Source organism: Meles meles, unplaced genomic scaffold, assembly GCF_922984935.1.
Source record: "Meles meles unplaced genomic scaffold, mMelMel3.1 paternal haplotype, whole genome shotgun sequence".
Taxonomy (NCBI): Eukaryota; Metazoa; Chordata; class Mammalia; order Carnivora; family Mustelidae; genus Meles; species Meles meles.
The window spans coordinates 1-72,089 of record NW_025721362.1 but is presented as its reverse complement, the minus strand read 5'-3'; the positions used below and the strand labels follow the sequence as shown (position 1 = coordinate 72,089).

Below are 72,089 nucleotides of genomic sequence, written 5' to 3'. Positions count from 1 at the left end.
TGATAACCTGTGTCTTTTGATTGGGGCATTTAGCCCATTAACATTCAGGGTAACTATTGAGAGATATGAATTTAGTGCCATTATTAGCCTGTAAGGTGACTGTTACTGTATATTGTCTCTGTACCTTTCTGATTTACTACTTTTAGGCTCTCTCTTTGCTTAGAGGACCCCTTTCAATATTTCCTGTAGAGCTGGTTTGGTGTTTGCAAATTCTTTCAGTTTTTGTTTGTCCTGGAAGCTTTTGATCTCTCCTTCTATTTTCAATGATAGCCTAGCTGGATAGAGTATTCTTGGCTGCATGTTTTTCTCGTTGAGTGCTCTGAATATATCATGCCAGCTCTTTCTGGCCTGCCAGGTCTCTGTGGATAAGTCTGCCGCCAATCTAATATTTTTACCATTGTATGTTACAGACTTCTTTTCTCGGGCTGCTTTCAGGATTTTCTCTTTGTCACTAAGACTTGTAAATTTTACTATTAGGTGATGGGGTGTGGACCTATTCTTGTTGACTTTGAGGGGGGTTCTCTGCATCTCCTGGATTTTGATGCTTGTTCCCTTTGCCATATTAGGGAAATTCTCTCCAATGATTCTCTCCAATAGACCTTCTGCTCCCCTCTCTGTTTCTTCTTCTTCTGGAATCCCAATTATTCTAATGTTGTTTTGTCTTATGGTGTCACTTATCTCTCGAATTCTCCCCTCATGGTCTAGTAGCTGTTTGTCCCTCTTTTGCTCGGCTTCCTTATTCTCTGTCATTTGGTCTTCTATATCACTAATTCTTTCTTCTGCCTCATTTATCCTAGCAGTGAGAGCCTCCATTTTTGATTGCACCTCATTAATAGCTTTTTTGATTTCAACTTGGTTAGATTTTAGTTCTTTAATTTCTCCAGAAAGGGCTTTAATGTCTCCAGAGAGGGTTTCTCTAATATCTTCCATGCCTTTTTCGAGCCCGGCTAGAATGTTCAGAATCGTCATTCTGAACTCTTGATCTGACATATTACCAATGTCTGTGTTGATTAGGTCCCTAGCCTTCGGTACTGTCTCTTGTTCTTTTGTTTGTGGTGATTTTTTCTGCCTTGTCATTTTGTCCAGATAAGAGGATATGAAGGAGCAAATAAACTACTAAAAGGGTGGCAAAGATCCCAGAAAAATGCGCTGTAACCAAATCAGAAGAGACCCCTAATTGTGGGGGGGAGAAAGGAGATAAAAACAGGTTCTGAAAAAAAAAAAAAAAAAAGGAAAAAAAAGAAAAAAATTTAAAAAATAAAAAAATATAAAAAAGCAAGAAAAAATATATATATTTAGATGAACTAGTCAAAAAACGTTAAAAAAGAAAAGGGTAAAAGTTTTAAAAAGTTTAGCAGAAGAAGAAAAAAGAAAAAAGAAAAAAAATTGAAAAAAGAAAAAAAAAATTGAAGTAGCCGCAAGACTAAAGAATCATGGGGAGAAAGCCATGAGTTCCGTGCTTTGCTTTCTCCGCCTCTGGAATTGCTCTGCTGTCTTAGGAATTGAACCTGCTTTCTCCTTGATAGATGAACTTCGTCCTGGCTGGATATTTTGTTGATCTTCTGGGGGAGGGGCCTGTTGTAGTGACTCTCAAGTGTCTTTGCCCGAGGCGGGATTGCACCGCCCTTACCAGCGGCCGGACTAAGTAATCGGCTCGGGTTCGCTTTTGGGAGCTTCTGTTCCCTGAACGCTTTCCGTAGAGTTCCGGAGGACGGGAATGAAAATGGCGGCCTCCCAGTCTCTGGCCCGGAGGAGCCGAGAGCCTGGGGCCCCACTCCTCAGTGCGCCCCCAGAGGACAGCACCCAATCACTCCTGTATCCCCAGCCTCTAGCCACGACCAGTTCAAGGTAACCCCGAGCTGAGAGTTCAGTCCTCGGCTCTGTCTCTGCAGCCGGCTTCTCCGTTCTAATATCTGCGAGCTCTCCAACACTCTGACACCCCCGATCCTTCTGTGACACTGCGGGGCCTGGGGCCACGCTGACCCCACGTGGGCTTCACCCTGGTTTAGCCTCTGGAGCAATGTCCCTCAGTGGAACAGACTTTTAAAAGTCCTGATTTTGTGCTCCGTTGCTCCGCCACTTACCAGGAACTGGACCCTCCCCCTGACTCCACTCTATCTTCCTGTGGCTTAGGATTCACTTCTCCACAGGTCCTACCTTTCAGAAAGCGGTTGATTTCCTGTTTCTAGGATTTCTGCTCTTCTTCTCTTTGATCTACTGTTGGATTTGTAGGTGTTCAAAATGACTTGATCAACTATCTAGCTGATGTCCTGCTACCTGATGTCCTCTCAGTCTGCTACTCCTCTGCCATCTTGACTCCTCCCCCAATAGAGCATTTTAATTTCATTGATGATGTTTTCATTATGTTTTTGAAAAATTTTTAATGGTTGCTCTAGATTTACTATATACATTTAACTTGTTAGTATTAATTTCATATTTATAGGAGCTTGATTCTAGTAAAATAAAGAAATGTTACTCTATGATAGAGTATAGCTCTATTACTTCTCTCCCCTTTTGTGGTCATTCTTATTCATCTTACATATCTTTGTGCTACAAACCCAATAGTATGTTGTTTTAATTATTACTTTGCCATCTGTAGTCATTTCCTTAGCCTATAACAGCTTTGCTCCTTGCTGCTATTAGGAAATATAATACTCATATATTACATTTGTACATATTATAGGTCCAACAGAACACATTATATGCACGTTATATCTGTAACATCATATGTGACATATAATGTTTGTTATTTTATACAGTTGTTTTAAAAATCAGCAGCCGGGGTGGCACAGTTGTTTAAGTATTGGACTTTTGGTTTTAGCTCAGGTCATGACATCCTGGGTCATGGGATCTAGACCATGTTGGGCTCTGCATTGTGTAAGGAGTCTGCTTAAAAGATTTTCTCCCTTCATCCCCCCTCCACTTGTTCTCTCTTTCTGTTTTTCTACAAATAAATACATAAATCTTTAAAATATATTGTTTTAAAAATCAGTTAAGAGAAGACAAGAAAAAATTCATTTCTATGCCATAATTATGTAATTACCTTTATTTTTTTTCAAGTGGCTATTTTAAAAATGTTTTTATTTATCTGGTAAAGTATATCACCTTCATTTTTGAAATATCACTTTGCTGGATATAGGACTCTTGTTTGACATTTTTTTCTTGTAGTTGAGCTCTTTTTGGAAAAAAGATAACCTTATTGGGTATAGTCTGCCAGGGCACAATCTTTCTGTGTAACTGTTTCCTTATTAATAATAACATTAATAACTACATTCATTTGGGGCTCCTGGCTTAGCTGGTTAGGCATCTGCCTTTAGTTCAGGTCATGATGTCAGGGTCCTGGAATCAAGCCCTTTGTTAGGCTTCCTGCTCAGTAGAGTCTGTTTGTCTCTCTCTCTATCAAATGAATAAAACATTAAAAAAAAAGTGAGTCTCTTGTAGACAGCATAAAGTTGGATCCTATTTTTAAGTCTATTTCCCAATATCTATATTTTGATTGGAGAGTTAATTCATTTATGTATAAAGTAACTATGGACAGAGAAGGACTTAATCTTGCCTTTTAATAATTTTCTGTATGTCTTATAGGTTTTTGACTCTAATTTCCTCTGTTATTCTCTTATCTTGTGTTTTGCTGGTTCTTTTTTGTAATGACATGCTTTGATTCCCTTTCCATCTCCTATGTACTTTCTATAGATATTTTCTAGTGGAGATGAGAGAGATCATGGAGCTTATGTAAGACAGTTTAAAATTTTAACTATCAAAAAAAATTTTAACTATCTGTTTTAAACTGATAACAATTTAACTTCAATTGCATTGTAGGTTCTAGTCCTTTACAACTCTGCCCCCACCTTATGTTATTGAAGTCACAAATTATATCTTGGTGTATTGAGCATCCATTAATGTAGCTTTGTGATTATTTTTACACCCTTCCTTTTTAAACACTGTGTAAGAATTGAACGTGGATTTACATACCAAAAATACATGATACAAGTCTCTACACATCCATATATTTACTTTTACAGAAGGAGGTTATATTTTCACATGGCTTTATGTCATTGTGTAGTATCAATTTCTTACACCTTGAAGGTGTAACATTTGAGCATTTCCTTATAGAGCAGATTTCTTTAGCATTCTCATAGAGCAGATCTAGTGGCAATGAGCTCCTTCTGTTTTTCTTCATCTGGGAAATTCTTTTTTTTTTAAATTTATTTGACACAGAGAAAGAGAGAGGTCACAAGCAGGCAGAGAGGCAGGCAGAGAGAGAGGGGGAAGCAGGTTCCCTGCTGAGCAGGGAGCCCAATGTGGGGCTCGATCCCAGGACCCTGGGATCATGACCTGAGCCAAAGGCAGAGGATTAACCCACTGAGCCACCCAGGTGCCACATCTGGGAAATTCTTAATTTATCCTTAATTTTGAAGGATAGTTTTGCTGAGTATAATATTTTTTTCATTGCTCTTTCTCTCAGTACTGAGAAGATATCATACAAGTGCCTCTTAGCCCTATATAAGGTTTCTGCTGAGAAAACCATGGAAAATCTTATAAATGCTTCCTAGAACATGACAAGTCACTTTTCTCTTGCTGCTTCCAAGTCTCTCTTTTGGTCTTTGACTTTAAGTAGTTTGATTATAATGTGCCTCAGTATGCATCTTTCTGCATTTATCCTGAAGTTTTTTGAGCTTCTGGAATTTGTATGTCCATTTCTTTCCTTAACCTTGGGAAATTTTCACTCGTTATTTTAAAAATGTACTCTCTGCCCCTTTTTGTCTCTCTTGTTTTCCTGGGACTCCATAATGTGTACGTTGGTCTGCTTTATGGTGATCTTTAAGTCCCTTAGGCTCTCTTTACTTTGTTTTCTTTCTTTTGTTGTTTTTGTTCCTCTAACTTGCTAATTTCAAATGACTTGTCTTCAAGTTTACTGGTTCTCCCTTCTGCCCTTTAAATTTCAAATCTGCATAGGGAATTTTTCAATTCACTTATTATATCCTTTAGCCTCAGAATTTGTTTAGTTTTTGTAGTTTCTGTCTCCTTGTTGATATTATCATTTTTTTGTTGTTTTCTTGATTTCATTTAGGTGCCTTTGTGTTTCTTTTTTAGCTAATCATGAATCTTTAAGGCAATTGTTTTAAAGTACTTGCCAGATAATCCACGGATATCTGTTATTTTTAGGGTCAGTTCCTGAAGACTTATTTTGGTCCTTTGATTGGGTCATAGTTCCCTATTTCTTTATATCCTTTGTGATCTTTTGTTGCAATTTGGGCATTTGAAAAGCTGCTTTCTCCCATTGTTTATGTAGAAGACCTCCACCAAGTAGCCCAGTTAGAAGTTTTTGGACCTTTCAGCCTTTTTCTGGGGATGCATCTTCTCTAGGCTTCTGTGTGTGCCTTTCTTCCAAACCAATGCAGTTTTTATCAGTCTTAATTTTCCTAAGACATTCCTGCTTCTTGGAAGCTTTTGATCTTGGCATCTGTTTTACTCCTCTGCCCATAGTCTCTTGCTTCCCTACCACCTGTCTGTGGATAATCAGATTCCTTGTGGCTCTTAATGTGCTGTGGCACCTGCCTCTGTTTTCAGTGACCTCTAAAATGGTGACAGATTGATGCTGCCATTCTCATTCATGTTCCCAATCAGCGGAGACAGAAACCGGTCCCTCAGGCAGTCCACCAACAAACCAAAACTCTGGGCACAGGTCCCACTCTTTTCTGTCCATCCTAAGTGATGGGGTGAAAATTGGGAGGTTTCCTCCTGTTTGAATTGCTCTGTGCCAGATAAGGGGAGAGGCAAAGGTGAGCAAAATGCTATGAACTTACCCTTTTGTGAGCTTTCATTTCTTGACTGTGCATTCACTTGGGGACTGTAGGTTTTGAGCTACTTCCTGAAGTTCTCACAGAGGTATTTTGGCTTATCTCTTGCTGTTAATTCAGTGTCTCCCTGGGGGAAATGAAGGCCTGGAGCTTCCAGTTTACTTTCTTTCAGATATCATCACTTCCATGAATTTTAAAAAATAATTCCTTTTTCAATATTCCTTTGGCTATTCGAGGTCTTTTCTGGTTCCATATAAATTTTAGGATTATTTGTTCCATTTCTTTGAAAAAAATGGATGGTATTTTGATAGGGATTGCATTAAATGTGTAGATTGCTTTAGGTAGCATAGACATTTTCACAATATTTATTCTTCCAATCCAGGAGCATGGAACATTTTTCCATTTCTTTGTGTCTTCCTCAATTTCTTTCATGAGTACTTTATAATTTTCTGTGTATAGATTCTTAGCCTCTTTGGTTAGGTTTATTCCTAGGTATCTTATAATTTTGGGTACAATTGTAAAAGAAAGCCAAAGTTGGTGGCATCACAATTCCGGACTTCAAGCTCTATTACAAAGCTGTCATCATCAAGACAGCATGGTACTGGCACAAAAACAGACACATAGATCAGTGGAACAGAATAGAGAGCCCAGAAATCGACCCTCAACTCTATGGTCAACTAATCTTCGACAAAGCAGGAAAGAATGTCCAATGGAAAAAAGACAGCCTCTTCAATAAATGGTGCTGGGAAATTGGACAGCCACATGCAGAAAAATGAAATTGGACCACTTCCTTACACCACACACGAAAATAGACTCCAAATGGATGAAGGACCTCAATGTGAGAAAGGAATCCATCAAAATCCTTGAGGACAATGCAGGCAGCAACCTCTTCAACCTCAGCCGTAGCAACATCTTCCTAGGAACAACAGCAAAGGCAAAGGAAGCAAGGGCAAAAATGAACTATTGGGATTTCATCAAGATCAAAAGCTTTTGCACAGCAAAGGAAACAGTTAACAAAACCAAAAGACAACTGACAGAATGGGAGAAGATATTTGCAAACGACATATCAGATAAAGGGCTAGTATCCAAAATCTATAAGGAACTTAGCAAACTCAACACCCAAAAAACAAACAATCCAATCAAGAAATGGGCAGAGGACATGAACAGATATTTCTGCAAAGAAGACATCCATATGGCCAACAGACACATGAAAAATTGCTCCACGTCACTCGGCATCAGGGAAATACAAATCAAAACCACCATGAGATATCACCTCACACCAGTTAGAATGGCTAAAATTAACAAGTCAGGAAATGACAGATGCTGGCGAGGATGTGGAGAAAGGGGAACCCTCCTCCACTGTTGGTGGGAATGCAAGCTGGTGCAACCACTCTGGAAAACAGCATGGAGGTTCCTCAAAATGTTGAAAATAGAACTACCCTATGACCCAGCAATTGCACTACTGGGTATTTACCCTAAAGATACAAACATAGTGATCCGAAGGGGCACGTGTACCCGAATGTTTATAGCAGCAATGTCTACAATAGCCAAGCTATGGAAAGAACCTAGATGTCCATCAACAGATGAATGGATCAAGAAGAGGTGGTATATATACACAATGGAATACTATGCAGCCATCAAAAGAAATGAAATCTTGCCATTTGCGACGACGTGGATGGAACTAGAGTGTATCATGCTTAGTGAAATAAGTCAATCGGAGAAAGACAAATATCATATGATCTCCCTGATATGAGGACATGGAGAAGCAACATGGGGGGGTAGGGGGATAGGAGAAGAATAAATGAAACAAGATGGGATTGGGAGGGAGACAAACCATAAATGACTCTTAATCTCACAAAACAAACTGGGGGTTGCTGGGGGGAGGTGGGATTGGGAGAGGGGGAGGGTGCTATGGACATTGGGGAGGGTATGTGCTATCGTGAGTGCTGTGAAGTGTGTAAACCTGGCGATTCACAGACTTGTACCCCTGGGGATAAAAACACATTATATGTTTATTAAAAAAAAAATTTGGAAGGGGAGGCGAACCATAAGAGACTATGGACTCTGAAAAACAACCTGAGGGTTTTGAAGGGTCAGGGGTGGGAGGTTGGGGGAATAGGTGGTGGGTAATGGGGGGGGCACGTTTAGCATGGAGCACTGGGTGTTGTGCAAAAACAATGAATACTGTTACGCTGAAAAAATAAATAAAATGGAAAAAAAATAATTCCTATCTCTTTATTTTTATTCTCTATTTGGGTAACATTGTCATCATCTTATATAAAGATGATTCTTATATAAAGATGATTTCTTATATAAAGATGATTCTTTCTTATATAAAGATGATTCTTTCTGTGAGCATGGTCATAATGTGTGTTTGGAAATCTTTTTCTGTTAAATCCGACATCTGGTTGTGCTTGCAGGTAGTTTCTGTTGCCTACTCTTTTCTGGTATGTGTGTCATATTTTTCTATTTCTTGGTATGACTTGTCATTTTTTGTTGGAAACTCAACATTTTAGGTAATATATTGTATCAACTTTGGGACAGGCTCCCCACCCCAGGACTTCCTACTCTGCTTATTTGTTCAGTGACTAACTGGATCATTTTAATGAGGTCTCTCTCCTCCCCGCAATGTGAAATATCTAATATAAGCCTTAGGAAGCCTAGCTTTGAGTATGCCCACAGTCATCCTAGGGCGACAGTGGCAATGGTAGGTCTCTTTTCCACTCTTTCCCCATCATACCTGGCTGTTCAATTTCACTAATTGCAAGATGATTGCTGTATTGTTTTCAACAATGCCCTGGGGCATAAAAAGCCTCTCTGAATGAATTCAATGAAATTGTGGCTTCTTAGTAGGAATAATTTTTTTTAAATTTACATTTAGTTAGTTACTATACAGTGCAATATTGGTTTCTGGAGTAGAATTCAGTGATTCACCACTTACATACAACACCAGTACCAGTACCCACTTTACAACCCGTCATCCATCTAGCCCATCCCCCACCTCCCTCCATCCATCAACCCTCAGTTTGCTCTCTATCATTAATAGTCTCTTACAGCTTGTTTCACTCTCTCCTTTTTTTCTGTTTCCCTTCCATTATTATGTTCCAACATAATGTTCCATTGTTTTCTTTCTTAAATTCTGCTTATGCGTAAGATCGTATGGTATTTGTCATTCTCTGACAGACTCATTTCACTTAGCACAATACATTCTAGCTCCATCCACATCATGGCAAATGGCAAGATTTCATTCTTTTTGATAGCTGAATAATAATCCATTGTATGAGGTCAGTGTCTGATATTTGTTCTCAACCCAGACTGTTTCTCCCAGCTCTTTACTCCTGGGTTCTCCCCTGTGAACCCAGCTCCTAAGTCTAGGCTGTATCTTTATTTGATCCATGATTCTAAAGGTGGAATGTCTTTCCCCACAATCTCCACTGTTCTTATGAGTGTCCTACACTTGAACTTCAGATTTAAATTTACTGTATTCTATTTGATTTCACTTTACCTCATCTACTTTTTGTTCCTGTTCTTCTTATTTTCTGCTTTCTTAGGCATGACTAAACGTATATTTTATGATTCAATTTGATTTCTGCTTTGTTAACTATAACTCTGGTTTAAGTTTAGTGGTCACTTTAGGGCTTATGGTATTCATCTTTAATTTATCACAGTGTATTTTAAGTGGTATTACATCATTTAATATATAGTATTAAGAATCTATGATAACATTATTTCATTTCTTCCCAGATGGCCTTTGTGTCACTGTCATCCTTTACTTCTGAATATATTATAAACCCCACAATACTGTTAATATTTTTCTTTAGGTAGTTTATTATCTTTTAAATAGTTTTAAAATGATAAATAAAATATTGCTTCCTTTCTAGAATTATCATTTCTGGTGTTCTTCATTCCTTTGAGTAAATCTAGATTTCCATCTGGTGTAATTTTCCTTTTCACTGAAGATTTCATTTAATGTTTTTTATATAGGTTTGCTGGTGATGAATTCCTTTTATATTTCTGAAATATTTTTTACCTTTTCTTTTGAAAGATATTTTTTCCTGGATGTAAGATTCTACACTGACATTTCCTCCCCTCTTTTCTGTTCTTTAAATATGTTTCTTAACAGTCTCCTTTTTTGCATTGATTCTATAGAAGGTCTTCTGTATTTCTTGTCTTTTCTCTCTGCACTTAATGTCTCTTTTTTACTCTGTTTTTAGAGATTTTCTGTCATTGGTTTTAAGCATGTGTCTTGGTATGATTGTCTCAGTTTTTATTGTGCTTTATAGAGTATATTGAATTTATTACATCTGTGAGTTTATTTTTTTATTAAATTTGGAAAAAAATTAGCCTTTATTCATTTAGATATTTCTTACATTCTACCCCACTCCTTATCTCTTTATGAGGTTTAACCACACATATATTAGACTATTTGAAGTGGATTTGTGGCCCACTGATGCACTATTCTTATGGTTTTTGTTTTCTTCTGTGTTTGACTTGGTAGGTTGTATTGCTAGTTTTTCAAATTCACCTTTTTCCCCCAATATCTAATGTACTGTTAATCCCATTAAGTATATTATTAATTGAAAACATTGTAGTTTACATCTTGGAAATTGTATTTGAAACTTTTAAATCTTCTATGTCCCCATTTATTATGTTTTTCTATAGTTTTCTGAAGATTTAGAATATAGTTATAATACCTGTTTTAATGATCTTGTCTACTAATTTTATCATTTTTGTCATTTCTGAGTTTTGATTCATTTTTCTCACTGCTAAATATGAGTGTATTTTCCTACTTCTTTGCATGTCTTGTATACAAATTATGCCTAGCATGGAAATCATTTTAAGATTCTATAGGCATCTTAAAGCAAATACTGTTCAACAGTTTTTAGGGAAAATGAGCTGTTCTTGGTTATTCTACTGGTTTCTCACAGAACTTCAACAGGAGTCAACAAAGACCGAGGATAAAGATGTAGAAAGATTGGGATGAGAAGGAAAGAGATGGAGGAAGTCTGATAGGATGGTGTTTCCCTTTTCAGGAAGGTATGAGGCAAGGCTGGTAGGTATGAGAGAAAGGCAGAAAAGGAAAGACTTGAAGAGTATGAAATACACTCAGGGCTATAGCTGGGAAATATGGACTCAACCAAAAATTAATAAGTAGATTTTTTAAAAAGATTTTATTTATTTGACAGAGAGAAACACATCAAGAGAGGGAACACAAGTACAGGGAGTGGGAGAGGGAAAAGCAGGCTACCTGCTGAGGAGGAAGCCCAATGCAAGGTTCTATCCCAGCACCCTGGGATCATGACCTGAGCTGAAGGCAGATGCTTAATGACTGAGCCACCAGGTGCCCCAATAATTAGATTGTTTTAACAATTGGTCCTAGCTGAGGTTAGGGCATAGGACATGGGAAGAGTGGACGATGGTATTGCCTAGGTAGGACTCCCCATGGCATTCTGTAGATCCCTAATTTTGCACAAATTTCCAAACATCTCCTTGCTGGAAGGCCTTCCCTTTCTGCTCTGACTCATAGCACAGTGCCTACTGTCTTTCAGTCAGTCATTCTTTAACTCTGCCTGGTACACTTGTCTGTCAAATGGCAGCTTTGGAGCGTTACACATATTTTTTCTGAGTTCCACCACTCTGGGACTCTTAATACTATATAAGAATGTTAGAACACTTAAATTCATTTTCTTACTTTCTTCTTTGAACTTCCAGTGTAGATCATTTGCCTCTCTCTTTGTTTTACCTTCCCTTTAACTTTCCTTTCCTTCCTATGTAACTATATGATCATTTTCCTTTCCTTTTTTGAGTCTCTGTTTAAAAGAGTAGAATAAATTTCACTCTGACTTACCAGTCTTTTTTTTTTTTTTTGGTAAATTCTATCTTTAGTTTTTTCTTGTATATCTACGGAAATAGTTATTTTTTCCCAAGGATTTACTCTCCCCTTTTCCTACATGACTTCCCAGCTTGACTACATTTCCCTTGTAGCTAAATAGGCAATATAACAAAATTTTTACCCATGGACTGTGAGCAGAAGATATGTGTGCAAGTATGCCTTACTTGCTTGAAATAAATTGCTTTCCTAAGGTTTCCTGTCACTTTTCTTCCTAAAAGCTGAAATGTGGTGGTTGTGGAATCTTTCATGAAGTTGAAGATAATAATAGCCTAGGAGATCAAGAATAATTAACTTGGGAGAAAATGGATCCCTTAATGAGATGGGGCTAGTTTACCCCATCTGGAAACTACCCACCACTCATATACACTTCAGATTATTGAGTAAAAGAGAAAATATTAAGCCACGGTATATTTGGGATTCTTCATTATAGCAGTGCATTATAACAGTTGAGTCTTTAACTTAACTAATACACATTTTTTCATGCATGGTGACATATCATTAACATCCCAGGAAGGAAATTTTTGTTTATGTATCTTTTATTTTGTTGGAAAAAATATAACCTTATTGGGTATAGTGCTTTCAGGGCACCATCTTTCTGTGTAATTGTTTCCATATTAATAATAGATAATAAATTAAATAAAATAACCAAATTAATTGTTAGGGCCAATTTAATGTTAAAACTTCTTTAGGGCCTGCTTAGCCAGAGCAACTCCATATTGCCTAGGTAGCCATATCGTTGTTTACATCCATGGACTTCATTCTGGGAATAAACCCCCAGTAGTTCCTGGTATGGTTCCAGGTATCGATTCTGGGAGTAAATGCCTTAACAATAGAAGTCATGTACCTTGGGTCTGCGGTTATGTCCTATAAAACCAGCCTGTGAGACTGGGAGGGGGTCACTCTCTTTGGAGGCGGCCCTGGCCAGTCAGTCTGACTTCTAATGCTTGGCATAGAATAAAGCTTCACATAACTTTCACTTTGTCTCAGTCTCGTTCCCCTGGCCAGTCAGTCTAACCTCTAATGCTTGGCATAGAATAAGGCTTTGCATAACTTTCACTTTGTCTCAGTCTCGTTCATTTGATAACGGACGCCAACATTAATAATCCATAATAAAAACTAAAATGGCATCCTAAAAAATCTTGAAGGTAGATATTATTATTCACATTCTATAGATTAAAAAATTGAACTCAGAGAAATTAGAAGACTTCCATAAATTCAAGGTACCTGGGTGGCTCAGTTGGTTGAGCATGTCTGCCTTTGCCTGAGGTCATGATCTCAGGGTCCTGGGAATGAGCCCCTTCATAGGGCTCCCTGCTCAGCAGGGAGTTTGCTTCTCCCTCTCCATCTGCCCCTCCTCCCCACTTGTGCATGCTCACATGCATGCATGGTCTCTCTCTCAAATACATAAATAAATAAATCTTTTAAAAAAGGACTTGCATTAATTTACACAACTACTTAATTAACGGGTCTCAAAGCCATTTGTGAACTATTTACTTTAGTGCTTGTTCTAAGTACTTCACACTGCTTAGTAAAATTAGAAGTGATTGAAGTGTCTTTTAATAACAAACCCACTTAAGTCTCCAAGCAAACTAATCAGTCACTTAATCAACAACTATGCATTGTCAGTGATATTCAGGAACTTTTCATAGGGAAGAAGGTCATAGACATTTCTAGCCTGTTCTCTGCTCATACAGAAGAACATGTATATGTATAAACAGGTGCCACACTGGGGAAAGAGGAAGTAAAATATTACCAAGCCCTTTTCATGTTTTAAATACTGCAATAATGAGGTAAGTCTTATTATTATGATTAAGTCTGGAGAGGTGAAGAGACTTGTGCCAAGTCACACAACAAGTAGCTTTCAGGCTTGGGATTTGACACCAGGTCTGTAAAGACTGCAAAGCTCATGTTATTATCACTAAAGCATGGTGGGGGTGTCCCTGAAATGGATGTGACTGAAATTTACCAGAGGGTAATTATTTCCCTCCAGGAAGTCAAAGAAGCCGTGTTCAAGCTGTTAGAGTTAGATTTGGATAGGATTTAGATAGGGAGAGAAAATATGAGGACAGGGGAAGGGAAGATAGCTTGGTAAGGGAGCTAAGGTATGAGTGAAAGATGGTGAGGAGACCAGCGCTGTTGGTAGGGAAGGTTTATGCTGGGCGAACATGGGGACATTTGCTTCATGGCTCTACACTCCCATGAAAGGCAGTCTAGAAATGCTAGCTGCCTTCCTGATATCCCTGCTCCCTCCCCCCAGCCCTGTCCATATCTGTGAGGTCATTATTCTTGGCACCTGAACCTGGGTTTGCACTGCCCCAGATTCTGTGAACTAGGACAAAGTTTTGGTCCTGCTCTCTGTCCAAGCTCACATGCTTTTATATATATTTGGATCAGAAATCTGAACTGGCCTTTGTCTGAACACCAGTGACAGTCAAGCACCCAGCAAAATGGTACTTAATTGCTCCTTCAGGGTCCACTTAGAATAATAGTTGAGAACAGATGTCCCCAGGTGTCTCCCATTGGCAGTGACAAACCTTGCTGAAGATGAGTCACAAGTTCTTGGCAGGATTAGCTTAAATAGAGGAAGAAAGCTTTTTATCTAGACTGATCTTGTCCTAGATTGCATACTGCTTCAGTGTCACCGTGTTTCCAACCTCCGTCATGACAGATGGCAAAAGGATGGCTATACATAAAATGCATTAGCTCCACAAAGGTGAAGAATTTTTTTCAAGGTAATTAGGAGTATTGTGAAGATGGCTCATTCTTTTGGGTGATATAAATGGATGAGAAACATTCTGCTCATAATTCTAAGTATGCTTAATTTTTATCATTAACTATTTATAAGACCTGATATTTTTCATTTAGCTGACCTGCAACCATTAACATTGATAGATTTGTCACTCTGTATTATTACTGTTTGATCACTAAATGAATAGACTAACTAAGATGCAAAGACTGGCTGAGAGTTAGGGTGTGCATTCATACCTCAATCATAATAGTAATCATATAAATTCTTGGCTGATTTTTCTTTTTATTGACTTTCTTTGGACATTGAATGAGGTGAGATTTAGTGGGGCAACTAGAAAATTATGTAGCAAAGAATTCTAGCATGGAATCCCAAAGTCCTGGGACTAGGTATTAGTTTGGTCACTAATACTCTGTGATTAGGGTAAATCACTTGTATGCCTCTGTGACTTTACAATAAATGGGTTGGACTAGGTTGTCTTCAAAGCATCTTTCAGATTTAAACCCAAACATTTGAGATTTTGACATTGTCTGATTTTTATTTTTCTGTTTTAAATTATTTTTGCAATAGGAATATTTATCTTCATGTGTAATAGATGAATATTGGATTAATTATATGATGTCTGAAAATTCTCAAACTTCTTTAGAGATAAAAATAATAGAAGTAGTCAACTTCTCCATTATTAATTGAATACCTTGCAATAACAATAATTCTACAGTTTTGAAATTATATATAAATATATATAATATAATTATATATAAGCTACATATATTCATATATATGTATGAACAATAAATTGGAGCTAAGATATAATTTCATTAAAAATAAATCATATTTCGCATAAAATCCAACCTATCTTTATAAAAAATGAAGTGAAATGAACATTTTAATTTCAGGGATTTGAGGACACTTTGTGCTGGTTCTTTAAAGTAATCAAGTCATCCAAGATGCATTTTTATTTTTTTGAAACTTGAGGGCTGAAGGGTCTGGTAAACGTGGAAGATTATCACTGTTCAAATGTCCTATCACCCCACATGTGGAGAGTCATGTAGTCTGCATGTAGTACATGTTTAAACTTGGTAATTGGTACCTAAAATCTTTTCCTTTTCCTTCACACCTTTGGTAATAATTCTGTAATGCTTGATGAGGATAAAAGCCAATGCCCTATGGACCTCAGGAGAGAAAGGTTTTTTGTTATTTTCAGAAGAGGAAGTGACTGGCTGAAGTCCCAACAGGGATTTTATGGTCATTCAGAAAGAATCTTGGCTTCCAAATTCTTTCATCTTCCTATTGACCAATTGGATGAGGAGACTGTCCACCTGCCTTGGAAATTATAGTGAAGGTAATTATCTGAGGTGTAATTTGTTCCCTGAATGTGAATCAGTTTGTTGACACTTCTTTGTGCTGAGAACCTGTTCAAAAATTCCATTTAGGTTTCAGTTATTTATTTTTCTGTCCTCACTCTGGAGTTAAGGGAAAGACTGGGTATAAGGTTTACTTCCTAATAGGTTGTTTCACTACTCCAGTCATGCTGTGTGATCGACCCACACACTATTGCTCAGTGTTTAGTGATGGAGGTGTCTGTCTCCTCTTAGGTATGGCTACAGTCTTTAAGAGTCTCTGGCTTATAATCCGTGTGGTGGAGTGGACTGTGAGTGATGACTGGGGGGTGTCAGATGGTTAGAATCCTAGGGAAGAAATCAGCGGTAAGTGGAGAAACCTACATCCATGGGGCAAATCCAACTCTGTCCCTTTTCAGCCTGCTTCAGCTTTTCAGTCTCACAGTGGTCCCTGGAGTTAAACAGGAGTCACCCACCAGACTATGTTGAAGAGCCAGTAAAGTCCCAGGAGAGCAAATAAAATCTCCAGATCTCCAACTGAGTTGGACAAAAATAATATTCACTACTTTTGTCCCAAACAAATATGAAATAAGTTAAAGCATATTACATTTGTCATCTCTGGCAAAACGATAGGGCTGACCTGATACCTTGGTGCTGGGAAGATGCAGATGGAGCTCGATCATTTGTATCAGCTTTGAACAGAATATTTACTAAAATAGCCTATTGCTCTGAGTCAGAGAAATTTTATTTATTTATTTATTCTTCTATTCCAAGAATCATGTTCACCTTACAAAGTGGTGACATGACTTGATCATAGGTGTTTAGTCATTTTGTATAAATCTTTTAACTCTTCAATAGTAAGTATATTTATTGAAGTTAACAAAAAGCAGAATTTTTAAAAAGATTTTATTTATTTATTTGACAGACAGAGATCACAAGTGGGCAGAGAGATAGACCGAGAGAGAACGGGGGAAGCAGGCTCCCCGCTGAGCAGAGAGCCCGATGTGGGGCTTGATCCCAGCACCCTGGAATCATGACCTGAGCCAAAGGCAGAGGCTTTAACCCACTGAGCCACCCAAATGCCCCAAAAAGCAGAATTCTTAATTGAAAATGAGCATCTTCCTTAAATGAACCCTTTTAACGAATAGAGAGTTGGAAAGAGGAAAAGCAAATGTGGTACCATGCTGATTTCATCTTAAACAATACAGAATGTGCACTGTGTTGAGAATAGAAATCACTCTGCTTTTATTGCTACTGGACTGTTCCTTACTATTATTTCAACATAACATATCTGGAGAACAAGAAGTGGTGCTCAGAGATGAATGAGGCAAATGCCTCAGTCTTAGAGGACCATAACATGAAGTGATGTGCAATGGGTTCTAGGACAGAAGTCAGTACAGAATCCTGAGGAGTCACAAAGGAGAGAGCTTTATCTTTATCTCTAGGGAAGGGATATTAGAAAAGGTGAGAGATGATGATAGACCTGGTTCATGAGAAAGAGAGCATTTATAGCTGAGGGAGCTGCAAAAACAAAGCCACGAAATCTGGCCATACTTGGGGGTCCTGGCTGTGCCAGAGCTTTGACTTTGAGGAGTGAGATGAGAGGGAAGACGTTGTCTGGAGAGGAGGTGGATCCAAGGTACCAGCTGGGGGCATTTATTCTGTCAGACCTGCCTTTTAGAAAGGTTATTAAATGGAAAAATCAGAAAATACAGAGAAGCAAAGGCAAAGAAATGAAATCAAGTGTAATTTATCCCCACTATTCAAATTCTGTAGTCATTTACTTGTTTTTTTTCTACAGGTATATATACAAACATAAGTTGTTTTTCTTAAACGCAAAATGAGATCCCTTTGTATACACTACTTTTCAATTTTCTTTCTTTTTACTTTTGAATTTTCTTTGTTCTATTTTTATAAGCATCAGTAAAACCCTTCTAAAGCATCATTTTGATAGGTATAAAGCATTATGCTATATTAATACATCATAATATACTGACCTTTAAAAGTATAGTTGCTTTTGCATTTTCAGTATTATAAATAATGCTGTGATGACACCTTGAAGATGCTCTTAATTATTTCCTTAGGCTAAATTCCTAGAAGTGGAGGTTCTGGCTCATATTGAATATGAATTTTAAAAGGCCTGCCTCTTGGCACCCATGCTATTGTTCGTCAAAACCAGGATTTTCAAACTTTGCCAAATCATGGTTCATAAAGATTGGATTATTGATTTAACTTGCATTTCTTTGAGGTTGAATGATGCTTTATGAATTTAATTGGCCATTTATCCTTACTTTTTATAAGCTAAATGTTCGTGCCCTTTGCCTAATGTCCTATTGGCATGTTTCTCTTCCTTTATAAATCCCAGTACATCTGTAAAATATTGCTCATGGCATGATGTCAAGTATAAATGAAATGATAGCAACCTGCTTTAGGTTACCTCTCATTTCTCTCTCTAGCCTGGAAATCACATGAAGCTGTGGGTAGAGATTCACCTGATAGTCCTGGAAACCCCTCTCAGCCCAAGAACCATGAGTAACCAGACACTAGTAACAGAATTTATCCTGCAGGGCTTTTCAGAGCACCCAGAATACCACATGCTCTTATTCAGCTGTTTCCTCTCCCTCTACTCTGTGGCTCTCATCGGTAATATCCTCATCATTTTGGCCATCACCTTCAACTCTGGGCTTCATATCCCCATGTACTTTTTTCTGTTCAACTTGGCTACTATGGATATTATCTGCACCTCTTCCATCATGCCCAAAGCCCTGGAGGGTCTGGTGTCAAAGGACAGCTCCATCTCTTACAGGGGCTGCATGGCCCAGCTCTATTTCCTCATATGGTCTGCATCCTCTGAGCTGCTGCTCCTCACGGTCATGGCCTATGACCGGTACACAGCCATCTGCCATCCTCTATATTACAGCACCACAATGAACAAGGCATTCTGCTGTAAGCTGGCTCTAGGTGTATGGGCGCTCTGTGCCTTCAATGCGGCCATTCACACTGGGCTGATGCTACGGTTAAATTTTTGTGGCCCCAATGTCATTACCCATTTTTTCTGTGAGGCCCCTCCTCTGCTGCTTCTCTCCTGTAGCTCCACCTATGTGAACAGCATTATGATTGTCCTGGCTGATGCGTTTTATGGCATATTGAACTTCCTGATGACCATCGTGTCATACGGCTTTATCATCTCTAGCATCCTCAAGATGCGGACTGCAGAGGGGAAGAAGAAAGCCTTTTCCACTTGCTCCTCCCACCTCATTGTGGTGTGCATGTATTATACTGCTGTCTTCTATGCCTACATAAGCCCAGTCTCCAGCTATAGTGCAGAGAAGAGCAAGTTGGCTGGCGTACTGTATACTATGTTGAGCCCTACGCTCAACCCCCTCATCTATACTTTGAGAAACAAGGAGGTCAAGGCAGCCCTCGGGAAGCTTTTCACCTTCTCCAGAAATTAATTTCTGTCTTCTGAAGCTTTTGGTGGAGACTACATGTTGAAGTCCACAGTGGTTTCAGAGACTCTCCAATGAATAAGGATTTGGAAATTACCACTAATGACTCAGTGTGGTTACTAATAGATTCTCTAATGACTTGAAGAGCCATTATTGTTATTCATCTTGCTTTCTTGTAATCTTGTAATTTTTATATTTTCTACATTTTAAAATGATTTTCAGCTGTAGTTTCCTTCTAAGTGTAATGCGGAAAGTAAACAGCCCAGAGGTGCTGTCAAGACTGAACAAGAGACCTGAAGACAATACTATCAAGTGCTAAGTGTAAGATATTGTTGTGGTCAGTGATTGCTGAGGGCAGGAGCAGTCCATTAGTCTGGATATCACAGCCCCTCACCCCTGCCTGCCTCAGGGTGATGTTTGTGGTGGCTAGTTGGAAAGGGTAGGTGAGGGTTAAGATGCTTGAACCACAGAGGAAGAGGCTGCAGGGATGGCAGTGGATTCAGCTAAGACGCAGTGAGAAGCAGCACTGAGATGGGTAAATGAAAAGCCATTCTGGTGGCTTCTGATGTAGAGTGGATCCTGTTTATCTCAGGGAGCCTCAGGCTCATGAGTGAGACCAGCTCTGCTCAGGAAAGGCCAAATGGAGTTCCTGATAGATAGATCATCCACATTTCCTTAGTGGATTCTCTCCCAGATTCCTAAAGTCTATCATATTTCAGGCCCCAAACTTTTGTTCCTGCTCTTCAAATGCAAGCAGTACATTTTAGTTTTCAGATTACTTTTCTTCCCTCTTCAGTCGAGCCGTGTGTCAGGTTCTGTCCCTCTGAGCACTATGTGAGTAACTGGTCCTTCTCTCTGTGACCTCTATGTCCAGGTGAAGCATCCCTCCCTGCCAGAGTACTGTCTTGCTTGGAGTTTGTCTTCTCTAGGACATTCCTTTCTCTAGAAAATCTCTAGATGCCATCCTTGCCTTCAACGACTTGATACCTGACCCCTTTTTTGGTGGCTCCTTTTTACAGGAACAAATTTGCTTTTCTTAGCTGAGACAGAGATGCAGCTCTTGCTTCTTGGAAATTTTGTCTTAAAATTAGTCCTTGTGATTTAGTGTAGACAAACTCATAATGCCACAGGCATTCAGCAGGCAGCATTTTCTATGACGGGCTGATATGACTTCACATTATCAATTGTTTGACGAACCACAGAAGGGAACTGTGAAACTTCAAATTTGCCCATTTCTCTGCTTTTTGTCTTTGATAATGTCTATCAGTCAAGGGAGACTCACCCTTTCTTCAGATGTTTCTCTAACCATAAGCCCTTACCCTTTTAGCCTCTCTGACTCAAGTAGATCTCCTGTATGTGTTCCACCAGATTAGTCCAGCAGCACCAACAGCCATATGATAAGGGGTCTGGATTATGGCGATAAGTTATAGGCCTGTGGTATATCCAGTTCCTCCTCCATGAAGGCTGTTTTATGAACTGAAGTCTTGGTCACATTCCTGACTTCTGGCTCCAGACAATGGAGTGTTTTATATTGGCTTTCTTGTGTTTTATATTGGCTTTCCTTTTTTTTTTTTCAGTTTAGGATTGACCATTGGGTACCACTATACCAGAGTTTGTCAGTTTGACCTTGTTGATCATGGCAGGAACCATCCTGTACATCATAGTAAATTTAGCAGCATCCTTGGCCTCTACCAACTAGATGTCAATAGAACCATTCCAGATAAGAATATCTCTAGACATTGTCAGATCTACTTGGAGGTGAGGAGAGAGCAAAATCTCCTCTGGGTGAGAACCAGTGAGCTCCAACCAACCAGTCTCTCTCACTTTTGGGATTTGTAGTCACTGGTGTGCTACTTCCACCACTGCTACTGCCTCTAGCCAAGGTAGCTTCTGTGTGTCAGGTCTGAGACTAAGTACTGTCACAATTTATCTTTGGTTTTCCAGCAACACTGTAAGAGGCTAGGCGATACACCCGAGTCCTACAACAAGTGGAAGGTGGAGATGGGATTTCAGCTACAGCTCCATGAATCCAGAGCATGTGCTCTTATCCACCAAAACATATTAAAGCCTGTCATGGACTCCACCTTCTGCTACTGTCCACAGTTGGGACAAGGGACTTTGTTAAGAAGCAGCAAACCTGCTGTAGCTCCTGTCTGGCCAGTGGGTTTGGAAGAGCAATCTTTTTGAAAGTGTTTTGAAATGGAGCAACTGGCCTCATCAGAGGACACAGATTTAGATCCTAATAACTTTTTTTTCAGGCATACTGAATTGGTGCAGTGATGTCTACCACTTAACAGAGATGAGAGACCTGAGCCCTTTCCCCAGATGTGATTTCTTAGAGGCCTGTTTGGCAGGGGCAGGCATTTATTCCAGAAAAAGGGATTCATAAGATTATAGAAACCCTATCACATTTGATTTCCCATTTCATGGAACAGATTCTTATTTTATCTTTTTAAATTTAATCTAAGATCCTCCTCTCTCTTAGGAGTTTGGAGGGGTTACTTTCATCAGGGACAAGCAAAAGGTATTTGGCCCACCTCATCTGGGAGCTACAGAGCCCCGAGGTAGGGCTAGTCCTTTGTTTTCCACAACCCACTGGAGTGAGCTCAGTAGCCTCCTTAGATCCATCAGCTAGGCACCATATTTTTGTCATACTATGTTGCCAGCTCAGCTGGAGAGTACACCTGGCATTATCTTAGAAAAACACGAGATGAAGAGGGGGTCTGTGCTTTTGAGGACATTGTTTTCCTTACATTGGCTTCATGTCAGATTTGAGGACCAAGTCATAATTAGTTCTTGCTTTGTCTTTTTTTTGAGGGGTGGGTAAGCAAGCCTCAGGTCTTCAGTGGGCTAGGATTTCCCTTACATCTGTGTCTGAATCTATTGGTAGTATGATGCTGAGTTGATCTACTGTCATTTGCTCCCACATGTTGCCTTTTCCACCTTCAACACTTGTACTCCTGTACAGGCCATGGTAGACTTGTACAGGTTATGATATGCTTCTGAGAAGAATGAGACCCATCAGAATACTTCCTTTTTCTGGATTAGAATGAATTATGGTGATTGGGTAGCCCCATAAATGTGTGCTTTCTAAAACAAAACTGTCATCCACGTTTCCTGTATTGGACAGTGGAAAAAGTCAGAGACTGAATTATAATTCGTTCTCCACAAAGATTCCTTGAGATGCTAATTAATCTACACAGCATAACTTTTGTGTGGATCTACATGCCAGGAAACACAACCACATTCTTCCGCTTCCCTCTGTGCTGGGATAGCTGCTTGAGCTAGTCTAGATGGGGAGGTCTTGAGTTGCTTGGGCAATAGCTGGCTCATTATTAACCTACTATCTCTCAGCGTGAACCCCAGCTCTGGAACTCTGAGCCAGGGGTTCTGCAAACCATGTTTCACCTTTGCAGAGGGATTTCTGTTAGTGTCTGCCCAGAGGGAGTCCTAGAGAAAGACTGAGCTGCTAGAGGCAGAAGGGACTTGTTCTTCTCCACTTGTTTCCTGTTTTTGTCAGCATTGCTGTAATGCTCTTTCTTAACTCTGCAGCAGTGATAGGGCCCAGGGGCAGCAGCTGGCTTCAGCTTTCACACTTGCAGGAGTACTGTTATTAGCCCCACAGAAACTGTCCTGTGGTGACAAGTTTTGCCTGCTTAGAAGTTTGAATCCCAGCTCAGCAGGAGTTCTCTCCTTCAAGATCCTGAGGAAGCAGCACTCTCTGAGGAGTGCCTATTCCTCAGGGGCCTGAGTCCTAGCTCCATAGAATCTCTTCACACTGCAGGAAGACCAGGGCTATCCAGGAAACACACCCCCAATTAGAGATCTCTGACCTAGCTCAGTGGAATTCCTTCTCTAGGCTTCTCAGTTACAACAGCCTTAATCTCTGTCTTGGTTCCTCCAGTCCTAGGAGATGAAGCTTTCTTCTGCACTTGCTGTCTCTGTATCACCTCAGTGTTTGATTCATGCCCTTTTGGTCCACCAAAACTTGTTTAACCAGTTCCTACATTAAATCTTCTCTGTAAGGTTGTGTGATACTGTTTCTGTTTCCCAACTTGGACATTGATGGAGGCTTCCATTCAATGGATGTTTGCTTTAATGATGTTTCTGCTGCTGTTCCTACGGTCTCCAGCAGGAATGATTCAGGCTATGATAGATCTAAGCCATACTCCATTAATTTCTGTCTCAGACATTTGGCAGTTGATCAAGAGCCAGAGCCTATCCTGCCCCAGGGGCCAGAAGACCATAATTCTGATTTTCTTTACATTTCTGATGACCTTAGGTGATATTTATGATAAGAGTTAAGAATTTTTTCAGGCTTCCTCTTACAGATTTCAGGATCTTTTTAAAAAGAGGTCAACATGTTCCTCATTGCACTACTGAGCTGGAGACAAATCTCTCTGAATGCTCTAGAGGAATTTCTCCCGACCTCATTCATACTTTCAGAGATTTTATTTTTTTTCTTTGTTCTTGGGTGGAGTGTTCTATAATTGTTGGTTAGAACCTGATAGTTGATGGTGTTGAGTTCTTCTACATCTTAATGATTTTTTTGGCTACTTGTTTTATTAATTGTTGAGAGAGGGATGGTGAAATATCCAAATATAATTGTTGACTATCTCTTTTGCCTTTCAGTTTTACCAGTTTTTACTTTACATATTTTGCAGGTCTCTTGTTTGGTGCAATATCTAGGATTGCTGTATCTTCTTGGTGGATTGATGCTCTCATCATTGTGTAATATCCCTCTCTGATTTTGGTAATTTTTATTACTCTGAAGTCTACTTAGTCTAATATTAATATAGTCACTCCTGCCTTCATTTGATAATATTTGCATGAAAATCTTTTCCCATTCACTTACTTTCAAACAGCCTCTATTATTATATTCAAAATGAGTGTTTATAGACATCATATAGTTGGGTTATGATTTTCATTTATTTTATCAATATTTCTTTTTTTATTTTAAGATTTATTTATTTATTTGACAGATAGAGATCATAAGTAGGCAGAGAGGCAGGCAGAGAGAGAGGTGGAAGCAAGTTCCCTTCTGAGCAGAGAGCTTGATGTGGGGCTCGATCCCAGGACTCTGGGATCATGACCCGAGCTGAAGGCAGAGGCTTTAACCCACTGAGCCACCCAGGTGCACCTCAGTATTTCTTTTAATTGGTGTAGCTAGACCATTCACATTTTGATGTCTTAGGGGTTAAGTCCACCAGTTTACATTTTGTTTTCTGTTTGTTTTTCATTTCCATATTTTCTTTTTCCTGCCTTCATATGGGTTACTGGAACATTTTATAATAATTCAATTTTGATTGATCATAATGCTTTTAAGTGCATGTATTTGCTCAGCAGTTTTAGTGGTTGTTCTGGATATCATTTCCTTTAAGTTCAGAGAACTCCTGTTCATTCTTTTAGGATAGGTGTGCTGGTGAGAAATTCTTACTTTTCCTTCATATGAGAGTGTCTTTATTTCCCCTTAATTCCTGAAGGATATTTTCACTGGATGTAGCATTCTATATATTGGCAATACTTTTCTTTCAGCACTTGAAAAAATATTGTGCTACTTCTTTCTGGCCCCCATGGTTTCTGATGAGAAATTTACTGTCATTTGAATTGTTATTTCCCACGGGGAATATATTGTTTCTCTCTTGCTGCTTTTAAATTTTTTCTTTCTCTTCAATTACCAGAAGTTTGAATATGATGTGTCTTGATGTGGATTTCTTTGGATTTATACTATTTAGAATTTATTCAGCTCCTTGGATTTGTAAGTTATATTGTTTGCCAAATTTGAGAAATTTTTAGCCTTTGTTTCTTCCAAATCCTTTTTCAGCCCTACTCTTTTTCTTTTCTTTTTCAGACTCTAGTGACACAAATGTTAGATCTTTTGCTATAGTTCCACAGATCCATGAGGCTGTATCTGTATTTTTTTTCCAATTTGTTTTCTTTTTGTTGTTCATTTGGGTAATTTCTGTTATTCTTTCTTCAGTTCATTGATTTTTTCCTTTATCTCCTGCATTCTGCTGTTGACCCAATCCACTGAATTAAAAAAAAATTATTTATGATATTTTTCAGTTCCAAAATTTCCATTTAGTTCCTCTTTATGCTTTTTATTTCTTAGCTGAAAATTTCTGTTTTTAAATTTGTTTCAAGCATGCTTGTAATTGGGCATTGAATTGTTTTGTGATGGCTACTTCAAACTCTGTCAAATAATTGTAATATCTCTGGCATCTTGATGTTGGTGTCCATTGATTGTCTTTTTTTTCATTCAAGTTGAACTCTTCCTTGTTCTTGGTGTGAAAGGTTATTATCAACTGAAACTTGGGCATTTAGCTCTTGTTTAAACTTGGTGTTTTGTCTGGTGTTCTTTGACACTTCTCTGGGAGATTAAGGGAGAACTTTACTTTATTACCACTGGTGGGGCTCTAATTCCCCGACTTGAGCTTTCAACTCCACCTTGGTAGCATTATGAAGTTGGGACTTTATAAAATCTGGTAGGGTTATATGCAGTCCATCTTTGAAGACTTTTATGGAGGACTATAGACATTTGGGAGTCCATATTACTGTATTTGCATATATAATGAAAGGGTAGGTATGATTTTTGTATTATAATTTTCTGTTTCTAACAATGCCCAATTAGTAGCCTCCGGGGACCCTAGAGGGACACTGATCTCTAACTAGCTATGTTCTATATTCTTTTTTTTTAACATTTTAATTTTTTATTTGTTTCTTATATTTTTAGAAACATATAATGTATTTTTATCCCCAGGGGTACAGGTCTGTGAATCGCCAGGTTTACACACTTCACAGCACTCACCATAGCAATTACCCTCCCCAATGTCCATAACCTCCCTCCCCCTCTCCCAACCCCACCTCCCCCCAGCAACCCCCAGTTTGTTTTGTGAGATTAAGAATCATTTATGGTTTGTCTCCCTCCCAATCCCATCTTGTTTCATTTATTCTTCTCCTATCCCCCTAACCCCCCATGTTGCATCTCCATGTCATCATATCAGGGAGATCATATGATAGTTGTCTTTCTCCGATTGACTTATTTCACTAAGCATGATACCCTCTAGTTCCATCCACGTCATCGCAAATGGCAAGATTTCATTTCATTTGATGGCTGCATAGTATTCCATTGTGTATATATACCACATCTTCTTTATCCATTCATCTGTTGATGGACATCTAGGTTCTTTCCATAGTTTGGCTATTGTAGACATTGCTGCTATAAACATTCGGGTGCACGTGCCCCTTCGGATCACTATGTTTGTATCTTTAGGGTAAATACCCAGTAGTGCAATTGCTGGGTCACAGGGTAGCTCTATTTTCAACATTTTGAGGAACCTCCATACAGTTTTCCAGGGTAGTTGCACCAGCTTGCATTCCCACCAACAGTGTAGGAGAGTTCCCCTTTCTCGGCATCCTCACCAGCATCTGTCATTTCCTGACTTGTTTATTTTAGCCATTCTGACTGGTGTGAGGTGATATCTCATTGTGGTTTTGATTTGTATTTCCCTGATGCCGAGTGACGTGGAGCACTTTTTCATGTGTCTGTTGGCCATCTGGATGTCTTCTTTGCAGAAGTGTCTGTTCATGTCCTCTGCCCATTTCTTGATTGGATTGTTTGTTCTTTGGTGTTGAGTTTGCTAAGTTCCTTATCGATTTTGGATACTAGCCCTTTATCTGATATGTCGTTTGCAAATATCTTCTCCCATTCTGTCAGTTGTCTTTTGGTTTTGTTAACTGTTTCCTTTGCTGTGCAAAAGCTTTTGATCTTGATGAAATCCCAACAGTTCATTTTTGCCCTTGCTTCCCTTTCCTTTGGCGATGTTCCTAGGAAGATGTTGCTGCAGCTGAGGTCGAAGAGGTTGCTGCCTGTGTTCTCCTCAAGGATTTTGATGGATTCCTTTCTCACATTGAGGTCCTTCATCCATTTGGAGTCTATTTTTGTGTGTGGTATAAGGAAGTGGTCCAATTTCATTTTTCTGCATGTGGCTGTCCAATTTTCCCAGCACCATTTATTGAAGAGGCTGTCTTTTTTCCAGTGGACATTCTTTCCTGCTTTGTTGAAGATGAGTTGACCATAGAGTTGAGGGTCTATTTCTGGGCTCTCTATTCTGTTCCACTGATCGATGTGTCTGTTTTTGTGCCAGTAGCATGCTGTCTTGATGATGACAGCTTTGTAATAGAGCTTGAAGTCCGGAATTGTGATGCCACCAACGTTGGCTTTCTTTTTCAATATTCCTTTGGCTATTCGAGGTCTTTTCTGGTTCCATATAAATTTTAGGACTATTTGTTCCATTTCTTTGAAAAAAAATGAATGGTATTTTGATAGGGGTTGCATTAAATGTGTAGATTGCTTTAGGTAGCATAGACATTTTCACAATATTTATTCTTCCAATCCAGGAGCATGGAACATTTTTCCATTTCTTTGTGTCTTCCTCAATTTCTTTAATGAGTATTTTATAGTTTTCTTAGTGTAGATTCTTTGTCTCTTCGGTTAGGTTTATTCCTAGGTATCTTGCAGCTTTGGGTGCAATTGTAAAAGGGATTGACTCCTTAATTTCTCTTTCTTCTGTCTTGTTGTTGGTGTACAGAAATGCAACTGATTTCTGTGCATTGATTTTATATCCTGACACTTTACTGAATTCCTGTACAAGTTCTAGGAGTTTTGGAGTGGAGTGTTTTGGCTTTTCCACATATAGTATCAGATCATCTGCAAGGAGTGATAGTTTGACTTCTTCTCTGCCGATTTGGATGCCTTTAATTTCTTTTTGTTGTCTGATTGCTGAGGCTAGGACTTCTAGTACTATGTTGAATAGCAGTGGCAATAATGGACATCCCTGCCGTATTCCTGACCTTAACAGGAAAGCTTTCAGTTTTTCTCCATTGAGAATGATATTTGCAGTGGGTTTTTCATAGATAGCTTTGATAATATTGAGGTATGCGCCCTCTATGCCTACACGTTGAAGAGTTTTGATCAGGAAGGGATGCTATACTTTGTCAAATGCTTTTTCAGCATCTATTGAGAGTATCATATGATTCCTGTTCTTTCTTTTGTTAATGTGTTGTATCACATTGATTGATTTGTGGATGTTGAACCAACCTTGCAGCCCTGGAATAAATCCCACTTGATCGTGGTGAATAATCCTTTTAATGTACTGTTGAATCTTATTGGCTAGTATTTTGGTGAGAATTTTTGCATCTGTGTTCATCAAGGATATTGGTCTGTAGTTCTCTTTTTTGGTGGGATCCTTGTCTGGTTTTGGGATCAAGGTGATGCTGGCCTCATAAAATGAGTTTGGAAGTTTTCCTTCCATTTCTATTTTTTGGAATTGTTTCAGGAGAATAGGAATTAGTTCTTTAAATGTTTGGTAGAATTCCCCTGGGAAGCCATCTGGCCCTGGGCTTTTGTTTGTTTGGAGATTTTTGATGACTGTTTCAATCTCCTAACTGGTTATGGGCCTGTTCAGGTTTTCTATTTCTTCCAATTTCAGTTCTGGTAGTTTATATGTCTCTAGGAATGCATCCATTTCTTCCAGATTGTCAAATTTGTTGGCATAGAGTTGCTCCTGGTATGTTCTTATAATTGTCTGTATTTCTTTGGTGTTAGTTGTGATCTCTCCTCTTTCATTCATGATTTTATTTATTTGGGTCCTTTCTCTTTTCTTTTTGATAAATCTGGTGAGGGGTTTATCAATCTTATTCTTTCAAAGAACCAGCTCCTAGTTTCATTGTTTTTTTCTATTGTCTTTTTGGTTTCTATTTCATTGATTTATGCTCTGATCTTTATGATTTCTCTTCTCCTGCTGGGTTTAGGGTTTCTTTCTTGTTCTTTCTGCAGCTCCTTTAGGTGTAGGGTTAGTTTGTGTACTTGAGACCTTTCTTGTTTCTTGAGAAAGGCTTGTACCACTATATATTTACCTCTCAGGACTGCCTTTGCTGTGTCCCACAGATTTTAAACTGTTGTGTTTTCATTATCATTTTTTTCCATGAATTTTTTCAATTCTTCTTTAATTTCCTGGTTGACCTTTTCATTCTTTAGAAGGATGCTGTTTAGTCTCCATGTATTTGGGTTCATTCCAGCTTTCTTCTTGTGATTGAGTTCTAGCTTCAGAGTGTTGTGGTCTGAAAATATGCAGGGAATGATCCTCATCTTTTGATACTGGTTGAGACCTGATTTGTGACCCAAGATGTGATCTATTCTGGAGAAGGTTCCGTGCACTAGAGAAGAATGTGTATTCTGTTGCTTTGGGATGAAATGTTCTGAATATATCTGTGATGTCCATCTGGTCCAGTGTGTCATTTAAGGCCTTTATTTCCTAGTTGATCTTTTGCTTGAATCATCTGTCCATTTCAGTGAGGGGAGTGTTAAAGTCCCCTACTATTATTGTATTATTATTGATGTGTTTCTTTGATTTTGTTATTAATTGGTTGATATAGTTGGCTGCTCCCACGTTAGGGGCATAGATATTGAAAATTGTGAGATCTTCTTGTTGGACAGGCCCTTTGAGTAGGATATAGTGTCCTTCCTCATCTCTTATTATAGTCTTTGGCTTAAAATTGCTATTTTCTATATTCTAATGAGGTCTTGTGTGTCAGGGGTTTGCCTAGTTGTCCTGGTGGATCCTGAGTGGTGTCAAGATAGTCCAATACTAAGAATATGATGGGAAAAATTAATTTCACTTTTATCTCAACTTCCAATGACATGTGTATTCTCTTCAACCTAGAGAAGTCAGGAAGTAGAAATACATTTTACCTGCCCTGGAATGTATTTAAGAAGAATACTATTAGAAGGGACCGGTTTGAGAGAGGAGGTTAATGTCTTCCAACATGCCCTGGAGCATTTGCCAACAAGCAGGGTTGTGGCTGGTGAGGCTAATGTAGGAGCAGAATGGGAGTTTGGGGAACCTAGAGCCTGTGTGGAAAGTATAAAAGTTTTTTGGAATTCCAGGTTAACTTACTCTCAGATTCCAGTAGAGCACTAGGGACTATATATATGTGCTCTCCTTTCTTTTCCAGGATTTCATCAGGCCAGATTGCCATGGAACATCCACTTCCATTTACCCAATTTTGGAAAGTTCTGATTTCATATGAAGAAGAATGCTTAGACACATAATACACATTTTAAACCTTTCTCTAGGACAAATTAGAGGCATTTCAAATGCAAGTGTGCTCTCTCTCTCTCTTTCTCACACACACACACACACACACACATTTTTAAAAATATATTTTATTTATTTATTTGGTAGAGAGAGAGCTCACGAGTAGGCAGAGAGGTGGGCAGAGAGAGAGGGAGAAACAGGCTCCTCACTGAGCAGAGAGCCTGATGCAGGGCTCGATCCCAGGACCCTGAGATCATGACCCGAGCCAAAGGCAGAGGCTTAAACCACTGAGCCACCCAGGTACCCCCACACACTCATTTAGTGCCTAGATCAATATTTTGATTTTTTGAAGGAGTGAAAGAGAGGGAGACTGAGTGTGAGCTACATTTGGATGAGTATATGGCTGTAGTGTGATTGGATTATTTTGCTGTTTGTTTATTGTGAATTGAAGCAGAGTCTGTTCCTCTTCAAGCTGATTTAACATACTCAGAAGAGTGAGGCTTGAAAAAAGTCACCCAGCCAGTTTAGAGATCTGAGATGAACACTAGTTGACCAGAGTGACAAAGGCTCACATAGAGAAGTTTGTGGATTTAAACCATAACAAAGAATATTTTATTTAAGTGGACAATATAAGAGAGAAGGAACCAGTAAATAATTGCTTGGGCACCTGGGTGGCTCAGTTGTTAAGAGTCTGTCTTCAGTTCAGGTCATGATTCCAGGGTCCTGGGATCGAGTTCCTTATTGGGCTCCCTGCTCCTTGGGTAGCCTGCTTCTCCCTCTCCCACTCCCCCTGCTTGTGTTCCCTCTCTTGCTGTCTCTCTCTCTGTCAAAGAAATAAATAAAATCTTAAAAAAAGAAAAAAGAATTTCCAGAGTCAAGGCATGCAATTTCTCTTTCTATCATCAGGTTAGTATCCCCTAAATATATGGACGGAAAGAGTCAGAAGATAGAGATTCTCCCTTAGAGGGACCACTTAACACAGCAGGAAGGGAAAACTCTCCTCTCTTACTGACTAGTCTCAAGCTCCATACGAAAATGGCCTGAAGTGTGTCTCCAACAATATAATTAGCATCGGTTTGCTATTATAGTGCTTTCTCACTTTAGAGTGCAGCACCTGGAGCCAAAGGAAATTTTCCTACAGGTGATGTTATGACTTCAAATATGGATGACAAATCCTAAGGATATCTTTGGGGAATATTTTTTTGTGGAATGATATACTCATGACAATAAGTTTTTTTTTTAAAGTCTATAATTTTTCCTTTACAATATTTACCACGTGAATGCATGATATGAATGGTATCTATCACTAATGATCAGATATATAACTAAAAGAATTTTTTTTTCTGTTTCTCAATAGACTATAGAAGAATGACTAACACTGTTAAAATTACATTATTCTTTATGAAAACTTAGAGCCACATACACAGTTCCTTTTTTGTAACTTAACATAAATGCATTCATAGATAAAAATTTGCTTTTATTTAAGTGCAACAATTAGACATAAAATATAATGCTTAAAGTAGTAGAAAAATCCAGTCACCATGATTACACTACTATTTTATTTTGTGCATTCTGAAAAAAAGTTTTTTGTGTGACCATAGTAATATACATTTAAAAAACAGACTTCACAAGTGAAGTATATTTCAAAGATAAAGACAGAGTTCACAAGTGAAGTATATTTCAGAGATAAATTCATTCCATAACTGGAAGCCTGTACCTGCTATATATCTCACCTCTTCTTTATCCATTCTTCAGTCAATGGACATCTTTCCAAAGAAGATTCTATGTTATCTTTATCTTTGTTCCTCAGCATGAAACATGTAATTTTTCCTTCTGGCTGCTTTTAAGATGTTCTGTTTATCACAAGTTTGGGACAATTTATTATGTGCCTTGTTGTAGATTTTTTCATTTTCTTAATGTTTGGGTTTTACTGAGATTTTTGGCTCTTGTTTTCATAAAATTTAGAAAATTTTGGCCATCATTTCCTTGAATCTTTTTTTGTCATCCCCCTTCACACATAAACTTCTCCTTCAGAAATTTAATTATATGCATATTGGAATACCTAAAGTTGTCCCATACTTCACTGATGCTCTTTTTGATTTTAGGTGGATTACTTTGTGTTTAAGTTTCTATATCTTCAAATTTGCTAATCTTTCATCTGCAATGTCTATTTATCAGAGATAAATATACAATGATAAAGCAATGAAGTAATCAAGGAGACATAATTCTGTATGTATATGCACACAATGATAGAGCTTAAAGTCCATAAAAGAAAACTTGGAAGAAGTAAAAGGAGAAGTAAAAAAAATCCACGATTATAGAGGTTTAAACACATGATTTACATAATTAATACAGGAAAAAGAGAAAAAAGAGAAAAAGAGAAAAAAATCAGTAAGTGTAGAGGATTTGCAGGAATATCAATTAAGTGGACTTAATTCATAATTTTGGATATTGTACATTAATTGTACATATAATTGTACATTATTACATTTAGTACCTGAAGAATACACATTATTTTCATGTGCACATGGAAGTTGCACTACTAGGTATTTACCCAAAGGATACAAGAATACTGATCTGAAGGGACACATTCACCCTGATGATTATGGCAGCATTATCAGCAATAGTCAAGTTATGGAGAGATCCAAATGTCCATCAAATGACAAATAGATAAAGAAGATGTGGTATACACACACACACACATACACACAGAATGGAATATTACTCGGCCATGAAGAAGAATGATACTTCTTCTTCTTCTTTTTTTTTTAATTTGCAATGTCATGTCATTTTGGACTCGGAATGTCATTTGCAATGACATGGATGGAGCTAGAGTATGTGATGCTAAGCAAAATAAGTCAATCTGAGAAAAACAATTACCATACGCTTTCACTTGTATGTGGAATGTAAGAAACAGAGCAGATGAACATGAGGGAAAGGAAAAAAAGAGAGGCAAAACATAAGAGAGACTTCACTACAGAGAACAAAATGAGGATTGCTGGAGGGGAGGTGGATGGAGGATGTGATAAATGGGTGATGGATATTAAGGAGGGCACTTGTGATAAAAACTGGGTGTTATATGTAAGTGAAGAATCACCATTCTCCTAAAACTAGTATTACACTATATGTTAACTAATTGAATTTAAATAAAAGGTTGAAACTACAAAAATAAATTTCAAGATATATTTTATGCCGGGTTATAAAATAAATCTCAAAACATGTTAAAGGGGTGGAGGAGTCAAGATGGTGGAGAAGTAGCAGGCTGAGATGACATCAGGTAGCAGGAGATCAGCTAGATAGTTTATCAAACCATTCTGAACATCTACAATTCCTACAGGAGATCGAAGAGAAGAAGAGCAGCAATTCTAGAAACAGAAAATTGACCACTTTCTGAAAGATAGGACCTGTGGAGACATGAATCCAAAGTGATGGGAAGATAGACCGTGGGGGGAGGGGCCAGCTCTCGGCAAGTGGGGGAGCAACGGAGCACAAAATCAGAACTTTTCAAAGTCTGCTCCACTGAGAGACATCGCTCCAGAGGCTAAGCCGGGGACAGTGTGGTCTCAGGTCCCATGGGGTCACAGAAGGATCGGGGGTGTCTGAGTGTCACAGAGCTCGCAGGTATTAGAACAGGGAAGCTGAGATAGAACCAAGGAGTGAGCTCTCAACTCAGGGTAATTTAAACTGTGCTGTGTGGCACAGTCAGGCCACTGCTCTGTGATCAGAGACCCCACAAGATCTGGGGAGACCCCCCTGGAAGAGCACAGGGATCTGCTGGGTTTGGAGACTCCATGCAGGGCTGTGTGCCAGAGACAGAGATGCTTGGTCACAGGCTGGATGAACTTGGAGCGCAGCGAGAGGCCAGGAAGATGGGAGTGACTGAGCACTTTTCTCCAAGGGCACACTGAGGAGATGGGGCCCCAAGCTCTCCGCTCCTCCAGGCCAGAGATTGGGAGGCCGCCATTTTCATTCACATCCTCCAGGGCTCTACAGAAAGCATTTATGCAGCAAAAGCTCCCCAAAGTGAACCCGAGTGGATTACTTAACCCGGCCCATGATAAGGGCGGTGCAATTCGTCCTCAGGCAAAGACGGTTGAGAATCACTACAACAGGCACCTCCCCCAGAGGATCAGCAAGAAATCCAGCCAAGACCAAGTTCACTTACCAAGGAGAACAGCAGAATTCCAGAGAAGGAGAAACCAAAGCATGGAATTCATGGCTTTCTCCCAATGATTCTTTAGTCTTGCAAAGTTAATTAATTCTTTTTAAATTTTATTTTTTCTTATGTTAAATATTTTAAAAACTTTTACTCTTTCCTCTTTTAACATTTTTAAACTAGCTTATCTTAACAATATCACTATAAAAAATCTTTTTTGAACCTTTATTATTATCTAATTTTACTTTTTGTATACACATAGGGTTTTTCTTTAAAAATTTGGGATACTACTTCTAATAGATCAAAATATATGCTAAATCTAGCACAGGGCTTTGTTCTAGTCTCCAGCCTGAGCAAATTACCTCCACTTTCTTTTTTTTCATTCTCCCAACCAACTTACCAACTCATTTTTTAGAAATTAAAAAAAATTTTTTTCACCTTTATAGGCATATTCCATCCCTTCATTGTGTTTACCCTTATATATGTTTTTCATTCTTCAAAATTTTGGGAGGTAGTTTATTCTAAGAGACCAAAATACTCCCAAAATTAAGTGGGTGACTCTGTTCTATTCACCATCTAATATATATATTTTCTTTTTAAATTTTCTCTTCATTTTTTTCTTTTTTAATTTTTTTTTCTTTTTACCCCCTTCCTTCCCCCACAATTTGGGGTCTCCTGATTTGGTTAAAGCACATTTTCCTGGGGTCTTTGCCACCCTTTGAGTTTTTATTTGCTCCTTCATATATTCTTTTGCTTTTTAAAAAGATTTTATTTATTTATTGTCAGAGAGAGTGAGCACAGGCAGGCAGAGTGGCAGGCAGAGGCAGAGGGAGAAGCAGGCTCCCTGCTGATCAAGGAGCCTGATGTGAGACTCGATCCCAGGATGCTGGGATCATGACCTGACCCTAAGGCAGCTGCTTAACCAATTGAGCCACCCAGGTGTCCTATGCTCCTTCATATATTCTTATCTGGATAAAATGACAAGGCAGAAAACCTTACCACAAAAAAAGAAAAAAAAAAAGGAACAAGAGGCAGTACTAAAGGCTAGGGACCTAATCAATACAGACATTGGTATTATGTCGATCTAGAGTCCGGAATGAAGATTCTCAAGGTGCTAGTTGGGCTCAAAAAGGCATGGAAGATATTAGAGAAACCCTGTCTGGAAAAATATAAGCCCTTTCTGGAGAAATAAAGGAACTAAAATCTAACCAAGCTGAAATCAAGAGAGCTACTAATGAGGTGCAATAAAAATGGAGGCTCTTACTGCTAGGATAAATGAGGCAGAAGAAAAAATTAGTGATATATAAGACCAAATGACAGAGAATAAAGAAGCTGAGCAAAAGAGAGACAAACAAATACTGGACCATGAGGGGAGAATTCGAGAGATAAGTGATACCATAAGATGAAACAACATTAGAATAGTTAGGATTCCAGAAGAAGAAGAAAGAGAGAGGGGAGCAGGAGGTATATTGGAGCGAATTATTGTAGAGAATTTCCCTAATATGGCAAAGGGAACAAGCATCAAAATCCAGGAGGTGCAGAGAACCCACCTCAAAATCAATAAGAACAGGTCCATACCCCGTCATCCAATAGTAAAATTTACAAGTCTTAGCAACAAAGAGAAAATCCTGAAAGCAGCCCGGAAAAAGAAGTCTGTAACATACAAAGGTAAAAATATTAGATGGGCAGCAGACTTATCCACAGAGACCTGGCAGGCCAGAAAGAACTGGCATGATATATTCAGAGCACTAAATGAGAAAACATGTAGCCAAGAATACTATATCCAGCTAGACTATCATTGAAAATAAAAGGAGAGATAAAAAGCTTCCAGGACAAACAAAAACTAAAAGAGATTGTAAACACCAAACCAGTTCTACAGGAAATATTGAAAGGGGTCCTCTAAGCAAAGAGAGACCCTAAAAGTAGTAGGCCAGAAAGGAACAGAGACAATATACAGTAACAGTCACCTTACAGGCAATACAATGGCACTAAATTCATATCTCTCAATAGTTACCCTGAATGTTAATGGGCTCAATGCCCCCAATCAAAAGACACAGGGTATCAGAATGGATAAAAAAACAAAATCCATCAATATGCTGTCTATAAGAAACTCATTTTAGACCCAAAGACACCTCCAGATTTAAAGTGAGGGGGTGGAAAAAAATTTATCATGCTATTGGACATCAAAAGAAAGCTGGTGTGGCAATCCTTATATCAAATCAATTAGATTTTAAGCCAAAGCCTATAATAAAAGATGAGGAAGGACACTATATCATACTCAAAGGGTCTGTCCAACAAGAAGATCTCACAATTTTAAATATATATGCCCCTAACACAGGAGCATCCAACTACATAAACCAATTAATATCAAAACCAAAGAAACACATCGGCAATAATACAATAATAATAGAGTACTTTAACAGTCCCCTCACTGAAATAGACAGGTCATCCAAGTAAAAGATCAACAAGGAAATGAATACCTTAAATGACACACTGGATCAGATGGACATCACAGATCTATTCAGAACATTCCATCCCAGTGCTACAGAATACACATTCGTCTCTAGTGCACATGGAACATTCTCCAGAATAGATCACATCCTGGGTCACAAATCAGGTCTCAATTGATACCAAAAAATTAGGAACATTCCCTGCATATTTTCAGACCACAGTGCTTTGAAACTAGAACCCATCCACAAGAGGAGGGTTGGAAAGAACTCAAATACATGGAGGCTAAAGAACATCTCACTAAAGTATGAATGGGTCAACCAGGAAATTGAAGAAGAATTTTAACAATTCATGGAAACAAATGAAAATGAAAACACAATGGTTCAAAATCTGTGGAACACAGCAAAGGCAGTCCTGAGAGGAAAATATATAGTGATACAAGCCTTTCTCAAGAAACAAGTAAGGTCTCAAATACACAACCTAAACCTTACACCCAAAGGAGCTGGAGAAAGAACAGCAAAGAAGACCTAAACCTAGCAGGAGGAGAGAAATAATAAAGATCCGAGCAGAAATCAATGAAATTGAAACAAACAAAAAAACTCAATAGAACAAATCAATGAAACTAGGAGTTGGTTCTTTGAAAGAATTACTAAGACTGATAAACCCCTGGCCAGACTTACCAAAAAGAAAAGAGAAAGGACCCAAATAAATAAAATCACAAATGAAAGAGGAAAGATCACAACCAACACCAAAGAAATACAAACAATTATAAGAAAATATAATGAGCAACTATACGCCAGCAAATTTGACAATCTGGAAGAAATGGATGCATTCTTAGGGACATATAAACTACCACAACTGAAATTGGAAGAAATAGAAAACCTGAACAGACTCATAACTTGTAAGGAGATTGAAGCAGTCATCAAAAATCTCACAACAAAAAGAGCCCAGGACCGGACGGCCTCCCAGGGGAATTCTACCAAACATTTAAAGAAGAATGAATTCTTCTTTAACTCCTGAAACTGTTCTCCTGAAAATGTTCCAAGAAATAGAAATGGAAGGAAAACTTCCAAACTCATTTTATGAGGCCAGCATCACATTGATCACAAAACCCAACAAGAATCCCATCAAAAAAGAGAATTACAGACCAATGTCCTCCCCCCCCCCACTTTTTAAATAATTTCCTTTGAGAGTAACAGTATTCATTGTTTCTGCACCACACCCTGTGCTCCATGCAAAACGTGCCTTCCCTATTACCCACTACCTGGTTCCCCAACTTCCCAACTCCCACACCTTCAAAACCCTCAGGTTGTTTTTCAGAGTCCCTAGTCTCTCATGGTTCATCTCCCCTTCCAATTTCCCTCAACTCCCTTCTCCTCTCCATCTCCCCATGTCCTCCATGTTCTTTGTTATGCTGCACAAAGAAGTGAGACCATATGATACTTGACTCTCTCTGCTTGACTTATTTCACTCAGCATGATCTCTTCCAGTCCCATCCGTGTTGCTACAATAGTTGGGTATTCATCCTTTCTGATGGAGGCATAATACTCTACCGTGCATATGGACCACATCTTCCTTCTCCATTCATCCGTTGAAGGGCATCTTGATTCTTTCCACAGTTTGGCGCCCGTGACCATTGCTGCTATAAACATTAGGGTACAGATGGCTCTTCTTTTCACTACATCTGTATCTTTGGGGTAAATACCCAGTAGTGCAATTGCAGGGTCATAGGGAAGCTCTATTTTTAATTTCTTGAGGAATCTCCACACTGTTCTCCAAAGTGGCTGCACCAACTTGCATTCCCACCAACAGTGTAAGAGAGTTTCCCCTTTCTCCACATGCTCTCCAACACATGTTGTTTCCTGTCTTGCTAATTTTGGCCATTCTAACTGATGTCAGGTGATATCTCAATGTGGTTTTAATTTGAATCTCCCTGATGAACAGTGATGATGAACATTTGTTCATGTGTCTGATAGCCATTTGTATGTCTTCATTGGAGAAGTGTCTGTTCATATCCTCTGCCCATTTTTTGATATGATTATCTGTTTTGTGTGTGTTGAGGTGTTCTTTATAGATCTGGATATCAACCTGGATATCAACCTGGATATCAACCTTTTTGTCTGTACTGTCATTTGCAAATATCTTCTCCCATTCCGTGGGTTACCTTTTTGTTTTGGTGACTGTTTCCTTTGCTGTGCAGAAGCTTTTGATCTTGATGAAGTCCCAAAAGTTCATTTTCGCTTTTGTTTCCTTTGCCTTTGGAGACATATCTTGAAAGACGTTGCTGTGGCTGATATGGAAGAGGTTACTGCCTATGTTCACCTCTAGGATTCTGATGGATTCCTGTCTCACATTGACGTCTTTTATCCATTTTGAGTTTATCTTTGTGTATGGTGTAAGAGAATGGTCGAGTTTCATTCTTCTACATATAGCTGTCCAGTTTTCCCAGCACCATTTATTGAAGAGACTTTTTTCCGCTGTATATCTTTTCCTCTTTTGTCGAAGATTTTTTGACCATAGAGTTGAGGGTCCATATCTGGGCTCTCCACTCTGTTCCACTGGTCTATGTGTCTGTTTTTATGCCAGTACCACGCTTTCTTGGTGATCATAGCTTTGTAGTAAAGCTTGAAATCAGGTAAGGTGATGCCGCCAGTTTTGTTTTTGTTTTTCAACATTTCCTTAGCTATAAACATTCGGGTACACGTGCCCCTTCGGATCACTATGTTTGTATCTTTAGGGTAAATACCCAGTAGTGCAATTGCTGGGTCATAGGGTAGTTCTATTTTCAACATTTTGAGGAACCTCCATGCTGTTTTCCAGAGTGGTTGGACCAGCTTGCATTCCCACCAACAGTGGAGGAGGGTTCCCCTTTCTCCACATGCTCTCCAGCATCTGTCATTTCCTGACTTGTTAATTTTAGCCATTCTGACTGGTGTGAGGTGATATCTCGTTGTGGTTTTGATTTGTATTTCCCTGATGCCGAGTGACGTGGAGCACTTTTTCATGTGTCTGTTGGCCATCTGGATGTCTTCTTTGCAGAAATGTCTGTTCATGTCCTCTGCCCATTTCTTGATTGGATTGTTTGTTCTTTGGGTGTTGAGTTTGCTAAGTTCCTTATAGATTTTGGATACTAGCCCTTTATCTGATATGTCGTTTGCAAATATCTTCTCCCATTCTGTCAGCTGTCTTTTGGTTTTGTTAACTGTTTCCTTTGCTGTGCAAAAGCTTTTGATCTTGATGAAATCCCAATAGTTCATTTTTGCCCTTGCTTCCCTTGCCTTTGCCGTTGTTCCTAGGAAGATGTTGCTGCAGCTGAGGTCGAAGAGGTTGCTGCCTGCATTCTCCTCAAGGATTTTGATGGATTCCTTTCTCACATTGAGGTCCTTCATCCATTTGGAGTCTATTTTCGTGTGTGGTGTAAGGAAGTGGTCCAATTTCATTTTTCTGCATGTGGCTGTCCAATTTTCCCAGCACCATTTATTGAAGAGGCTGTCTTTTTTCCATTGGACATTCTTTCCTGCTTTGTCGAAGATGAGTTGGCCATAGAGTTGAGGGTCGATTTCTGGGCTCTCTATTCTGTTCCACTGATCGATGTGTCTGTTTTTGTGCCAGTAGCATGCTGTCTTGATGATGACAGCTTTGTAATAGAGCTTGAAGTCCGGAATTGTGATGCCACCAACTTTGGCTTTGTTCTTCAATATTCCTTAGCAATTCGGGGTCCCTTCTGATTCCATACAAATTTTAGGATTATTTGCTCCAGCTCTTTGAAAAATACCGGTGGAATTTTGATTGGAATGGCATTAAAAGTATTGATTGCTCTAGGCAGTATAGACATTTTAACAATGTTTATTCTTCCAGTCCAAGAGCATGGAAAGGTCTTCCATCTTTTTGTGTCTTCTGCAATTTCTTTCATGAGTATTCTGTAGTTCCTCGAGTACAAAACCTTTATCTCTTTGGTTAGGTTTATTCCCAGGTATCTTATGGTTCTTGGTGCTATAGTAAATGGAATCGATTCTCTAATTTCCCTTTCTGTATTTTCATTGTTAGTGTATAAGAAAGCCACTGATTTCTGTACATTGACTTTGTATCCTGCCACGTTACTGAATTGCTGTATGAGTTCTAGTAGTTTGGGGGTGGAGTCTTTGGGGTTTTCCATATAAAGAATCATATCATCTGCAAAGAGAGAGAGTTTGACTTCTTCCTTGCCAATTTGGATACCTTTTATTTCTCTTTGTTGTCTGATTGCTGTTGCTAGGACTACTAATACTATGTTGAACAAGAGTGGTGAGAGTGGTCATCCTTGTTGTGTTCCTGGTCTCAACGGGAAGGCTGTGAGCTTTTTCCCATTGAGGATCATATTTGCTGTGGGTCTTTCATAGATAGATTTTATGAAGTTCAGGAATGTTCCCTCTATCCCTATTCTTTGAACCATTTTCATCATGAACGGATGCTGGATTTTGTCAAATGCTTTTCTGCATCAATTGAGAGGACCATGTGATTCTTCTCTCTTCTCTTATTGATTTGTTCTATCACATTGATTGATTTGCGAATGTTGAACCATCCTTGTAACCCAGGGATGAATCCCACCTGGTCATGGTGGATAATCTTTTTAATGGTCTGCTGGATCCTGTTTGTTAGGATCTTGTTGAGAATCTTAGCATTCATATTCATCAGTGATATTGGTCTGAAATTCTCCTTTTTGGTAGGGTCTTTGCCTGGTTTGGGGATCAGGGTAATGCTGGCTTCATAAAAAGAGTCTGGAAGTTTTCCTTCTGCTTCAATTTTTTGAAACAGCTTCAGGAGAATTGGTGTTATTTCTTCTTTGAAAGTTTGGTAGAATTACCCAGGCAGGGAATCCATCAGGTCCTGGGCTCTTGTTTTTTGGGAGGTTTTTGATCACTGCTTCAATCTCATTACTAGATATCGGTCTATTCAGGTTGTCAATTTCTTCCTGGTTCAATTTTGGGAGTTTGTAGTTTTCCAGGAATGCATCCATTTCATCTAGGTTGCTTAGCTTATTGGCATATAACTGTTGGTAATAATTTCTGATGATTGTTTCTATTTCCTTGGTGTTAGTTGTGATCTCTCCCTTTTCATTCATAATTATATTAATTTGGGCTTTCTCTCTTTTCTTTTGGATTAGTGTGGCCAATGGTTTATTGATCTTATTGATTCTTTCAAAAAACCAGCTTCTGGGGCGCCTGGGTGACTCAGTGGGTTAAGCCGCTGCCTTCGGCTCGGGTCATGATCTCGGGGTCCTGGGATCGAGTCCCACATGGGGCTCTCTGCTCAGCAGGGAGCCTGCTCCCTCTCTCTCTCTCTCTCTGCCTGCCTCTCTATGTACTTGTGATCTGTCTCTGTCAAATAAATGTTTAAAAAAAAAACAGCTTCTGGTTTCATTGATACGTTCCACTGTATCTCTGGTTTCTACCTCATTGATCTATGCTCTAATCTTGATTATTTCCCTTCTTGCATGTGGAGTTGGTTTGATTTGTTGTTGATTCTCCAGTTCTTTAAGGTGTAGAGACAGCTGGTGTATTCTGAATTTTTCAATTTTTTTGAGGGAGGCTTGGATGGCTATGTATTTCCCCCTTAGAATCATCTTTGCTGTATCCCATAGGTTTTGGACCAAAGCTTCTTCATTCTCATTGGTTTCCATGAATTGTTTAAGTTCTTCTTTGATCTCCTGGTTGATCCAAGCATTCTTAAGCAAGGTAGTCTTTAGCTTCCAGGTGTTTGAGTTCATTCTGAACTTTTCCTTGTGATTGAATTCCAGTTTCAAAGCATTGTGACCTGAGAATATGCAGGGAATAATGTCAGTCTTTTGGTATCGGTTGAGTCCTGCTTTGTGACGAGTATGTGGTCTATTCTGGAGAAGGTTCTATGTGCAGTTGAGAAGAATGAGTATTCTGTTGTTTTAGGGTGGAATGTTCTGTATATGTCTATGAGGTCCATCTGGTCCAATATTTCATTCAATGCTCTTATTTCTTTATTGATTTTCTGCTTTGATGATCTGTCTTTTACTGAGAGAGGTGTGTTAAGATCTCCTACTATTAATGTATCCATATCAATATGACTCATTATCTTGATTAATAGTTTTCTTATGTAATTGGCTGCTCCCATATTGGGGGCATAGATATTTACAATTGTTAGATCATCTTGGTGGATAGTCCCTTTAAGAATTATGGAGGGTCCTTCTGTATCTCTGACTACAGTTTTTAGTTTAAAATCTAATTTACCTGATATGAGAATCACTACCCCGGCCTTCTTTTGAGGCCCATTGGTATGAAAGATTCTTCTCCATCCCTTCACTTTCAGTCTGGGTGTATCTTTAGGTTCAAAATAGGTCTCTTGTAGACAACGTGTGGATGGGTCCTGTCATTTTATCCAATCTGCAACCCTGTGTCACTTTATGGGCACATTTAGGCTATTCACATTGAGAGTGATTATTGATAGATAAGTTTTTATTGACATTGTGTTACCTTAAAATATGGAGCACTTCACGTATTTTCATGTCATCCTTGTGCAGGGGCCATGCTAATCTTCTCTGTATCATTCCAATTTTAGTACATGTGGTGCCGAAGTGAGCACCAGACCAATGTCCTTGATTAAAACAGGTGTGAAAATTCTCACCAAAATACTAGCCAATAGGATCCAACAGTACATTAAAAGGATCATTCACCACAACCAAGTGGGATTTATTCCAGGGCTGCAGGGTTGGTTCAACATCTGCAAATCAACCAATGTGATACAATACATTAATAAAAGAAAAAACAAGAACCATATGATACTCTCAATAGGTGCTGAAAAAGCATTTGACAAAGTACGCATCCTTTCCTGATCAAAACTCTTCAAAGTGTAGTGATAGAGGGTGCCTACATCAATATCATCAAAACCATCTATGAAAAACCCACCATGAATATCATTCTCAATGGAGAAAAACTGAGAGCTTTTCTGCTAAGATAAGGAATACAACAGGGATGTCCATTATCACCACTTCCTTTCAACATAGTACTAGAGGTCCTTGCCTCAGCAATCAGATAACAAAAAGAAATTAAAGGCATCCAAATTGTCAAAGAAGATGTCAAACTATCACTCTTTGCAGATGATATGGTACTATATGTGGAAAAACCCAAAAGACTCCATTCCAAATCTGCTAGAACTTGTACTGGAATTCAGTAAAGTGTCAGGACACAGAAATCAGTTGCATTTCTTTACACCAACAATAGGACAAAAGAAAGAGAAATTAAGGAGTCAATCCCATTTAGAATTGCACCCAAAACCATAAGATACCTAGGAATAAACCTAACCAAAGAGGCAAGGAATCTATACTCAGAAAACTATAAAGTACTCATGATAGAAATTGAGGAAGACACAAAGAAATGGAAAAATGTTCCATGCTCCTGGATTGGAAGAACAAATATTGTGAAAATGTCTATGCTCCCTAAAGCAATCTACACGTGTAATGCAATGCCTATCAATATCCCATACATTTTTTTCAAAGAAATGGAACAAATAATCCTAAAATTTATATGGAACCAGAAAAGACTTCAAATAGCTAGAGAATATTGAAGAAGAAAGCCAAAGTTGGTGGCATCACAATTCCGGACTTCAAGCTCTATTACAAACCTGTCATCATCAAGACAGTATGGTACTGGCACAAAAACAGACACATAGGTCAATGGAATGGAACAGAGAGCCCAGAAATAGACCCTCAACTCTATGGTCAACTAATCTTCAACAAAGCAGGAAAGAATGTCCAATGGAAAAATGACAGCCTCTTCAACAAATGGTGTTGGGATAATTGGGACAGCCACATGCAGAAAAATGAAATTGGACAATTTCCTAACACCACACATGAAAATAGACTCCAAATGGATGAAGGACCTCAATGTGAGAAAGGAATCCATCAAAATCCTTGAGGAGAACACAGGCAGCAACCTCTTCAACCTCAGCCGGAGTAACTTCTTTCTAGGACATCGCCAATGGCAAGGGAAGTAAGGGCAAAAATGAACTATTGGGACTTCATCAAGATCAAAACCTTTTGTACAGCAAAGGAAACAGTCAACAAAACCAAAAGACAACTGACAGAATGGGAGAAGATATTTGCAAATGACATATCAGATAAAGGGCTAGTATCCAAAATCTATAAAGAGCTTAGCATACTCAACACCCAAAGAACAAACAATCCAATCAAGAAATGGGCAGAGGACATGAACAGACATTTCTGCAAATGAAGACATCCAGATGGCCAACAGACACATGAAAAAGTGCTCTATATCACTCGGCATCAGGGAAATACAAATCAAAACCACAATGAGATATCACCTCACACCAGTCAGAATGGTTAAAATTAACAAGGCAGGAAATTACAGATGCTGGCAAGGATGCAGAGGAAGGGGAACCCTCCTATGCTGTTGGTGGGAATGCAAGCTGGTTCAAACACTCTGGAAAACAGCATGGAGGTTCCTCAAAAAGTTGAAAATAGAGCTACCCTATGACCCAGCAATTGCACTACTGGGTATTTACCCCAAAGATACAAATGTAGTGATCCGAATGGGCAGTTACACTGAATGTTTATAGCAGCAATGTCCACAATAGCCAAACTATGGAAAAAACCTTGATGTCCATCAACAGATTAATGGATAAAGAAAAGGTGGTGTATATATACAATGGAATACTATGCAGCCTTCAAAAGAAATGAAATCTTGCCATTTGTGACGATGTGGATGGAACTAGAGGGTATTATGCTTAGAGAAATAAGTCAATCAGAGAAAGACAACTATCATATGATCTCCCTGATATGAGGACGTTGAGAGGCAACATGGGGGGTTTGGGGGTAGGAAAAGAATAAATGAAACAAGACAGGATCAGGAGGGAGACAAACCATAAGAGACTCTTAATCTCACAAAACAAAATGAGGGTTCCCCGGGGGGGGAGGGAGAGGGTGGTGAGGTTATGGACATTGGGGAAGGAATGTGCTATGAAGTAAACCTGGTGATTCAGAGACTGTACCCCTGGGGCTAAAACTACATTATATGTTAATAAAAAAGTAAAAAAATTAAAAATAAACATGTTAAAGGGCTGAAAATACACAGAATGTGTTCTCTAATCACAACTGAATTAAATAAATCAATTACAATGATTCATCTAGAAAATTCCTTAGTACTTGGCTAGAAACAATACATTTCTATATCTCTCTTGGATTACAGAAAATTTCACTAAAACAATCTGAAAATATTTTGGATGCAAAAATATTAACACAACATACTAAAATTTGTGAAATGCAGCCTAAAGCCATGCTTAGAGGAAACTTCATAACATTAATGTTTATATCAGAAATAAGTATGTAAAATTAATCATTTAGATGTTCAGTTTTAAACAGTAGGAATATAGAAGGAAATTACAACTGAAGTATGCAGATAAGTGTGAATTCAGACAAATATGAGTGCATATATATATAAACCAATGAAATAGAAGACAAACATGAAAAATTAAAGAAAAAGTTGGTTCTTTGAAATGACTCACAAAATTGTTTAACTCTTAGCAAGACCGATAAGTAAAAAGATATATCATATATTATTTATCTTTCTCTGACTTATTTCGCTTTGCATAATGTCCTTTAGGACCATCTATGTTGTCAGAAATGTCAGGATTTCTTTCTTTTTCATGGCTTAATAATAATACATTATTTACATATAAATACACATATTATATTATATATAATGTGCATGTATTATATATATGACTACATATATATGGTATATATGTATACATAAAGTATAATGTATAGATATTATATACATATTATATATAATGTATGTATACATACATGTTATACACACACACACACACACATATAATAATCTCTTTACCCATTCATCCACTGATGGCTGTTTTCATATATTGGCTATTATGACTAATGCTGTGATAAACATGGTAGTGCAATATCTTTCAATGTCCTGTTTTCATTTCCTTTGGATATATGGTCAGAAGTAGAATTTCTGGATCATATGGTAGTTCTATTTTTAATTTTTTGAGGAACCTCCATATTGTTTTCCATAGTTGCCAAACCAGTTTACAGAGAATGTGTCCAAATAAAAATGACTTACAAGACCAATGGGATAATATGGAGCATTTTAAATTCTCATGCATTGCTATTGAGAGACTAAATCCAATTTGGGAACTTGTTTTGCGATTTCTTATAGTGCTAAGACCTATTCTATAATTAATTTAGTACTTTTACTCCAAGCCATATACTCAAGAGAAATGAATGCTGTCTTCAAAAAGACTTGTAGAAGAGTATTCATAATGTCTTTATTCATAGTAGCCCTAAATTGGAAAGGACATAAATGTCCTTCAGTGAGAGAATGGAAAATGGTGATATACATAGATAATGACCTACTACAGAACAATACAAAAGAATTGATCATTGGTTCATGTGACAGCATGGATAACTCTAACGAATCTGAGGAAAAATAAATTCAGACATGTGCTGTGGTCTATTTAAATGAATTTTAGGGGCACCTGGGTGGCTCAGTGGATTAAAGATAAATGAATTTCAAGAGGTGGCAAAAGTAAATTGCAATGACAGAAATTAAAGTAGTTCTTTAGTTGTTTTCTCTTGGTGTGGGCTATTGACTGGGTGGGGGCACAAGGACACTTGTGATGAGGTGGGAATGTTCTATGGTTTGGGCAGTGGTTACATGGATGTTTACATATGTAGAAAATCATCAACTTATAATTAAAATTTGTGCATTGTACAGTGTATAAATCATATCTCATTAAGAAAAGACCAGGTTAAAAAGGACAAAAAGCGAGGCCAATTGTAGAAAAATTCTTTCTGATGCCCAAGCTTGGCCTTTTTGACATATGTAATTCAGGACTTTGTAAATTTTGCAATGTTAGGGCACTCACGGCAAATATACCTTTGAGGACTTGTACAAAGGACTGCATAGGCTCCTGAGAATGGTGATAGTGTGCTACCATATTCAGTGAAATGGTAATTAGGGTATGTTTCTGCTGAAATTTCTAATTTCCAAATATGAATAAATAAATGTCCTCTGGGAATCTGTTGTGATTAAAGTTCATGCTCCCTTTTTTTGGTACTCCTCTAATGAATCTTGAATATTCCAGAGGTTTGTCCTTTTGGACCCTGTGTGTCCTCATGAGGGATGGTAAAGAACTCTGTGGTAAATATATCATCAGGGCACTTGAATATAATCTCATTTATGACTTCAATGATCTTCACCTACTCTGAAAGGTGGGAAGCAACTAGTTGATAAGAAAGTGACTAGCAACATGGTCCAAAGGAAAGTAACGTTTGTTGTTTCTACTTCCTGACTCTCTTCTGTTTTGGATGCACAACCCACCAGATTTGATGTTTGTGATGGACTGTGTCATTGTATCCCATAGAATGGATATAAATTTGTTCAGGAATTTTAAATGGTTACATCAGCATATTCTTGTGCATATTTACAGCAGTTTCTATTGTCTTGGTCTAGGATTTATCATTCCAATTGCTATAGGGGAAAACTATGACTGTTAATCTTCCAGAGTTTAGAAATCTCTGTCTTCCATGAAAAAAATTAGCCATAATAATTTCCTATTAATTTAAGAGTTAGGCATTCATTGATTTCTTTAAAAGTTCCAAAAAAAGTACATCTCACCCTTCCATTAGCTTTGAAGAGAGATCCTGGTTTGTTGGAAGAAAAAAGCAGCACGTTGTCAAAGAAGCTGTTTCCTGTGAGCTGCTTCTTGGTGAGTACTTTGCCATGGGAATAACTTGCAAACTAATAAGTCAAATATTTAAAGCAGAGACTAGTAATGTTTAAGTTTGTATTGTGGATCATTCATAGTTAATGTAATAGCTTTAACTAAGTCAAAGAATTAAGTAAAATAAATTTAATTATGGTGACTTACTAGAGCACTGATTTCCAACATATGCCTGAATCCTTTCCCAAAGATTACATGACAATTCATTTGGCTTCTAGCTAGGCACTGGCATTTTTTAAAAAACAAATGTGCCTTGGATACCTGGGTGGCCCAGTTGGTTAAGTGTCTGCCTTCAGCTCAGTCGTGATCCCAAGGTGCGGGATTGATCCCCACATTGGCCTCCGTGCTCAGCAGGGATTCTTCTTCTCTCTCTGTGCCCCCATGCTCTCTCTCAAATAAATAAATCTTTAAAGAAAGAAAAAAACGGATGTTCCTATAGTGATTGCAATGGGAATATATTTATAATTCCACCACACTGAAATCTTCCAGTGTAACAAAAATATTCCCAGAAAACAACGTTGAAAGGTAATACGACTAATAGCAGAAGGAAGATCATCTGCTCTCCCAGGTGTGTAGAGTGAGAGAGAAACTGATGCATATTTAAATGTTTTCTCATTGATTCTGAACAACCAAGTCACGCAACCATCTCTCGCTCCCATTTTTAGACATGGTTTCTTTAAACCCAAGGACTGGGTAGTTATGAGATACTGTGATAAACTAGATATCCTGCTCAGTCTTAAAGTTTTGGGTAAAGAACTCAGGATTAACCAACTTCAGGAAAATAACTGGTTTGGAACATGCTAATCGGAAAATGGCTCCCTCCCCCCACTTTCTTTTTCCACAGGGCTAAAGTCAGTGCTCTGGAGGGCTTTATACATTGCATATGCTACCTGAAGAATAGAAATTAACATTGTGACCCCATAAAAATATTCTCGGGGCGCCTGGGTGGCTCAGTGGATTAAGCCGCTGCCTTCGGCTCAGGTCATGATCCCAGGGTCCTGGGATCAAGCCCCGCATCGGGCTCTCTGCTCCGCGGGGAGCCTGCTTCCTCCTCTCTCTCTGCCTGCCTTTCTGCCTACTTGTGATCTCTCTCTGTCAAATAAATAAATAAAATCTTTTAAAAAAAATATTCTCTGTGGGATGACAGCCTTCACTCTTATCTGTTGTTTTTATATATTATTTGAAAATAATTTTTATTTTACAGTGTTTACCTTGTGGACTATTACTCAAATATTTTATTTTCTAGAAAAGTTAAGTTGCACATTAAAAATTATTTTCAAAAATAAACAATAAACCTTCAATTTTTACAATTTAATAATTGACAAATTTCAAAATAATTTATAACATTTAAATTATATAAAGTGAGTCCTCATTCAGAATTGTAGCTGCAAGTAGTATTTATTGCTTTTTAATAGTGGCCATCAGTTCAATTTTTACTCTTTGGTGGTGGCATTTTCTGTTTGACAGACCCAGCAGAGTTGATGATAAAGAAATGGAAATCACTATGGAGGTGAGGAATGAGACAGCAATCCAAGAATTCATTCTGGAAGGGTTTCCTGCCATCCAGGACCTAGGGAATGTCTTCTTCCTGATCCATCTGCTGGCATACCTGGCCTCTATCACAGGAAATGTGGTGATCATCATCATCACTTGGGTTGACCATCGCCTCCAGACACCAATGTATATTTTACTGAGCACGTTCTCCTTTTCTGAATGTTGTTTTATCACATCAGTTATTCCTAAACTTCTGTCCATCTTTCTTTTGGGAAGGCAAACAATTTCCTTTACTGCTTGTCTCATACAAGCCTTTTCTTTTTTATTTTTTGGGTCAGTAATTTTCTTCCTCATGGCAGTGATGTCTCTGGATCGGTATGTGGCCATTTGCAAGCCTCTGCATTACCCGACCATCATGAACCTGAAGATTTGCTTCCTCCTGGTCACTGCCTGCTTCGCTTTGGCCTTCCCTCTCATCACTGGGCTGGTAGTGAAGGTTTTCCAGTTATCCTTCTGTGGCCCCCATGTGATCCCCCACTTTCTCTGTGACCTTGGCCCCCTAATTCATCTCTCCTGCTCTGACACCAGCTCCACTGAAATGTTGGCTTTTGTCCTCACTTCCTTTATCCTGTTGACATCCCTTATCATAACCATCATTGCATACAGCAACATAGTAGTCACAGTCCTGCGACTCCCATCAGCCAAGGAGAAACAGAAAGCTTTCTCCACTTGTTCCTCTCACCTTGTAGTCCTCTCTCTGATGTACAGCAGCTGTGTGTTTATATATGTGAAACCAAAGCAAACGAACAGGCTGGACTCCAGCAGGGAGGCTGCCCTTGTGAACACGGTGGTGACCCCGCTGCTGAACCCTGTCATCTACACTCTACGGAACAAGCAGGTCCACCAGGCTCTGAGGGATGCTCTATCGAGATTGAGGTTACAGAAACAGAACTTTGGAGGGTAAGTGGATCTTCTTGGTCTTCTAGTTCAATTTCTTAAAATTGCGGAAATATTTTCTATTGAATTCTACATATGGTGTTCCAGCTTATGCTAATTTTCATCTGGCTGGTACAATCTTACTTTGCAACACAATACTTTTCACTATTTGAAAATTCCTCTGAGTTCTCTATATCATGCTGAAGAATATCTTCCTTGATTTTCTACTCAGTGGTCTTTCATGAATTTAATTCACACAACATTTATGGAGAGCCCAGTATACATAAATCACATAATACAAAGTCTTTAAGAATAAAAAACTTGTCAATCAGATAATAATAATTACTCTTCATGGTACATGCTTATGCTTGAGTTTTCTGATACTAAGAAAGGATAGAAACCATAACCATTTTATGTATTCAGGGTTTGAAATTTTAGAAGAAAATTGTTCTGAAATTATATAAAATCATAATATTATAGCCTAATGAAAATTAATGGTATTTCATTAATTGGATCTTTTATGTAAATGAACAAACAGTAAGCTGGTTCTCTCTTTGGGTCTATTGGTTTTTAGACGTGTAAATAGCTCAGTGTAACTCCAGGTGGTTAGGATGTATCTAATATTATCAACAAAATTGTCTTTAACTCTTTCTTAAAATAGAAATAAAATGCAAAACTTTAAAAAGTTTTAAAAAGATTTTGTTTATTTGAGAGAGAGAGAGACAGACATAGTGAGAGAGAGCATGAGTCGGGAGGAGAGGGAGAAGCATGTTCTCTGCTAAGCAGGGTTCCCGATGCGGGACATTGATCCCAGCATGCTGGGATCATGACCTGAGCTGAGGGCAGATGCTTAGCTGACTGAGCCACACATCCCAGAACTTTATAATTTGTTCAGTTTTTTCCCCTGTAATTGATGTTGCCAAGCCTTGACCCCAATAGGTTGCTGAAAGGTAGGTGACCCCACTACCAAATTTTCTCCCTACATGGAAGAGATGTTTTCTCCTAATGTGACTTTGGGAGTGGGAGCTGCCGCTGTCTGATGGTTAAGCTACATTATGTTTGACCCTGTATGCAGCAAAAGCTAACAAATCTCCTAATTAGGAAAGTTTAAAAGAAAAATGAGTGCAATTGATAGTTTTAAAAAATGGATTACATTGGGTCAGTTATTGTGTTTGTAGGTTCATGGAGGAAGTGGTTCCCACCTGAAGACAACTGGCCATAATGGGAAGTAGTTCCTGTCACATCCCACATGGCACATGCATGCTATGTATCAGACATATATTCCTTCCTGCTTGATCTGAGAATTACTTATATTCAAGGCATAATCTGATTTGAAGAATTTTAGAGTGTCAAAAAATATTGCCTGATTTAGATTTTTATTTTATTTATTTATTTATTTATTTATTTTGGCATGGGAATGGTTTGATAAAGTGTCTTGGGGGTTATGATCTTCCAAGGACAGCTGTGTTTTTGTTCCTTCTTTCTCCAAAGAAGTAATTTCTGAGCCTAATCTAAAAGCAGGAGTTCCCGGGTTTTCTGCTTTCTGTGCATTAGATGAAATACCACCTCTGCCAATTTTCACAGCCTGGCCTCATGAACCAGACTAGTGTAGGAGATGAACCTCCTCTATCAGTCCAGTGAAATTCTGCATACTTCTTGAACCTTTGTGCTCATCCAAACCACTATCTTTGTTTCTGGTATGCCCCAGGAGACTAAAGTATGCCAAACCCTGTTAGTCCCTGTGACAGGTAGGATAGAAACTAGTCTTTCTAGCAGAAGCTAGCAAAGTAGGGAATACTAGATGCGTGGTCCAATTCCTTCTCTCTCCAGTGAGCAGCTGAGAGAGTGAATCCCCTACTCACTGTTCCCTAAGTTGGGTAGAGGCCCTGTGGCAAATGGCTGCACTCTCATTCAGACCACACTCTTTAAAACTGTTGCTTTACTGTCTGTCATCCCCAAAGGCCTAATGAAACCTGGGGGCCGTTGGATCTCAGAGATAGGCAGGTTAGTTGGAGACTTGGTTCTGTCTCTGGAGCAAGCCAGGGGAGAAGGAGCTATAGAAAGTGGCCACTGACTTTTTCAGACTCCTAGGAGAGTAGTGACTTCCTGTCTGTCAGCTCCCAGATGCAGGCTAGTTAGAAGCCAGACCGTCAAGGTAGCAGCTGGTCACGTTGAGACTTTACATGTATAGTCTAATCCCTTCTACGGAGAAACTGAGAGCTGGCCATTTTTGCCTGCTTGCTCTATGTTGACCCAGGGGGAAGAGCTGAGGAAAGTTTTTAGATGCTGCATTAATACCGGTCTCTGATTTTAGACTATGATGGGCCTCTCAGCTCCTAGAAACAGGCAAGTTAGGAGCCAATCCTTTGGTTGTCAGCCCTATAAGTTGAGGCCCTAGATGTGTGGTGTAAGCCCTTTCCTCTTCTGGGAAAAGCTGGGGGTTAGGGGTTCTCACCTAATTGTAAGGTGCTATGTGGGGTGGAGTTTATGGTGAGTGTGTCTCATCTTTTCCCACCTATTTTGATGTGACTCTTTTCTCAGTTGCCTGGTATTGTGGGAGTATCTCAGCTAGTTTCTGAATATCTTTCAGAGGGAATTTATCTGTGAGTAGCTGTTTATTCAGGGTGTCTGTTGGAAGAGGGGGAAGAGTCAGAGGTCTTCTATCCTGTTATCTTTCTGGTGTCCCATTTCTAGTTTTTAGCTGTTACAAATAAAACATCTCTAAACATTCATGTATAGGCGTTTGTATGAATATAAGATTTCACTTTCCTGTGGCAAATGTCTAAGAACACAACGGCTGGGTTGTATGGTAATCACACATTTAATTTTACAAGAATCTGACAAACTGTTTTCCAGAGTGATTATACCATTTTACATTCCGATTAGCAATGCATGAGTGACCCAGTGTCTTTGCATTTTCATGAGCCTTTAGCATTACTATTTTCATTTCACTACAATTAGAAATTAAATATCCATTTTTTGAAAAATCAGGGAATGTACTACTTTTTTTTTAAAATTTAAAAAAAAATTTTTTTTTAATAAACATATAATGTATTTTTAACTCCAGGGGTACAGGTCTGTGAATCGCCAGGTTTACACACTTCACAGCACTCACGATAGCATATACCCTCCCCAATGTCCATATGAAACACCATCACTCAAACCTCCCAAACTACCCTTTTCTTCTTTAATTGAAATTTTTATTGAAAGAACTGTAGATTCACATGGAGTTATAAGAAATAGGAAGATCGGTGTACATTGCTCATTTTCCTGCAATGATAACATTTTGCAAAATTATAGTTTAATGTCACAATCAGGATATTGACTAATGCAATCCACCAATCATTTTCAGATTTCTCCAATATTACTTATACTCATGTGTGTGTGTGTGTGTGTGTGTGTTTACCTCTTGTACAATTTTATCACATTGTCTTGGTTCATGTATCTACCATCACAGTCAAGATACTGGACATTGCCAACACCCCAAGGATCCCTCCCATTGCATTTTAAAAGCTACACTTACTTTACCCTCCCACCTCTAAGCAATGTCTTCAGTTTCCTTCTTTTCTTTCATTTTAAAATAAGCTCTGTGCTTAATGTGGGGCTTGATCTCACTACCTGGAGATCAAGTGCCACATGCTCTACCAACTGAGCTAGCCAGGCATCTCACATCCTCAGTTTCTAAAATGTTCTCATTGTAAAACTGTTATACAAATGGAATCATATGATATGTAACCTTTTGAATCTTTTTTTTAAAACTCTTCACGATTCCCTTGAGGTTCATCTAAACTATTGCACATGCCAATATTGCATTCCTTTTTATTGCTGAATAGTAGGCAATGGTGTGGATGGTATGATATTTTTATTCACCTTTTGAAGGACATATGGGCTAATTTCAGTTGAGGCTTATACCAGTAAAGCTGCCATGAACATTCATGTTTGTGTACAGGTTTTTGTGTGAACACAGTTTTTCATTTCTTTGGGATAAACACTCAAAGGTGCAATTGCTGGGTTGTATGGTAGTTGTATATTTAGTTTTGTAAGAAACTGTCAAATAGTTTTTGAGAGTGCTTGTACCAGTTTATATTCCCACGAGCAGTATATAGGTGGATGAGTTTCTCTGCATCCTCAAAAATATTTGGTCTTATCACTATGTCTTCAGCCATTCTGTTAAGTGTGTACTAACATTTGTTTGTTGTTTTAATTTGCATTTCCCTGATTACTGATGATGTTGAATGTCTTTCACTTGCTTAAATGGCATTTGTATACCTTTTAGGTGAAGTGTCTGTTTATGTCCTTTGCCCATATTCCTATTGGTTTACTATTATTATTAATATTTTTACTCTTGAGTTTTAAAAGATCTTTATATATTCCAGATATATAAAGGAATATATAAAAGTTATATAAAAATTCTTTTGTCATGAATGTGGATTGCAAATATTTTTCCCCAGTGTGTAGCTTGTCTTTTTATCCTATTTTCATATACTTTCACAGAACAAAAGTTTTAAAATTTTGATGAAGTCTAATTTTGAATTTTTCTTTTATGGATCACACTTTTGGTGTCAAGTCTAAGAAGTCTTTGCCTAACCCTAGATCCTGCAGATTTCCTATTTTTTTCTAAAAATTGTTTGTGTTTTATGTTTGTCTGAGATCCATTTTGAGTTAGTTTTGTTGTTTGTTTTATTTTAAGTTGTCAGACTTAGATTGAGGTTTCCTTTTTCTTCTCTTCCTCTCTTTTTATTTTTGCATGTAAATGTCCAATTGTTTTATCACCATTCCTTTGGAGTTACTGCGAGTGGAAATGTATTTTTAATTTATGTTTCCACAAGTTTATAGTTAGTATATAAAAATGTGTTAGTATCTAAATGAATAAATAAATAAATAAATGTATTAGTATATAAAAATAAAAATGTTATTTTTTTGGGTGTTGATTTTGTAACCTATGACCTTACTGTAATGACTTATTAATTCTGGGACTACTTTTGTAGTTTGGGGCTTTCTAAATTTTTATATCATCTGCCAATAGGGATGGTTTTATGTCTTCCTTTCAAATCTACATGCATTTTATTTCTTTTTCTTGCCTTATTGCAGAGGCCAAACTTCCAGAGTTGTCTTTTTCTTTATCTTTTAGGGGAAACATTCAGTCTTTTGGCATTAAGTATGATGTTACCTCTAAGAAGTCTTACTTCTAAGTCTTTTACAGATACTCTTTATCAAGTTGAGGTAGTTCCCCTCTACTCCTAGCTTATTGAGATTTATTTTTGTTTTTAAAAAAAATTTTTTTTAGATCCTGGATATCAAACTTTTGGCTTTACTGTCATGTGCAAATATCTTCTCCCATTCCATGGGTTTCCTCTTTATTTTGTTGACTGTTTCCTTTGCTGTGCAGAAGGTTTTGATCTTGAAGTCCCAAAAGTTCATTTTTGCTTTCGTTTTCTTTGCCTTTGGAGACATATTTTGAAAGAAGTTGCTGTGGCTGATATCGAAGAGGTTACTGCCTATGTTCTCCTCTAGGATTCTGATGGATTCCTGTCTCACGTTGACGTCTTTTATCCATTTATCTTTGCGTACGGTGTAAGAGAATGGTCGAGTTTCATTCTTCTACATATCGCTGTCCAGTTTTTCCAGCACCATTTATTGAAGAGACTGTCTTTTTTCCACTGTGTATTTTTTCCTGCTTTGTCGAAGATTATTTGACCATAGCATTGAGGGTTCACCACTCTGTTCCACTGGTCTATGTGTCTGTTTTTATGCCAGTACCATGCTGTCTTGGTGATCACAGCTTTGTAGTAAAGCTTGAAATCAGGTAATGTGATGCCGCCAGTTTTATTTTTGTTTTTCAACATTCCCTTAGCAATTCGGGGTCCCTTCTGATTCCATACAAATTTTAAGATTATTTGGTCCAGCTCTTGAAAAATACTGGTGGAATTTTGACTGGAATGGCATTAAAAGTATAGATTGCTCTAGGCAGTATAGACGTTTTAACAATGTTTATTCTTCCAATCCTAGAGCGTGGAATGGTCTTCCATCTTTTTGTGTCTTCTTCAATATCTTTCATGAGTGTTCTGTAGTTCCTCGAGTACAGATCCTTTACCTCTTTCGTTAGGTTTATTCCCAGGTATCTTATGGTTCTTGGTGCCATAGTAAATGGAATCGATTCTCTAATTTCCCTTTCTGTATTTTCATTGTTGGTGTATAAGAAAGCCACTGATTTCTGTACATTGACTTTGTATCCTGCCACGTTACTGAATTGCTGTATGAGTTCTAGTAGTTTGTGGGTGGACTCTTTTGGGTTTTCCATATAAAGAATCATGATATCCAGGATCTATAAGAACTTCTCAAACTCAACACACACAAAACAGATAATCATTTCAAAAAATGGGCAGAAGATATGAACAGACACTTCTCCAATGAAGACATACAAATGACTATCAGACACATGAAAAAATGTTCATCATCACTAGCCATCAGGGAGATCAAATTAAAACCACATTGAGATACCACCTTATACCAGTGAGAATGGCCAAAATTAGCAAGACAGGAAACAACATGTGTTGGAGAGGATGTGGAGAAAGGGGAACCCTCTTACACTGTTGGTGGGAATGCAAGTTGGTGTAGCCACTTTGGAGAACAAGAATCTCCTCAAGAAATTAAAAATAGAGCTTCTGTATGACCCTGCAATTGCACTATTGGGTATTTAACCCAAAGATACAATGTTTATAGCAGCAATGGCGACGGTCGCCAATCTGTGGAAAGAACCAAGATACCCTTCAACAGATGAATGGATAAGGAAGATGTGGTCAATATACACGATGGAGTATTATGCCTCCATCAGAAAGGATGAATACCCAACTTTTGTAGCAACATGGACGGGACTGGAAGAGATTATGCTGAGTGAAATAAGTCAAGAAGAGAGAGTTGAGAATCATATGGTTTCACATATTTGTGGAGGATAACAAATAACATGGAGGACATAGGGAGATGGAAAGGAGGTGGGAGTTGAGGGAAATTGGAGTGGGAGGTGAACCATGAGAGACTATGGACTCTGAAAACAATATGAGGGATTTGAAGTTGCATGGGTTGGGAGGTTGGTGGAGCCAGGTTGTGGGTATTAAGGAGGGCATGTATTGCATGGAGCACTGGGTGTGGTGCAAAAACAATGAATTCTGTTATGCTCAAAAGAAATAAAAAAATAAAAAAAATTTTAAAGATTTTTTATTCATTTATTTGACAGAGAGGCATCACAAGTAGGCAGAGAGGCAGGCAGAGAGAGAGAGGAGGAAGCCGGCTCTCTGCTGAACAGACAGTCTGATGCGGGGCTTGATCCCAGAACCCTGGGATCATGACCTGAGCCAAAGACAGAGGCTTTAACCCACTGAGCCACCCAGGTGCCCCTTATTTTAATTTTTTATCATGAATGGGTAGGCAAGATAAAATCCCTGCTCAACTACTAGAAGAAGGTATCACTTTTGTGTTGTTATTTGGCTGGAGTAGTGTTGGTATTGACAAAAATTCTGTTATTAGGTCATTCTTCTCCCTGTTTTTTGGTGAGGGGAAACAGGCTCTCCTCCACCTTTGTTTTTGGAGCTATTTTTTAAAAATGGGGTTCTGAGTTGGAGCCTCCCACAGCAGCCTTTCTGGGGTATTTGAAGGGTGATAAGGGCCAGATGGCTCGACAGGCAAATTCTACCAAATATTTAAGGAAGAGTTAATACATATTCTTCTCAAAATATTCTACAAAAAAATAAGGAAAACATCTAAATTCATTCCATGAGGCCAATATTACCCTGATACCAAGACTAGACAAAGACTCCATTAAAAAAGAGAACTATAGGCCAATATCCTTTTTGAACATAGAGGTTAAAAATACTATATATCAGCTAACTAAACATAATAAAAAAAGTTCTCAGTAAAATACTGCAAACCCAATCCAATAGTACTTTAAAAGAAGCATTCACCATGATCATGTGGCAATTATTCCGGGGCTGCAAGAGTGGTTCAATATTCAAAAATCAATCAATGTGATTCACCAAATTAATAAAAGAAACGGTAAGAATTTTATGATCCTCTCAGTAGATGCAGGAAAAGCATTTGACAAAGTACAACATCCATTTGTGATGAAAAACTCTCAAGATGTTGGTTTAAAGGTAAATATACATCAGCATTATAAAGGTCATATATGAAAAACCAATTGATAATATCATCTTCAATGAGAAAAAATGACAGATTTTTCCTCTACGGGTAAGAGCAAGACAAGCATGTCCACTCTCACTACTGTTATTTAACATAGTACTGGAAGTCCTCAGCAATCAGACAACAAAAAGAAATAAAAGGCATCCATATTGACAAGAAAGCCAAACTTTCACTATTTGCAAGTGACATGATATTCTATACAGAAAACCCTAAAGACCCCACCCCAAAATTGCTAGAACTGATACACAAATTCAGTCAAGTCACAGAATACAAAATCAATGTACAGAAATCTGTGGCATTTCTACACAACAATAATAAGCAGCAGAAATAGATAGCAAGGAACCAATCCCATTTACAGCTTTGCCAAAAACAATAAGATACCTAGGTATAATCCTAACCAAAGTAGTGAAAGACTTGTACTCTGAAAACTACAAAACACTGATGGGGGCGTCTGGGTGGCTCAGTGGGTTAAAGCCTCTGCCTTCGGCTCAGGTCATGATCCCAGGGTCCTGGGATCGAGCCCCGCATCAGGCTCTCTGCTCAGTGGGGAGCCTGCTTCCCTTCTTCTCTCTGCCTGCCTCTCTGCCTACCTGTGATCTCTGTCAAATAAATAAATAAATAAAATCTTTTTTTAAAAAAACACTGATGAAAGAAATTGAAGAAGATACAAAGAAATGGAAAGTCATTCCATGCTCATGAATCAGAAGAACAAATATTCTTAAAATATCTATAATACCCAAAGCAATCTACATATTAAATGCAATCCCTATCAAAATACCAACAGCATTTTTTACAGAGCTAGAACAAATAATCCTAAAATTTGTATGGAAACACAAAAGAACACAAATGGTCAAAGCAATCATGAAAAAGAAAAGCAAAGCCAGAGCCATCAGAATTCTAAACTTTGAATCCTATTACAAAGCTGTAGTGATTAAAACGGTGTGGTACTGTCACAAAAGTAGAGACCTAGATGAAGGGAACAGAATAGAAAACCCAGAAATGAACCCACAGCTATATGGTCAATTAATCTTCAACAAAGCAGGAAAGAATATCCAAAGGGAAAAGACAGTCCCTTCAACAAAGGGTGTTGGGAAGATTGGGCAGCAACATGAAAAGAATGAAAGTGGACCACTTTATTTCACCATACACAAAAATAAATTCAAAAGGGTTGAAAAACCTGAGTATGAGACAAGAAAGCAACACAATCCCAGGAGAGCATAGGCAGTACCCCCTTAGACATTGACCATAGCAATTTCTTTCTAGATATGTCTCTGTACCAAGGGAAAAAAAAGCAAAAATAAACTATTAAAACCACAGCCAAAAAAAAAGAAAAAAAATAAATCCTAGGTATTGGTGAACCATGAAGGCAAGATGCAAGAAAGAGAAACTACAGGCCAAGGAAAATTTGAAGCAAATCTTGGCGCCAGCTCACCACTGCTTATGCTAGATGCAGTGTAGAGTTACTTCAGCCCATTTCTTTGACTGTCTACTTTGTAAGCCTTTCCATCAAACCATGTAGAGTCCCTCTCCTCCCACCTTCTCACCATGAACTTGGCATTGGGACTCATTCAGGTGTGATAGGTATTTCTGCACCATGAAGCTGGCACTGAATAAAATTAAAACCCCATGCAAATGAGCCTTTATCTGAGCATTAAAATGTACAGTCTCACATTGCTGTAACTTCTGTAACTCATTTACCATTATTCTTTATTTTCCCTCGCTTCAACTTAGAATATGACCATGAGGTCCCGGTTTGGCTTGAACTGAAAGCAGAGTGGTAGAAGGACAAATGTTATAAAAATGATTTTGTCTATTCATGGGAAGGTAAGACCCGTGTAAACACTTGTGAAAGTTTCTATAATATTTGTGTTGACCTTGATGTAACATCAATTCTGATGAGGGCAGATTCAGGCAGAACAAATTTCCGCTACCACATGCCTCAGGGTTGACTACAAACCTGGAGTTTATAAAGAAATTGGAGTTTAGTCCCCTTCTCTGGCTTTCAGTGGAAGCCAGACCACAGAATAGTAGCTCACTCCTGCCATAGAAGCCCAGCAGAGATACTGAGGAGAAGAAGAACTTCTTCAAGCCAGTGGTTGCTATGGACACAGATTCTCCACATCTTTTCCTTTTCTGCATCAGGAAAAAACCTGGGGATCCATTTCCCAGGTTCATTTAAAAAAAAGAGAGGGGCCTTCCTGGTTAGTGATGTTACAGAAACCACCTAGCATTCCTGTTTACTCCATTCAGAGGAAAAAAAAGTGTGCTTTCCTTTTTCAAAGAGATTGGGGATCACAAAGAAAATATTCTTCACGTACAATTATGCAATGAAAGAATTATAACCTTGGTGGAGGCATGAAGAATGAGTGACCAAGAAAGGTGGACTTCCTCAGTATCTTCCCAAAAAGTCTCATGAAAGCAAGATCTAATCCAGCTCTTTCAAATGTAAATATTTGTTCTTTCAACAACTATGCTCTGATGTCAGTGCGTACATCACATATAGAAAACTGTAGTCTGGACTTTTACCTCAAAACAGTAGCAACATTCCAGTTGGGTTTTTAGAAACCCTTGGGAAATTGACATATAATTTCCATGAAAAAACCTTGGCAGAGAGCAGTGTGGACCTCTGGGAGTCAGTGTCACCACGGACAATGGGAGATAAATATAAGGATTGTACCAATAACTTGTTCTCAACAGTGACCAATTAGCTGCCCCCAGAGACCAGCTGTGCTTTTACTTTCTGACCCTGTCTCTTCATCATCACAAAAATTTGGGGGCCTGCATTCTCTGCTCCCTGGTTGAGTCCATTATGTTTGGTGACCAAACAGTCTTCTGGGAAAAATATCATAGAGCTTCAGACTTATATATCAGCAGTTTCTCATTGATTCAGCAGAACAAGGTTGCTTCTCCACGTGGAAAGGTAAGGATGTGACAGAGGAGCATGGTGCAGTGCAAGGTGTCTTGGAGCAGGTGGGTCCATGACATGCAACACTGCAGCAGGACCCTTGTCTCAGCAGCACGTAGGGCTGCACATGAATGAAGCTCCCTGTTCTCCTTAACTGGTATACAAAGGTGGACAGCAATGTTTCTTGCTAGGTGGGCTTCTACCCACTGGGTGAGGTACAGCCAGATGACTCATCAGAACACTATGTCATCTGAGAGTCCGGATGTAGCTCAGGACTGGGGGCAGTGAAATGTGTTTGCTTAAATTTGTCTGTTCCTTTCTGGGGTTTCAGTGGTCCAGGCTGCCATGTAGCCTTGCTGTGCTATGAAACATTCAGTGCCATGGAAGCAGGACTTTGTCGTTCAGAGCACTGACAGCATGAGATGCTGTCAATACCATATCAATACTGTGTTTTAACTCCTGAGAGATGGGGCATCTTTGGAAAGTTAGTTGCCTTTGTGAACTTCAGTTTCACCCTCTGGAGAATGAAGATGATGGGATCTAACTGTTCATGTTCTTGTTAGAATAAGATAAAGCATGTAACTCACTTGGCATACGATTCCAGTGTTTCCTACGTGTTCCTCAAAGTCTAATTGTAATGTTATGATGGCTCCACTCTGGGACAACAGGCTGTGACAAGTTAGTTTCCTTCTCTTCTCCTTTCCCCTCAGCCTAGAGCAAGCTCTTGATTTCTTAGAAGACAACAGCTGCAAGAGGAGGAAGTACTGCCCCCCATGAGGTGATGCCTGTGGGTGTCTGGCCTTGGTGTCCTGGTGACTTGGTGGACTTACTGGGGTCAAGAGAAACGGGAGAGGCTCCTTCAGGCTGTGCCACTCAGTGGTGAGGAGTTTGATTTCATGAGCAGCCCTTCAGAGGGCTGGGCCCAGGGTGGGTTAGTGAGAGAGACACATCCCACATAGCTGACCTTTAACCTAGCATTGAGATGCTACAGCCAAACAGCATCATGAGAGAAGTTACTCATTGAGAGGACTTATGTAAGAATGAGTGCATGAGTGCCTCTAAGTGGATTAATGCTATGAATTGTTGTCATTCTCACCTCCCTCACAAGACAGCATGAATCCTGGAAGGGGCACAGGGATGGTAAATCCTAACTTTAAAATTATGTCATGTTGTTAGGCAGCCCCTAATGTCCTCTGGTCTCCAGTCTCTTCTCTAAAATACTTGTGCTAAACTAGATCCTCTCTAAGCCTCATGTCATTCCACAGACCAATAACTCATCAGTGATACTAAGTTTGGATAGAAAGAATTAAGATGAGTAATTCTGTTAGTGCAATCTTCACTTAAGGTTGAGAAATCATCAACGATAAATTTCATCCTGTTTAAAAATATTTTATCACCGTATTGTAAACAGCAGGGGCTCTGGATTTGGGCTAAGGTCCCAGCCATGTGACCTAAAATTTCTGGAGCTAAGGCTCAGTTTCTGCTTCTGTAGAAAAGGGGCTCATGATTATTGTTACAAGAAATAGAAATACTGAATATCAGTGACTAGCATAGAACCAAGCTTAAGTCCTCAATATACAATGATGATGACAACTTGTACCATAGAATGTGTTGCATTATTAAAGAGAATATTCAAAAGGAATATTATAACTAACATTACTATTATGATTACTTAGAAATTGATAGTATTATTAAAAACCATATAATGTTATATAACTATGAAAATATCAATGACTCTACCTACTTATGATATCCTATATAAGCATTACATTAACGATCATAACATTACAGTTAGACTTTGAGGAACATGTAGGAAACACTGGCATCAAATGCCAAGTGAGTTACATGCTTTATCTTATTCTAACAAGAACATGAACAGTTAGATCCCATCATCTTCATTCTCCAGAGGGTGAAAATGAAGTTCACAAAGGCAACTAACTTTCCAAAGATGCCACATCTCTCAGGAGTTAAAACACAGTATTGAAATGGTATTGAACTCAGGCCCTACTGACTCCAGAACCAACTAACTTAACTAAACCACTTTACTATCAGCCCTGCTACCCTTTTGAATAATCAAATAACTTAGTCATGCTCCTCTAAAACCTTTGTGCATGGTGATTTTAGGTTAAGACCAGCAGTGATCCTGTTATAGAATGAAATGTCCATGGAAATGGGGAATGGGACAACTGTCCAGGAATTCACCTTGGAGGGGTTTCCTGCCATCCAGCACCTGGGAAAGGTCCTCTTCCTGGTGCACCTGTTGGCGTACCTGGCATCCATTGCAGGCAATGCGGTCATAGTCACCATCACCTGCGCTGACTCCCGGCTCCATACACCAATGTACTTGTTCCTCAGCACTTTCTCCTTCTTGGAGTGTGGTGTCATAAGTGCTGTTATTCCCAAGTTACTGGTCATCTTTCTCTTAGGCAGGCAAGCCATTTCCTTTTATGCCTGTTTCATACAAGCCTTTATTACTGTATTTCTGGGAGCAACAGGTTTCCTTCTCATAGCGGTGATGTCTCTGGATCGGTATGTGGCCATTTGCAAGCCTCTACATTACCCGACCATCATGAACCTGAAGACTTGCTTCCTCGTGGTCACTGCCTGTTTTGCTTTGGCCTTCCCGCTCATCACTGGTCTTGCAGTGAAGGTTTCCCAGTTATCCTTCTGCGGCCCCCTTGTTATCCCCCACTTTTTCTGTGATCTTGGCCCCCTGATTCATCTCTCCTGCTCTGACACCAGCTCCACTGAAATGTTGGCTTTTGTCCTCACTTCCTTTATCCTGTTGACATCCCTTATCATAACCATCATTGCATACAGCAACATAGTCATCACAGTCCTGCGACTCCCATCAGCCAAGGAGAAACAGAAAGCTTTCTCCACCTGTTCCTCTCACCTCGTAGTTCTCTCTCTGATGTACAGCAGCTGTGTGTTTATATATGTGAAACCAAAGCAAATGAACAGGCTGGACTCCAACAGGGAGGCTGCCCTTGTGAACATGGTGGTGACCCCGCTGCTGAACCCTGTCATCTATACTCTGCGGAACAAGCAGGTCCACCAGGCTCTGAGGGGCACGATGTGCAGAATGAAAATATCAAAATAAAAAAAATCACCGGACCCTGGAGGGTCTGCTTCAGAGAAAACTGTGTCCTCATTCTGGCCAACATAGCATCTGCAGAGTTGTAGTGCAGGGCCTCTGACAGACCTCACTGAACTCTGCACATTCCTACCAAAATGGAAAACTGTTTCATCAAGGCTACATTTTACCTTGATGTGCATAACTATCGTCTCCCTAAATATTCTACATACTGATGACAACTGATTAAGTGAAAAATCCTTTACTGAATATAAATTTTTCCATCTGATATAAACCATATGCTAGAAATTTCCCAAATTTAGTAACTTATAGACTCTTTTCACTTCTCTCTACCTATGAACATGGCTGAACAGAATTAATAAATATTTCCCAAAAGGCATTTAGATACCTAAATGATAGAAAGTTGTACATTAGTTTCTGGAATGTATGAAATAATGGAAATAGTACCAGTGTTTGTGTCCACATTCCCTCCATGCCTACACCAAGAAATTAATGGTCATAGTACTCTTCACCTTCAAATATATATGGTTTTCATGGGGTGTGCTCATAAACGCTGATCTTGGCCCTAGCTTGGCTACATATGTATGCATCTATCCCTTGCAGGAGAGAAACAGAATTGTTCTCAGCCTTAGAGCATTCTCTAAGGAGAAGGAATGACCATAGCAGCCCATGTCTGAGCAATGCTCCTATTTCTTAATTTTTTTTCTAGCTCCAGCCTCTCAGATACATAATGCATACTTATGATTGGTTCCTATCCTAAAGCTATTACCACAGATGTTTGTGTATATCAGTGGAAGGGAGCCCTTATGTGTATTTCTATAATTTCTTACAGAGTTTTGAGTTGAAAGAATCTAAGTTATTTGCTTATCTTCTTCACTTTACTAATGAAAATAAAACATCTCTCCTGGTTGACTTGTGTTATTAGAGTTATTTTGTGTTTGATAACATATTTGAAAACCAATATTCCATGATCTCAATCCTTAAACTTTGTATACTCTTTGCACCTATTTTCTAGCTAGAATGCGTCTTTTCTTTTTTTTTTCCCCAGAAGGAACATCTCTAAAAAGATTGACAACATAAGAAACAATAGTCACTGTCAAGGATGTGGAAAAAGGGAAACACTCTTATGCTGTTGGTGGGAATGCAAACTGGTGCAACCACTCTGTTGAACAGTATATGGGTTCCTAAAAAGTTAAAAATAGAACTACTCTACAATCCAGCAATTGCACTACTAGGCATTTAACCAAAGAATACAAAAGTAGTAATTCGAAGGGATACCTATACCCCGATGTTATAGCAACATTATCAAGAATAGCCAAATTATGGAAAGAGCCATGAATGACGTTCATGAACTAATGAATAAATAAAGAAGATGTGGCATATATACACACATACATACACACAATGGACTAATACTCAGCCACAAAGAGAATGAAATCTTGCCATTTGCACCAATGAGGATAGAGCTAGAGTGTGTTATGCTAAGCATAATAAGTCAGAGAAAGACAAATACCATATGATTTCATTCATATGGATTCTAAGAAATAAAGTAAATAGGAATGGGGGACAAAAAAGAGATGGGTGAACCAAAAAACAGACTGTTAACTCTAGAGAACAAACTGATGTCTACTAGAAGGAAGAAGGAAGATGGGGGTTGGGTAAAATAGGTGATGGGGATATAGGAAGACACTTGTCGTGATGAGCACAAGGTGTTGTATGTAAGTGTTGAATCAGTAAATTGTACACCTGAAGCTAAATTATGGCATAGGTTAACTGACCAGATATAAATAAAAACTTAATAAAATATAAAACATAAAAAGATGAGCACATTTTGAAAAAAGATTTGTTTATCTGAGATAGAGAGAGAGAGAGAGAGAAACAAGCATGTGAGCGCAGGGGGATGGTGTGTTACAGAGGGAGGGGGAAGGAGAATCCTGAAGCAAACTCCCCACTGAGCATGGAGCCTAACAAGGGCCTCAAACCCAGGACCCTGTGATCATGACCTGGGCTGATTATCAGGAGTCAGTTGCTTAACTGACTGAGCCACCTGGACACACCCACAATTTTTTATTTTGCTTACTTTTAACCCATACCCTAGGTTAGATAATCTCAATTACATTTTATAAAACACATTCTACACCATGGTTAGATCCTATTGGCCTTGATGACCCTATCTTCAAAGTTCAGATTTCATCTTATTGACAATGAGGAAGTATCAAACATGCCCTAAGAGTCACAGATGATTGGCTGTACACATTGTATCAAAAAGAGTTGGGAAAAGCCAAGATCAGAGTAAGGAAGTGGCTATAGACAGTGTTACAGGAATTGGAAGAAAGAGAATGATGGCTTAGGGAAGTAGCAGTGGGAATGGAATGCAAATGGGCCAGAGTAGACTCTGAATCACTTGCACTGGACAAGCTCTGTGTTGCCTTCAACTATCTGTTCAACTTCCCAAAACACTCAAGTCATCTTTTCCATAAAATATGGAGATTGAGCCAGGTAATCTCTAGGGTCCCCTTGAAAATACTCAAGGATACAGCAGCAAGATGCTGCAGGAACTTGGAAATAATGTTCCGTCCTGAGAGATGAACAACTGAAGAATGTATGGAAGTGGTTGAGGTTCAGTAATGTAGGAATAAATCAAGAAATTGTGGTCAAACTACTGAAAAGAGTGAGCCTCCCAAGGTTTTTAGTCATGATTGGACAATAATTTATTATACTTAAACTAATAATGCACTTCATATTACCTTGAGATAGACTAAAAAGTGAATTGACCAATAGAAAAATGAAGACCAGAAATCCAAAACTGAGTCTTAAATCCAGGCTCATTTTTACTAGCCATAGATGGTACTCAGTTTAGGAAAAACCCTAATTAATGTGGAGACTAATGCATTACAATGAGATGCTATAAAACGTTTAATTGAGACAAATTCCCTAAACTAATTCTATGTTGAAGAGATTTGCAATCATAAATTTCAAATCACTTCTCTGGCACATGATTGACATAAAAAAAGCTATAGATACTTAATGTATACCACTTGCTGTGTTTGAGATAAGCATACACACTTGAAACCATCATCATTATCAATGCCATTAACCTATCTATCACCTCCAAAAATTTCTTCCTGGACCCTTTATTGCTGATTTTTTATGCTTACATGGTAGGTAAAAACATTTCATTTATGATATATCCGCTTAACAAATTTTTAAGTATGCAATAAAATATTGTTAATCAGAGACACTATGTTATACAGATTTGAAGGCCAAATAAATATTCCATCATATTCTTATGTTCATTCATTTAGTATGTTTTTCTTCACCTTTTGCCAAGATGACTGCTAGTTTCATTTGCTTGCTCTCTGGGGTAACTTAGACCTTCATACCTGAGAGGTCTGAGCTTCTAGTTACTGTGTCCTTAACAGATCATGGCCATGGCTGCTGTTAATTTCCAAAGTTGTTACCATGGAAACAGTAAGAAGTACCATGGTGAATCCTGGTAATTTCTGATGAGGGAGCAAAAGGCAAGCTGAGGACAGCACAGGCTGACACCCTGGACTTCCCCCACCCCCACCCCAGGTAGGATATTATTCTAAGTAAAATAAGCCAAACATGGTAAGACAAATGCTGCATGATCTCATTTATATGTGGAATCTAATCAAACACATAGAAGCAGAGAGTGGAATGGTGGTTGTCAGGGGTTGGGAGGAAGGGGAAATAGGAAGGTATTGATCAAATTTCAGTTATGCATAATTAATGAGTTCTGGAGATCTGTATATCATATGGCCTACGGTTTACAATGTTTTATTGCCTATTTAAAATTTTGCTAATACAGTGAATAAATTAAGTGCTTTTACCTACCTTGTTAGGGCAAAAAATCAACAACAAATATTACAGGAAGAAATAGAGGTGATAGATAGGTTAATGGCAATGATAATGATGATGGCTTCAAGGCTATATACTTAAATTCAAATATTTAAGTTGTATGCACTAATTATGTATATGTCAATCATACTTCATTGAAGTATTTTAAAATCATGTACCTTTAACATACAATTAACTTAGGGGATTTGTCTCAATAAACATTTTAAAGTACTAGAATCTAGTACATTAATCTCCACATTAGGGTATGTCCCCCACTGGGTACCATCTAGGGCTGGCAACTATCATCTGGATTTATAGACTCAGTTTTAGATTTCTGGTCTTCATTTTTCTATTGGTCAGTTCACACAACCAGCATAGTCTACATCAAGGTAATATAATTGCATTTAATTAGTTACGTATAATAAATTATCTAATGGTAACTAAAATGTTTCAAGGTTCACATTCTTTTCAGTAGTTTGACCACAATTCCTTGATTTATTCCAACATTACTGAACCTCAACCACTTCCATACACCCTTCAGTTGTTCAACTCTCAGGGCGGAACATTATTTCCATGTTCCTGCAGCATCTTGCTGATGGGTCCATAAGTACTTTCAAGGGGATCCTTGAGATTATCTGGCTCAATCTCCATATTTTATGGAGAAGGTGACTTGTGTGTTCTTGGAAGTTGACCAGTTAGTTGAAGGCAACACAAAGCTTGTCCAGTGCAAGTGATTCAGAGTCTACTGTGGTCCCTTTGTGTTCCATTCCCACTGCAACATCCCTAAGCCATTCTTCCTTCCAATTCCTGTAACAGGGTCTGTGGCCACTTTCCTAATCTGATCTTGTTTTTTCCAAATTTGTTAATACAATGTGTACAGCTAATCATCTATTATCTTTTAGGTCATGTTGATACTTATTCAATGTCAGTTGGATGGAATCTGGACTTTATAATAGGACGATGAAGACAAGTAGGATCTAATTACATTTCATAAAATGTATTTGAGACTACCTAACCTCAGGTTTTGGCTAGAAGCAAAGTAAAAATTTGTGTTAAACATTTTTAAAAATTTCTTCAGTGATTATTTATATTCCAGTTAGTTAACATACAATGTAATATTATTTTCAGGTGTACGATTTAGTGACTCTGCACTTACAGACAACACCCTGTGCTCATCGCAGTAAGTGACTCTTAATCTCCATCACCTATTTCACGTACCCCCAACATCCCCTCTGGTAACCATCAGTTTGGTCCCTATAGTCAAGACTCTGGGTTTTGGTTTGCCTTTCTCTTTTCTGCTATGATCATTTGTTTTGTTTCTAAATTCTACATATTAGTGAAATTACATGGTATATTCTCTGACTTATTTGGTATAGTATAGTACTTTCTAGCTTTCTCCATGTCATTGCAAATGGCATGATTTCATTCTTTTTATAGCTGATTAAATTTCCTTTGTTTATAAGTTGCAAGCCTTCTTTATGCATTCATCAGGCAATGTACATTTGGCTCTTTCCATAACTTGGTTGTTGTAGGTGATGCTGCTATAAACATCAGGGTGCATGTGTCTTCAAATTACTATTTTGTATTCTTTGTAATTACCCCTAGTTGTGTAATTGATGGATGGTAGCTGGATGGTAGGGTAGATGCTTTGGTTTGCACCCCACCAACAGTGTAAGACAATTCCATTCTCTCCACATCTTCCCCAATGCCATGTGTTTCCTCTGTTGTTAATCTTTCTTTTTTAAACTAACATCTTGTTTGTTTTTTATTCAATTTTTTATTTTGATTCAATTTAGTTAACATATATTATATTATTAGTTTCAGGGGTAGAATTTAGTGATTCATCAGCTGCATATAACACTCATTTTATATTAGTTATATCAAGTGCCCTCTTCATTGTTTATCACTCAATTACCTCATCCCCCTACCCACCAGCCCTCCAGCAACCTTCAGTTGTTTCCTATAGTTAAGAGTCTTTTGTGGTTGCCCTCCCTCTCTGTTTATATCTTATTTTATTTTTCCTTCCCTTTCCTTATGTTCATCTGTTTTGTTTCTTAAATTCCACATATGAGTGAAACCATATGGTATTTATCTTTCTCTGACTTATTTCACTTAGCATAATAACCCTCTACTTCTATCCACATCATTGCAAATTGTAAGGTTTCATTTTTTTTAAAGAACCCCCCCCCCTTTTTAAAGATTTTATTTCTTTATTTGAGAGAGAAAGAGAGAGAACATGAGCTGAGGGCAGAAGCTAGCTCCCTGCTGATCAGGGGGCCCAATGTGGAGCTTGATGCGAGGACCCTGGGATCATGACCTGAGCCAAAACAGCCATTTAACTGAATGAGCCACCCAAGCACTTTCAAGATTCCTTTTCTGATGGCTGTGTAATATTCCATTGTGTGTGTGTGTGTGTGTGTGTGTGTGTGTGTGTGTGTGTGTGTGTGTATATATATATATATGCGCCACATCTTCTTTGTCCACTTATCTGTCGATGGACATCTGGGGTCTCTACGTATTTTGGCTATTGTGGACATTACTGCTGTAAGCATTTGGGTGCATGTGACACTTTGATTCACTGTTTTTGTATCCTTTGGATAAATACCTAGTAGTGTAATTGCTGGGTCATAGGGTAGTTCTATTTTCAACTTTTTGAGGAAACTCCATACTGTTTACCCTAGTGGCCGCACCAGTTTGCATTCCCACTAACAATGTCAGAGGGTTCCCCTTATTTCACACGCTCATTAACATCTGTCGTTTCCTGAGTTGTTCATTTTAGTCATTCTTAGTGGCGTGAGGTGATATCTCATTGTGGTTTTGATTTGTATTTCCCTGAAGCTGAGTGATGTGGAGCATTTTTTTTCATGCATCTGTTGGTCATTTAAATGTCTTCTTT

At 38.5% G+C, this 72,089-nt stretch overlaps 3 protein-coding genes and 1 non-coding gene across 4 annotated transcripts; 3 read left to right on the top strand and 1 right to left on the bottom strand.

The window, feature by feature from the left end:
• Positions 1 to 18,248: 18,248 nt before the first annotated feature.
• Positions 18,249 to 19,235, top strand: LOC123936328 (olfactory receptor 13A1-like). Its single transcript, XM_045996945.1, has one exon. It carries the CDS (start codon positions 18,249 to 18,251, stop codon positions 19,233 to 19,235), a length of 987 nt encoding a protein of 328 aa, XP_045852901.1.
• A 24,181-nt stretch (positions 19,236 to 43,416) lies between these two features.
• LOC123936332 lies at positions 43,417 to 43,523 on the bottom strand. The gene has a single exon (XR_006817224.1). It is a non-coding gene; the product is annotated as a U6 spliceosomal RNA (small nuclear RNA).
• Positions 43,524 to 50,208: 6,685 nt separating this feature from the next.
• Positions 50,209 to 51,165, top strand: LOC123936331 (olfactory receptor 6C75-like). Its single transcript, XM_045996948.1, has one exon. The coding sequence runs from the start codon at positions 50,212 to 50,214 to the stop codon at positions 51,163 to 51,165; it is 954 nt and encodes a 317-aa protein (XP_045852904.1). The 5' UTR covers positions 50,209 to 50,211.
• Positions 51,166 to 64,381: 13,216 nt separating this feature from the next.
• Positions 64,382 to 65,338, top strand: LOC123936330 (olfactory receptor 49-like). The gene has a single exon (XM_045996947.1). The coding sequence runs from the start codon at positions 64,394 to 64,396 to the stop codon at positions 65,336 to 65,338; it is 945 nt and encodes a 314-aa protein (XP_045852903.1). The 5' UTR covers positions 64,382 to 64,393.
• The last annotated feature ends 6,751 nt before the right edge of the window (positions 65,339 to 72,089 follow it).

Bases quoted from the DNA above. Each gene is read 5' to 3' on its own strand.
- LOC123936328 (XM_045996945.1), top strand. From the start codon at position 18,249: ATGAAGCTGTGGGTAGAGATTCACCTGATAGTCCTGGAAACCCCTCTC.
- LOC123936331 (XM_045996948.1), top strand. From the start codon at position 50,212: ATGGAGGTGAGGAATGAGACAGCAATCCAAGAATTCATTCTGGAAGGG.
- LOC123936330 (XM_045996947.1), top strand. From the start codon at position 64,394: ATGTCCATGGAAATGGGGAATGGGACAACTGTCCAGGAATTCACCTTG.